We start from the raw sequence: 72,089 nt of genomic DNA on the forward strand, positions 1-72,089 counted from the left end.
CTAGGTCAAGCCGCGCCGTCCTCGCACTGCATCGACTGACGCACATAGTGCATCGACCGACGCACATGCCGAGCATCGTTTTTCCCCGAAGCTTCTCACCGGATCTCCGTTCCTGCAAACACCAGAAACAATCCCAAGCCACAAGAAAGCTTTCTAACGCCTCATACAACATTCTAACAAGCCTAACAACACATAAAAACAAACAAATCAGAGAATCTCCAGCTTAGATAGGCCATGGTCATGCACTTACCTTTGTCAAGAAGTTTCTGAACCTTAAACAATCAATAACACGCTCCTAGGAAGCTCCTACAACGATCCCAGCTACAGATCTCTACAAGAAACGTCTCCAAACACCAGGAATCACCAAGAACACTCAAGAACATTCAAGAACACTTTTTCTCCATTCTTTTCTCTCAGAAACGGCCAAAGTCGTCTAATGAGACAAAATGAACGACTTAAGGGTTTTCCTTTCCCTTTTGCCCAAAACGCAGCGTTTAACTTAAGTCAAAACGCAGGAAAAAGAGTCAGCATCGACCGATGCTCCTCCAGCATCGATCGATGCATATCCCAAACCGGGATTTCAGTTCGTGGATGTTACAATTATCCCCCACCAATTTAGATTCATCATCGAATCTCGAACAACACTCAGCCAAGGACCCCGTGCTTCTGTCTCCACGGCCTGCACTCCTCCGACCGATATACGAAAGGTCACCTCTAGGCGATAGACTCACGCTCCAGGCATTATTTGCTCTCGACTTTTGGACTTTCCTTTACTCATAGGCCTAAACCTTGAGTTTTTAATGGCTCCTCATCAGAACGAAGCCTGCATGCCATAATATTGGCTCCTCATCCGTCCTAAGCTCGCATGCCATACTATATAAGAAAAAAATCCAATACTCGTCTCTCGGGTTGCCAGCCTACAACGCGCCCCCGGATCGTCATCCGAAGTCGATATACAAACCATACTCCCAAGCCACAAAGTCTCAGAATATGGCAGTAATAGGAGAACCTAAGTCCCCCAAGAGTCGCGAGCAAAAAATTCTAAACACGTCTGAGTCCTATCCCTATCAAGGTTTCCTTCCCGTGGCTCGCGTAAGACAACACGATGCCCTACCAACCACATATCCCCTCACTGGGATACCTCATGACCACACAAGGATCATCTCACTGCCCAACGGGCCGCCACCATGGCCAAACAAATGTCCTAAACAGGACCGCCACCAAGGCCAAACAAATTTCCTAAATAGGACTGCCACCAAGGCCAAACAAATGTCCTAAAAAGGGCCGCCACCAAGGCCACTCATCCCGAAGGACCGTCACAAAGACCATCTATNTTATAGATGGGACCAGGCTACACAAGCTCAAGTCGCGGCTTGGTTCTCATACCACTTCTTAAACCTTGCCTNCCTCAACAGGCACTCTAGCTAAACAGCTCGCCACAAAGGCCACACTCTGGCTAAACAACCCGCCACAAAGGCCACACAATGGTTAAACAGCCCGCCACAAAGGCCACACAATAGCTAAACAGCCCGCCACAAAGGCCACACAATATCTCGAAAGACCGCCACTAAGGCCACACAATGACTAAAAAGTCCGCCACTAAGGCCACACAAGCCCATCCACGGCTTCCCCCACTAAAACAGACAGTTTCTAACTCATATAAAACTTTCCACTTTTGGAAACTTTTCATTTCAAGAAACTTTCCTCCAAAAACCCCCCCTCACGGAAACTTTGTACCCCGAGCACCACCTCATCTTGTTACTTAGTCGCACAACCAACCACCCCAAGCGACCAAGTAAACAAGAGAGATGGGCTGGAATACTCCATTCTCGCTCCAGCCATGGATTATAGATGGGACCAGGCTACACAAGCTCAAGTCGCGGCTTGGTTCTCATACCACTTCTTAAACCTTGCCTTCATCCTCGCCTCAGGCTCCCAAGTCTGCTCCTCAACACCATCACAGTCCCAAAGGACTCTCATCAAAGGAATATTCTTCTTCCGAAGTTCCTTGATCCTCCTCTCGAGAACCCTCACTGGTCTCGCCTCCAAAGTCATGTTAGGCTGAAGATCCTCATGAATCTTAGATAACAACTGATCATCCTCACAGAGACACTTCCTCAACATAGAAACATGGAAAACTTTATGGAATGCACGCATAACCTCAGGTAACTCTAGTCTATAAGCCATTGGTCCAACACGCTCAATCACTCTGAACGGACCCATATACCTCGGACTCAACTTAGTCTCAGTCAACGACCTGTTCGGACCCTGCAACATGGCCATCTTGAGGTATACTCTATCTCCAACATGAAACTCAAGATCTCTCCTCCTCCCATCGGCATAAATCCTCTGCCGATCCTGAGCTTCCTTCATGTTCAGCTTGAGAACCTGAATCTTCTCCGAGGTCTCCTAAAAAAAAATCTGCCCCGTCCATGCTCCTCTCCCCCACCTGAGTCTAGCATAACGGTGTACGACACGGCCTCCCATACAAAGCCTCATAAGGAGCCATGCCAATCCTCGTCTGGTAACTGTTCTTATAAGCAAACTCTACCAAGCTCAAATGATCTGCCCAATGGCCACCCCAATCCAATACACACATCCTCAGCAAATCCTCCAACATTTGGATCGTCCTCTCTGACTGTCCATCTGTCTGGGGATGATAAGCTGTACTCATATCCACCTTAGTGCCCATCTCTGCCTAAAATGCCCTCCAGAACATTGAAGTGAACTTGGAATCCCTATCAGACACAATGCTCGCTGGCACCCCATGCAACCTGACTATCTCCTTCACATACTTCTTAGCCAAGACCGCTGCTCCATCAGTCTTCTTAATGGTCAGAAAATGTGCCGACTTAGTCAACCGGTCCACAATGACCCAAATAGCATCAAACATCCTGGACAATGGCAACCCAACCACGAAGTCCATAGTAATCATATCCCACTTCCACTCCGGAATGGGAAGACTCTTCAGCAAACCGCCTGGTACTCGAGGCTCAGCCTTCACTAGCTGACACACATCGCACCTCGCAACCCAACTAGCAACGTCCTTCTTCATCCCGACCCAGTGATAATACCTCTTGAGATCACGGTACATCTTAGTCGCTCCTGGATGAATAGAGAACATGCTGGCATGAGCCTCACTCAGAATCTCCTACCTTAACTCATCATCCTTAGGCACACAAATCCGTCCACGCACCAAAATAGTACCATTAGCTGAAACCTGATACTCTGAATCAACATTCTTTGAGGCATTCACCAGCCCCAAATCCTTCTCCTGAGCCAACCGCACTCTGCTCAACAGATCTGCTCTATCAGCTGCAACCAAGCCCAACGGCTCCTGAGAAACCGCACACAAGCTCAACGCACTGATATCTCCTACCAAAGAATCCATATCCTGCTCCTGAGCCAAAGCCGCCCGCTTCCGACTCAAAGCATCTGCAACCAATTTAGCCTTACCAGGATGATAGGCTATCTCCAGATCATAATCCGCCACCAGCTCCATCCACCGCCTCTGCCTCAAGTTCAGCTTGGGCTGAGTGAATATATACTTCAGGCTCTTATGATCTGTAAACACTTGTACTTTTGCACCATAAAGATAAGATCTCCAAATCGTCAGGGTAAAACCTACATCACCCATATCCAAGTCATGAGTAGGATAGTTGTCCTCATGCTTCCGCAACTGCCGCAAAGCATAGGCAATCACCTTCCCATGCTGCATCAACACACATCCCAAACCCACTCTGGATGCATCTGTATAAACCACATAGGGTATTCCCTGCTCAGGCAAAGCCAACACCGGAGCAGTAGTCAATATCTCCTTTAGGCTTGCAAAGCCCTCCTCACACTCATGTGACCAAACAAAAGGAACATCCTTCCCCGTCAACTTAGTCATAGAACGTGCTCTGCTCGCAAACCCCTGCACAAATCTCCTGTAATACCCTGCCAACCAGAGAAAACTCCTGAACTCCGTGGCATTCTGTGGTCTAGGCCAATCCCTGATAGCCTAAATCTTCTCTGGATCTACAGAAACCCCATCTGCAGACACAATGTGACCCAGAAAACCCATCACACGCTGCCAGAAACAACACTTGCTCAGCTTAGCAAGTAACTTCTGCTCCCGCAACTTCTCCAGAACTGCCCTCAAATGCACTACATGTTCCTCAGGACTTTTAGGATAAACCAGGATGTCGTCGATGAAAATGATGACAGACACTTCTAGAAACTCCTGAAACACGCTGTTCATCAATCTCATAAATGCAGCTGGTGCGTTAGTCAACCCAAACGGCATCACCACAAACTCATAATGCCCATACCTCGTCCTGAAAGCAGTCTTCCTCACATCCGCCTCATCTATCGGGATCTGATGATAACCCGACGCCAGATCTATCTTGGAGAACCAAGTAGCATCCCTCAACTGATCCAACAACTCATCGATCCTCGGTAGAGGGTACTTGTCCTTCACAGTGACCCGGTTGAGACCCCTGTAATCAATACACAAGCGAAAACTCTCATCCTTCTTCTTAACGAATAACACCGGCGCTCCCCACGGTGATACACTAGGACGGATGNAGAGAAAACTCCTGAACTCCGTGGCATTCTGTGGTCTAGGCCAATCCCTGATAGCCTAAATCTTCTCTGGATCTACAGAAACCCCATCTGCAGACACAATGTGACCCAGAAAACCCATCACACGCTGCCAGAAACAACACTTGCTCAGCTTAGCAAGTAACTTCTGCTCCCGCAACTTCTCCAGAACTGCCCTCAAATGCACTACATGTTCCTCAGGACTTTTAGGATAAACCAGGATGTCGTCGATGAAAATGATGACAGACACTTCTAGAAACTCCTGAAACACGCTGTTCATCAATCTCATAAATGCAGCTGGTGCGTTAGTCAACCCAAACGGCATCACCACAAACTCATAATGCCCATACCTCGTCCTGAAAGCAGTCTTCCTCACATCCGCCTCATCTATCGGGATCTGATGATAACCCGACGCCAGATCTATCTTGGAGAACCAAGTAGCATCCCTCAACTGATCCAACAACTCATCGATCCTCGGTAGAGGGTACTTGTCCTTCACAGTGACCCGGTTGAGACCCCTGTAATCAATACACAAGCGAAAACTCTCATCCTTCTTCTTAACGAATAACACCGGCGCTCCCCACGGTGATACACTAGGACGGATGAATCCCTTGCTCAACAAATCCTCTAGCTGCTTCTTCAGCTCTGCCATCTCTGCTGGAGCCATCCTGTAACGAGCCTTGGATAACGGTGTCATCCCTAGTTCCAGTTCAATCGTAAAAGGATCAGACCGAGAAGGTGGTAATCCCTGCAATGACTGGAACACGTCCTCAAACTCCTCTACAACCTGAATACCGCTAACCGTAGACTTCCCCACTGGCTCTGGCATAGATATAGTAACCAAATAAGCCTCACAGCCCTTTTCGATCATCTTCCAAGCCTGAATGGTTGAGATCACGAGACTCCCCGAAGTCTGTCTAATCCCCTGATAAACCAAATTCCCTCCTGAGCGCTAAAACTCCACTCAACCCCGATGACAATCCAGATGAACAATATGCCGATGCAACCAGTCCATCCCCAAGATAACGTCATACAGCTCCACTGGGCTGATAAGTAAATCTGCAGGCCACGACTCCCCTGCGATCTGAATATCAATTCCTCTGGCTCGTCCAATAACCCTCAGGAACTTACCTCCCGCAACTCTGACAACTCCTGTACGCTCCCCGGAATCCCCTCTGATTCCTGCGCTCTCTACACACTCCGGAGTAATGAAGCTATGTGAAGCTCCAGAATCGAACATAACATGGGACTTAAACCCTCCAACACTTTATCACAGGACAACATAAAATCTGAACTTACTAAGAATTCACAAAGATTAAGTACTAGAAATTATACTTGTGATCGCCCCGGCACTGGTTCCACCAGTCTCTACAGTCGTGTAAACCCGTGACGCCTGCTCAATCCGTGCCGCCTGCTCAATCCGTGCCGCCTGCTGCCCTCCCGGCTGCACCTGCTGCAACGCTGCCATTGCTACCGGCTGCAACTTGGGATAATAGGGCCTAATGTGCCCTGGCTCCCAGCAATGATAGCACACACGATCTGCTGCCGTCGGAACACTCCTCTTGGGGCAGCTAGAAACCTTGTGATCCTTGCCTCCACACTCGAAGCAACTCGGACCACCCAGCCTCAGCGTAGCCTCCCATCTCCTCTTGATTCCCTGCGCAGGCTTGTCGCCCCTGCTAGAACCTCCCTGATGCTGAGCCTTGCTAGGCTTGACTGCTGGGCTAGCCGCCACTGACTGTGCCCGGATATCCTCCTCGATCCTTGCTGCAGTCTCAACCAGCTCTGCACGCGTAGCATAACTCCTCCCTCTACAGTGAACCCTCAAATCGTCATGTAGGGCCCTCAAAAACCTCCTTATCTGAGCCTCCTCAGACTCTATATCCCGAACCCCATACCTCAGAAGTCGACTGAACTCCAAGTCAAGCTCCCGCACTGACTGAGTTCCCTGAGCCGGTGCCACTGGCGGCAACCGCTCTAACAACTGTGCCAGCAAACCCGCAAGGTCAACACCCGGGACTCTAACCACTGGGACACCTGCACCTGGGGCCCTAACATCACCGGCTACTGGAGCATCAACACCAACCCCTCCGGCCACACTCACGGAATCCTCCTGGACACCCTGCGACTCGTTAACACCCTTTGCTGTCACACTCTGGTCCTCGGTCTCACTAACCACTGGGACTCTGCCCCTACAACGATCACGTCCGCGTCCACGACCACATCAGCGTCCACGACCACGACCACGACTAGCAACAGCATCCTCTCTAACCATCTGCACTACCATGAACAGAAGGCTAAGCACGCAATTATACATAACACAAAAACATATATTCACCGTGGAATCACACTGTAGGCTCGAAGAGGATGTTCTAGGACTCCATGCCACACACAATTGACTAACCCACATAATCAATCAAGACATGCAATCCCAACCATCACAAGAAAAACCTAGTGAACCCAAACCTAGAACCGTAAGGGCTCCGATACCAAACTGAAACGACCTGACCCGTTTTTTTTTTAAATAATAAACAATAAATAATAATAATAATAATAATAATAATAATCTACAACTAGTGGTCCCATACCCACTAGCCACCTAACCACAAACACAACCAACAGCGGAAATAACAGATACCAATATCCAAACAATAATCCAATAACTAATAACCAATAATCAAATATAACAATACTCCAATATCAAACAACAGGAAACAAGGAACCAGAAACCTAGCAAATTCTAAAGACCCAACTCTAGCAACCTAGCAATGCCAGACAACATCCAATTGAGTCCCTAGAACATTCTTCTCTTCATTGCCTTGATTCCACGATCACACTTTGCCTTTACCTGTATCACAAACACAAATTGCAATGCATGCGTATTTTAAAAACACTTAGTAAGGCAATCCTCCCATCTACTGGGCTATACACACAAGCAATAGAGATACTCTAACCATCAAGCAACAATCAACAAACAAACCAGGCTCTACATCGACCGACACAAGGCTTGCATCGACCGACACCAACAGGGACAAGCATCGACCGACACAAGGTATGCATCGGTCGACACAAGGTTCACTTGCATTGACCGATACTTCCACATGCATCGACCGACGCATGCTCGACAATATGCGGAAACCCTAGTTGTATCGACTGACGCCTCCACATGGCATTGACCGATGCTCCTAGGTCAAGCCATGCCGTCCTCGCACTGTATCGACCGACGCACATGCCGAGCATCGTTATTCCCCGAAGCTTCTTGCCGGATCTCCGTTCCTGCAAACACCAGAAACAATCCCAAGCCACAAGAAAGCTTCCTAACGCCTCATACAACATTCTAAAAAGCCTAACAACACATAAAAACAAACAGATCAGAGAATCTCCAGCTTAGATAAGCCATGGTCATGCACTTACCTTTGCCAAGAAGTTTGTGAACCTTAAACAATCAAGAACACGCTCCTAGGAAGCTCCTACAACGATCCCAGCTACAGATCTCTGCAGAAACACCACCAAACACCAGGAATCACCAAGAACACTCAAGAACATTCAAAAACACTTTTTCTCCTTTCTTTTCTCTCAGAAACGACCAAAGTCGTCTAATGAGACAAAATGAACGACTTAAGATTTTTCCTTTCCCTTTTGCCAAAACGCAGCGTTTAACTTAAGTCAAAACGCAGCGTTTAACTTAAGTCAAAACGCAGGAAAAAGAGTCAGAGGTCGATGCTCCTCTAACATCGATCGATGCACATCCCAAACCGGGATTCCGGTTCGCGGATGTTACAATTTAATTTTACTCAAATTTTAGTCAAAATACCCTGATTTAATATGTCTAATATTCTTATATTAGTAGTATTGACCATATAATTAAAGGAAGATTTAACCTGTGTTTCAGAAACGAATTAATAATATTTTATATTTATACTAATGTTAATTCAAATCGTCATGTTAATAACATGTTCCGCTATATAACAACAAACCGTCATATTAGTGGTTTAACCCGTGTTTCAAAACCGTCATATTAGTGGTTTTGGTTGTGTGTTGTGTTTTGTTTGTGAAGTTGATATTTATACATGGAAAATGCTTGATGAGCAAGGAGTTTACGATCCATAGTAATAAAAGAGAGATTTTAGTGTTTTCCTATTTTAGTTGATATCATTATCGCAGAATAATATCCAGTTTCTTAACACGGTATATATTATATTAAATGTTTTTCTTGATGCTAAAGTTAAATATACCCGATTATTGAGTTTCTAAAGTTGGGTTCTCGTTTTTATGAACTTTATTAACGTTATAATCAATATTGCGATTGTAATCATTTGTTACTCAAACTTGGCTGTGTCATTTAAATTTAAGAGATCATACATTCTCTAAAGATCTATTAAAATAGGTTTGGAGATTTTTATGGGATAAAATTTAATGTGTAGAGTTGTTTTAGGAAAAATTGAAATGTATAGATGTTGTCAAGCTATTTATGGTAATAAATGTATCAAATTAGGTCGATTTTAATAGTTCCATTAAATGAGTTTCCATGAATTGTTATTTTAGGAAAATAATTAGGATTAATGTTGTAAATAAAACAAATTAAATAACCAAAACTTCAAGGGCATAACACAAAATGTACTTCAAAAATAATAATATAGATTCAAATTAATGTAGTTGCTTTGTTTTTAATGTTTATTAATTGTTTTCTTTTTATTTTTCAACATATTACTTATAGATTAGGAATTGCTTAAATTTTAAAATAATGAAAAGGCCTAAATCATGAAATAGAGACTAATATTTTCAAAAAAAAAGACTAATCTTTTCTTTATTTTGATTAAAAAAATAATCAAAATCAAACAAGATATCAAAAATATATTGTTTCTAATTTACATAGGTTAATGCTTTTTATTTTTTTAACTTAATTCGTATTAATAGAATTTATACCAAAAAAACAAAATCAGAATACATTTACTCAAAAAATCAACTCACAATATCTGAATTTTATAATACTCGTATTTTAATCAATTAGTAGAATAAAAGAACCTATTTTCCGTCAATAGTATCAATAAAACAACTATTCATAACATTAATATTAGATTATAACATATGGTATTTGAATAACTAGAAATCCAATATCTTTACACATAATTTTAACCATAATTTTAAGAAAAAATAATTTTTTACTAGAAAATCGTAAATAATAATCATGACTAATCATAATATCAGTTTTTGTTTAATAATTATTTTAATCATTCTAAATTAAATAAAAATAATTATTTATAGAAAAGTATTAAACCTCCACTATCTAAACAGGGCGGGTTAATTTTTTTTTATTGGCAAATCTTTTACAAATTATGATCTTATTTTCTGAAAGATTTTGCCCATTCATAAATTAATCATTTGAGAGGATTTGATATATATATATATATATATATATAATTAAATATAATAAAATGATTAAAATATCGACTAAATTATTCATTGCAGGAGAGGTACTATATTGTTCTGTCACACTATGCAAAACATATATATACTTTACGTGATAACTTATTGGATACTTACAAATATTCAAATTTTATAATTTTGCACCGAGCTCGATGAGTTTTAGTGACAAAGATATTTGTTATACTCCATTTCACCTTCCATATAATTCATGCACTTTAATCATTTTTTCTACGTTGACTCAATACAACTACAATTAGTAAATCAGACCACGAGTAAATACAAGTTTTCTTGATTCTACAATTTATAATAGGTTTAAGCAGTTATACCGAAAACCTAATAATGGTAAATCGTTAAGTTTATTGTACTGAGTAGAGTCGAAACCGGAGTATGAAACTATAAATTAAATATAGAAATTATAAAATACTTAACATAAGTCAAATAAATATACTACTATGTACTATCATTTTGTAACTAACGAATCAAAATATACGCAAATATTTTCCCGCGATGTATAGTGCGGTTACCATCTAGTTTTGTTTTTACATCATTAGATACTTTTCTCGGTGACGCCCACTACTCGTATTGCTACACTTTGGCCAAATCTCAACCATCCAATCCAATCCATTTATACTCTTCCTCGTGATCTCGTAGTCGCAATTTCCTCTATAGAAATCTTCATATGCAAATGCTCAATAGAACCAAAGTCGACTTTTCTCCCAGGCAAGAGTATCAAGAATCCTTTCCCAAGCAAACTTTCCAGCGCTGACGAGGCTTTTGCCTGCCGGCGTCGGGATCTATTTGACCCACTTTTGCTCTGTTCGTCCATTTTCAAGTTCCAATCAAAGACCATCGAATGCTGCTGTCGATCAATCACTCACCAGAGAGACTCTGTTCGCAAATATCAGGCAGCTAATATACTCATCACTCATCATGGCAATTCCTTGTGAAACTAGGGTTTTCTCCAGTGGACCTAGTTTCCATTGTAAAACTAAACCGAGGCTACCGGCTGTTCCTGCCCACTTTCCACCCACCAGAGATGCTGCTTGTAGCACAAAGCTCTCCGCTACTCTTGGGCAGCCATCACATCCATGTATCAGCTTGGCAAGCGGTTATGAAGCTAGGATTTTACCCAGTGGACTTAGCTACCAATGGCGACTCTTACCACGATCACCACGTGATACCTACGATTTATCCCTCATCGGAGAAACTTCATGCACTGTAGACCTCTCCGCAACTCTTGGGGGGCCACCAATCTCACTATCCCCTACGGCTCTTCTTCCTAAACTAGTGTTCTCCTAGTGGACCTAGAATTCAGGTTAGGCCCATTAAGCCAAAAAATCCCAAGTGCATCAACTTCGATCAAGTTTGCAACAACAGCAAGGTCAAGCCCATTACCTCAATTTTGTTGGTTTGCCATTTTCAAGTTCTGTCTTGTTTTCCGATATCTGATGGTCGAAGACTCCATTGGAGAAAGGTAACAGCAGTTTCGTTTGGCCATTCAGACATCTTGTACGGAACCTGGCTATAGTTGTTTTTAGGGGTTTGCGGTTTGAGTATAAAGCTATACGGATTTATGGTCTGTGTTTCTCAAACTGTGCTAGCAAAAGTGGTACATATGGTCTTGAACTCCTTAGGTTCAATGACGGGTATCAGTTAAGTTGGTTACATGATGATACTAAGCATTTCTTGCCTACCACCCTTATCACCCGGATCTCATACCAAATAACCTTTGATGCTTTGAATGTCAAAGCAACCTCCTTTCGACTACACAGCTAGAGTCTCCCGAGTCTTTGTTGTTTTGTTACTGTGGACAGTGCTTCTCGCCCTGGTGGACTCCAAAGTATTGACTCTCTTCTCAACGTCTTAGTGTCTTTCCGAGGATGACCTATCAATTTACCATGATCTCACATGTACCAATGGACTCTCAAGCTCATAGTTCATAGCTCTCTTGGATTTACAGTTGATGAATTCCATCTGTAACCTTATGGCATTGGGAAATGCTCTCTATTGAACTTTGGCACTATTCCTCTTTGTACTTGTATTTGTGTTCTTGAATGAATGAAAAAGCAATGGTTTGACAAAAAAAATAATATAATAAAAGTAAAAGAAAAAAAAAAGACAAATCCTCAATAGAAATCTTCCTCATAATCGTATGTTCACTTCTTCCTTAATGATTTCAAAACCTCAAAGTCAAGGTGGGATTTTGTAAGACATATTTTTGAACTAAAAATGTTTAAAAAAGTCTCCTAGAATTACATTCAATAGATTTTTTTAGAAAAATTATGATTTTTTGAATAACAGTAGATTTGAAATGAGATTTAAAAAATATTGATTGAATAACAAGAGATTGTAAATTATTTTTATAACATTCAATAACATTGGATTTCAGATTTATAAAAATCACCAATTAAATAACAGGAAATTTAAGAATACCCCAAAATCTCTTAAATTCCTCAGTTCAATACACCCCAATGTTGTTTATGACCTACTTTTGAAATCAACCGTAAACTATTTCAGATTCTATAAAAGTTTATGACATCTTGAGGTAATATCCAAAAAGTATGTAAAACTAATCTAAGAGAGTATGCAAAAACTCTATGGCAATCTTTTAAAATCTTTACATTTTTATAATTTAAAAAATCATCAAAAGGTGAACCCTTTTGTTCATCTCTAATTATTTTAACCAAGAAGAATTTGATGTGTGAGAACATATTTAAGAACCTATTAATTATACTTCCTTATAAAATAAATAAATAAAATCTGTATACATTATAAAATTAAAAACTCAAATTTCTTTTTTATAAATCCAAACTGATATATAATTTTATTTTAATTGTAAAATCTAAACCCTAACCATGTCATTTTTAAACCCAAACCGACATATAATTTCGCTCTAATTATAAAATCTAAACCTTCATCTCATTTGTAAACCTAAACCGACACATAATTTTGTTCTAATTGTAAAGTCTAAACCAAACCAATATTTAACTTTCTTTAATTAAAGTATAACGAATTTGTTTCCTTAATTTAATTTTCTTTTTAACTTAATTTTCATTTATTTTTTAAATAATTAATGTATATAAGATTCTGATTGGTTGAAGAGGAGCATGTGAACGAAAAGGTTCACCGTAGGAGTGTGAACCTAAAAGTATTTTTCCCCTAAAAATTAATGAATGTTGTAAACCATTGAAGATAGATCTCCATAACCGGTCGATACAAGCCCAAGTTCATAAGGCACATCATTGCTATCTATTCCCACCGTCAATAGGTTTTTGGGTTTTATGTACTTGTATATATATGTACTCTCGATTGGATGAATAAGATAAGTTTAAGTTTCACAACACGTTATCAGCACGAGTTTGCTCTAAAACCCTAAAAAGTTTTCGAGAAAACCCCCTTACCTCAAAATCGCCAAAACTGCACATCAGCCCTAGTTCGTTCAAACTCGCAACCGGAGGTTAAGCTCGTGATCAGCTTGTTATTTCTGTGATCTTAAGCTCCCGGATCAATCCATTCAACCCAATCGGTGGCTAAGGTAAACAATCAATCCCATCGGACATATATATATCAAATCTGATCTCTAATTGTATTTGAACCATAAAATCTACATATATACAATCAACAAATCAAAACTCTAAAGCTATAAACACTAAATATCCTAAACCCTAAGCTGCGATTTTTGAAACCCTAAATTCTAAAGCATTAAAATCCGATTGTTTGAGGTTGAGGTTTGCTTAGGATAGATTGATTGTTATTAACTGATTGTTCTATATCTTGCATGAAATCCTAAAATTGAAATCTTAAAATCGGAACCCTAGGGAAAACATAATCCTATTCGGAAAAAAGAGCAAAACCTAACTAGATTATTTGCATTCATTCCTATGATATTTCCTTATTCATACTAGATCACAATTTTGTCTAGGATTGTTTCATGCATAAACTAACCATGTGATAATACAAGATGTTACTTACTAGGACCAATATGATTCGGTCTTAAAAACTGCATGGCCTAGATTAAATTGATTACATGATTCGGTCATAAAAACCGCATGGCATAATCTAAAACGAATGCATGTTTTTGCTCGTGTGTCTTATAGATGTCAAAGATCAACTATGTCCAATATGCTGCACTTAATGTCTCTGGTGACAACTATTTACAATGGGCTTTGGATACTAAGATTACCCTGAAATCAAAGGATCTATGTGAATGTATCGAGGATGACAATGATACCACTGAAAAAGAAAGATATAAGGTGATTCTCCTCATACGCCATCATCTTGCTGAGAGTATAAAAAATCAGTACCTTACCATTGAATCCTCTTGACCTTTGGGTAGAGTTGAAAAATAGATATGGTCACCAAAAGATGATGCTTCTACCAAAATCCCAATTCGATTGGAAGAATTTAAGAATCGAGGATTTTAAATCCGTGGATGAGTATAACTCAGAGCTGTTAAAGATAGTTTCAATCTTGAAACTATGTGGTAAGGAGGTTACTGAGGAAGACTTGCTAGAGAAAACATTCTCAACCTTTCACACAAATAACTAACTGCTTCAGCAACAATATCGTAAAAAGGGTTTTACTACATATGCAAGTCTAATCTCTTATTTGCTACTTGCTGAGCAAAACAATGAGTTATTGCTGATGAACAGTGAAATCAGACCTCCTGGCTCTACCCCATTCCCAGAAGCCCACAAAGCTGATATGACCAAGAAAGAGCCTCAAGGGCCTAAAGAGACTAAAGAGTCTAACTACGTCCATAGAGACAAGTATCACGACCGCGGTCGTGGTAGAGGACATGGTGGTCGTGGAAATTACCAAGGAAACCATTATGCTGGTCAAGGCCGTGGGAATCGATCCGACTTTGGTCGTGGTCGAGATAGAGGCCGCAGAATCTTCAAACCACAACACAAAACCAAATCCGTTTCCCACAGATGCGGTATGGGGAACCATTGGGCAAAGACGTACAGGACACCTAAGCACCTTGCTGATCTCTATCAAGAGAGTGTGAAAAAGAATCCAGAAGGTAACCTGGTTCATCTCGATGGTGAAGGAGATTTCGAGCATGAGAAAGATGATTAAATGGATTATGAAACGTCAGATTGCCTAAAAGAGGGTAATTAAATTTAGACACCTATTGTTTTGATTTATTTTTGATTTCCATGTTTTATGCTTTTGGATTTTATTGAATTATGATTTTGGTTTAAATTCAATTATTTTATTATCTTTAATATACATTCGTTTTTTTATTCCTTTATGTCTAAAATATAATTTTTTTCCATATTAAGAAATGACTAACGATAAGAACATACTTTTGGTGGATAGTGGATCAACCACATGATTTTGAAGGACAAGAGATATTTTGTGAATCTCACTTTAAAAAACGCCAATATTAGCACAATAGCAGGTATAGCTAGTCTTATTGAAGGCTACGGCCAGGCCCATATTCTTTTACCTAAGGGCACACATCTTGAACTATTAGATACTTTATATTCACCCAGTTCAAAAAGGAGCTTATTGAGTTTCAAAGATATTTGTTTGAATGGTTTCCATATTGAAACTAAAGGTGAAGGAAACCAAGAGTTCGTACACATTACCGAGATTACCCAAGGCTTTAAGAAAGTCCTAGAGACTATACCCGCATTATCTACTTGCATTTACTATGCCAAATATGGCAATTAACAAGATGTTCAATGAACAATTCACTTTATGGCATGACCGGCTTAGCCATCCCGGTTCTAACATGATGCGTAAGCTAATCTTAAATTCAAAAGGGCACACTATAAAAGAGAGACGAGTTATCCCTAAGAATCTCATGTGTGTAGCATGTGCACAAGGGAAACTCATTATAAGGCCATCACCAGTCAAAGTAACTAAAGAGACTTTAAATTTTCTGGAAAGGATACAAGGAGATATATGTGGACCAATACACCCACCATGTGGGACGTTTAGATATTTTATGGTCCTCATTGGTGCATCGACCAGATGGTCGCATGTTTGTCTATTGTCCACTAGAAACCTAGCGTTTGCTAGATTCCTGGCTCAGATCATACGTCTGCGAGCACACTTTCCAGATTTTCCACTTAAGACTATACATCTAGATAATGCTGGTAAATTTACATCTCAAGCGTTTAATGATTATTGTATGTCCATGGGGGTAAGTGTGGAACATCCCGTGGCATATGTACATACACATAATGGATTAGCTGAATCCTTCATTAAATGAATTCAATTGATTGCTCGACCATTACTCATGAGGTCGAAGCTTCCTGTGTCGGATCGGGGACACGCAGTATTACATGCAGTAGAGCTTATATGCATCAGGCCATCTAGTGAGCATAGATATTCACCATCCCAATTACTCACGGGTCATGAGCCAGACATATCCCATCTAAAGACATTTGGGTGTGCCGTTTATGGACCCATTGCACCACCACAAAGAACAAAGATGGGACCTCAAAGGAGGATGGGAATATTTGTTGGATATGATTCTCCCACCATCATTAAGTATCTAGAGCCAACCATGGGTGATCTATTTAAGGCTAGATACGCGGATTGTCAGTTTGCTGAATCTGAATTCCCTATATTAGGTGGAGAGACAAACAAGCTGGTCAAAGAGATATCATGGAATCAAACATCCTTGAATTGGCAAGATCCTCAGACTCTGGAATGTGAAGCAGAGATCCAAAAGATTATACATTTACCAAAGCTAGCTAACCAATTGCCAGATTCCTTTGCTGACCCAAAGAAAGTTACAAAATCATACATACCAGCTTGTATTGAACCAGTACGTATTGATGTTCAAAAGGGACACAATCAAGTTTCTACAGAGTCTAAGGTACGTTTGAAACGTGGTAGACCAATAGGTTCCCAAGATAAGAATCCTCGGAAATCAAAGAAAGGTGCAATTAAAACCGAGGTTAAGGAAACCATAGACATGACCGCGGCAGACCCAAAGGAACCGATCAATGAGGTTTGGGACGTTAAACCTCAAGGTCCTGAAGGTATTGATAATAATGAGATCTCAATAAACTATATCATGTCTGGAATTAATGGAACCGAAAAGATGCCGATATCGATGAAATATTTGCATATAAGGTAGCACTTGAAATGAATGAGGATCATGAACCCACGTCTTTATTAGAGTTCACTCAAGGATCAGATTGGCTAAAATGGAAAGAAGCCATAAACGTGGAGTTGAATTCATTAAAGAAAAGAAATGTGTTTGGTCCGATCATAAGGACACCATTCGATGTAAAACCAGTAGGACACAAATGGGTTTTTGTGAGGAAGAGAAATGAGAATAATGAAATCGTGAGATATAAGCCACGACTTGTAGCACAAGGATTCTCACAAAGACCGGGGATATATTATGAGAAGACATACTCCCCTGTGGTGGATGCAACAACTTTTAGATTTTTGATAAGTCTGGCTATAAGAGAAAGTCTTGATCTACGGCTAATTGATGTAGTGACCGCATATTTATATGGTCCACTGGATAATGAAATATATATGAGATTACCAGAGGGTATTGAGCTCAATGATAAGAAAGGTTCTCGAGAACAGCACTGCATAAGGCTGAACAAATCCGTTTATGGACTGAAACAAAGTGGGCGTATGGGGTACAATAGACTTATTGAGTCCCTAGTCAAAGAAGACTATAAGAATGATCCCATCAGTCCATGTATTTTTATAAAGAAGTTTGCAAACAAAGGATTTGTAATCATAGCAGTATACGTGGATGATTTGAACATCCTAGGAACCTCCGGGGAAATTTCCCAAACAGTTGAATACCTCAAGAAAGAGTTTGAAATGAAAGACCTTGGTAAGACTAAATTTTGTTTGGGATTGCAGCTTGAGTACATAAATAATGGAATCCTTGTGCATCAAATGGCATATACTGAAAAGATACTCAAGAGATTCAATATGGACCAGGCCCACCCATTGTCTAGCCCAATGGTTGTGAGAAGCCTCAGATTGGACAGTGATCCGTTCGGTCCAAAGAAGAACAATGAAGAAGTTCTCGGTCCTGAAGTGCCATATCTCAGTGCCATAGGAGCTTTAATATATTTGGCTAGCCACACTAGACCAGATATTTGTTTTGTCGGGAACCTCTTATCGAGATTTAGTTCATGTCCGACCCAAAGGAACTGAAACGGTATCAAACATATATTGCGTTACCTACAAGGAACGAATGATTTCGGTCTATTCTATACTAACCATAACAAAAATGCTTTAGTTGGTTTTGCTGATGCAAGTTATCTATATGACCCACATAATGCTAGAACTCAAACCGGCTATGTGTTTACACACAGTGGTACAGAAATTTCATGGCGTTCAATGAAGCAGACCATTGCGGCCACTTCATCTAATCATGCAGAAATTTTGGCTAGGCATGAGGCCAGCCATGAGTGTGTTTGGTTGAGATCAATGACTCAACACATCAGATCAGATTGTGGCATGACGGATGACAAGGAACCAACCATCATATTTGAAGACAACACAGCATGCATCGCACAGCTCAAGGACGGTTACATCAAGGGAGATCGGACGAAGCATATTTTGCCTAAGTTCTTTTTCACACATGAACTACAAGAGGCCGGTGAAGTTCAAGTGGTACAAATCCAATCTAGCGACAACTCAGCCGATCTTTTCACCAAGTCATTACCAACATCAACATTCAGGAAGCTCACACATCAGATTGGGATGCGTAGACTCAAGGATATTTAGTGATGTTCAGAAAAGGGGGAGTAATACGTATTGTACTCTTTTTCCTTCACCATGGTTTTGTTCTACTGGGTTTTTCTAATATGGTTTTAATAAGGCAGCATCCCCAAGCGTATTACGATGATCTCTTAGCATCTACACGGTTATGTCATCCAATGGGAAGTATTGTAAACCATTGAAGATGGATCTCCATAACCGGTACATACAAGCCCAAGTTCATAAGGCCCATCATTACTATCTATTCCCACCGTCATTAGGTTTTTGGGTTGTGTACTTGTATATATATGTACTCTCAATTGGATGAATAAGATAAGTTTAAGTTTCACAACAGTGAAAGCCTTTTTATTTGGAAAAAAAATAAAACATAAATATCCAAACCCTAAATTTTACTCATTTATGTTTAACGCTATGGAGACTCTATTTCCGGAGGCTGGTCGGAGCTCTCTACTGATTTGCTTACATCTATTTTGAACGATTAGTTATCTCCATGGCTAATGCTATTCCCAGAGAGAGAGACAATAGTTGCGTGCTGTACAATCCAGACGAAGATAGGGTTTACAAAACAGAGAGAGACTTATCAACATATAGTTGCATTATATTTTCTCGCAAATTCGGGTAATTGGTTCCTTGTGATCGATTCTCGATCCATTCTCTATATTATGGATGTCTTTAACGTTGAAAAAATTGACCTTCCACCTCTAGAGTCGTTCCTGTCAGATAACTTTACAGTCGAGCAAATAGGAGATGACGAGAATGCCAAATGGAAAGAAACTGATCACCCTAATAATCGTGTTTGTTACAAAACAGACACAATTCTAAGAGGCCTTTTGTGGGTGGACGAGAAAACGAAAGAGTTTGTTGTAGTTTGGTTCTTCGATTACTCTGACACGTTTTTAGCCTATTGCAAGAAAGGTGACGATCATTACAATAACATTGAGCTATGTTATGTTCTCCCTAAGGACAAGGAGTTACGAGGTGTAAAAGATATGGTACTCCATGGTTACTTTCTTTATATCGTTACGGCCCATGCGTACATTCGATGCCTCGATTTGTCTAGTCAACAAGGTTTCGAGGACGTTAATCAAAATAACCCATTGAAAAAGTTTCCTCGAGGGGATTATAAAACCAATTGCAAGATCAGGGGAGGTTTTGTTGGTTGAAAACAACATTGGAAGCGATAAGAGCTTCCGTGTCTACAAGGAGGATCCTATTGCAGATCCAGATAAAGTCGACACCCCGCTTTTTGAGGTGGATACTATAGAAGATGAGGAGGCCCTGCTTAACTTGGGTATCACTATGCGTGGTATCGAACCAAACTCCATCTATTATACCCGTCAAGACCGTGTTTTTCACCGGTTGTTTTCAAACCTGGACATCTGTGTATTCAATCTCGAAACCAAGACCCTCAAACGGTTTCCTAGTCTCTCCAACATGAAGCTCAAGGATGCTTTATGGTTTCTCCCTGGAGTTTGAAAAATTACAAACTTTTCTTTTCTTTCCCATATCTAACATATATGAACAGTTCAAGCTAGGAATATCTTTCTACATGTTGTACGAACAATTTGTAGATAAGGAAATAAACTATACCTAAGAAGCAGTGTTATTACATGACATATGATCTGACTTTAATATATATGACTATTTCGCAGCAAAACTTGTCCCGAGGAAATTGGATTTCTTCTGAGCTATAGCACCGTGTATATGGTTCAGACAACTAATATTGAGCACTCGAAGTTGTGGCTGTCACGAGTCTTCAAAATGATGATCCGTCTCATCAAATATCTCTTCCTACAGTCATATTTACAAACAAATGATAACTGATTTGAAATAAAGTAATAGGAAAAAGTTATGAGAATTGAAGAGGTAATAGTTTGTTACTTACCTGCAAAAGTTCTTCAATGACATCTTCCATGGTAATGATACCAACAGCTTCTTCCTCCTCAGCTAGCTTTGGCAGCGGATGTTCGTCAAATTGCAAAATGTCAGCGTCATTATCTTTGGACCACCTCTTGCTCCTCGACCCTGCTTTAAACGAATTTGCTCGGTTTGGAAAACTTTTCCATTTCTGAAGTGATCTCCTTCTTGTAAACTTTTTTTCCTGTGGGGATCTCTCATTATCCACATCCACTCTGACTTCATTCACAGTCCCTATTCAAAGTGGAGAAAAGGTTATTAGTCTGCGTAAGAAGTTTCCACCCACATTGTATAACTCCCACGAAGAAAATCCAGTTACCGTTTGCAGCATCATTACTGGGTAATGGGTGGATTTTGTCACACTGTCTCACAACCACAGCCATGTGGCTATGACCTTTCTGAAACTCGTTCAATATATCATATAACGGTAAGGTTTCTGGAACTCTGGAACGCATTGGAGAAAAACAAGAACGAGCAATCAAAAAGCATATTCAACAAGTTTTCAGTCGTTTGACATTTGGTAATCAAATTATAATTGGTAAAGTTACCTTGGGATTCTTCGTATCGTCACATTTTTTACTTGTATTTCTTCATCAGGGTTGATAGTCAATAAGTTCTTCACCTGAAGATAAATTTAAGAGCCGTAAGAGGCAGATACAGGTGGACAATAATGTTAATAAAGGAGCAAATTAGTCTGCTTTGTTACTAAGATTCTTCAACTGCTTGAAGGTATCGTGAGATGGAGATTTACCAAAACAAGTCCAATTATGTTGGTACGTTGCTCATAGTATACTGGAACCCTGCTATGACCTTTCTCGAGGATCAAATTCATCAAATCCCTGATGAAGGACAAAAGAAATTAAGTTTAGAATGACTAGGAGAATTAAGGAATCTATGCAGGGGGTTTGAACGAACGAACCAAGACCTGTCTAGTTTTGCATTGATGTCAATCACAAAAGTCTCAGAAACTGGTGTCATTGCATCTTTGGCCATTTTCCCAGATAGTTCAAGAGCTCCAGCAATGATAGTTGTCTCATCATGTGTTAAATCTCCACCCTTTCCAGCCTGAAAGAATTGGGATGCTAAGTTATTCAGCTGACAACATAATGCAAAAAGCATAAAACAGAAACATGTCATCATGAGAACAGACTGTTGCACACAACTCATAATTTGAGACATAAGAGATATCGAAGACATGCCTCATTTCCATGCAAATCCACAAGTGTTTTCAGCTCAGCTCTGCGGAAAAGGGCTACACGACCATGACCAAGTAGAAAGTCCAACAGCTGAAATATATACAGAAAAAAAAGTAAATAAATAAATAAAAAGGAGCAAAGATTGTATCAGGACAAAGACTCTATGCCCAGGGCAATCACTCTTGGGACCCTGCTGCATAATTTAAAAGCTGAACATGGGAGATTCGGGTGTGTAATCAATCACCTTACTGATCGGCCATGCAACTGGTAAGCAGATCCAGACTAGAACACGGACAAATGGAGCCACTGTTGCACCAATTGCCAAACCATGACGAGAACAGACTGACTGAGGTATAATCTGCAGATGGGAGTTAAATCAACCATCAATTGTGGTAAATGATAAGTAAAACCAGAGCTCACCTCACCAAAGAGAAGAATTAATGTCACTGAAATCAGAATGGCACCCCAAGCCGTCACAAGAGCGTCAAGGAAAATAGGAAGCGTCTGAGAACCAAAAGTTACAATAAGTAAGTACAAGAACATTCAAGAACCCTACAAAGTAAGAACATTCCCCAAGTTCAAGTCCTAATACTCTATACCTCCATAGCAGCTGCATTGCAAATCAGTAAAGTGCAAAGCAAAAGATGCTGATTTTTCACAACTGGCAATATCTTTGCTGCATCAAAAGCCAAAAACCCACTTGCAAATCATTAAGATAATGAATCAAGACATTCAAATTTATCACAGAAACATGAAACAAAGTCATTGATGTAATCCAAAACTAAACATGCTAATATTAAACTTCAATACTAAATCCACAAGTTACAATTTAATAATTCCTAGAAAACAATCTAAACACAAATTAGGAAGTTAATTAAATAACTAAATCAGAGAGACTCGTGTCATTTACCAAACCAACAACACATGCGAGAGATTCTGATTCCCTTTAATAATTCCAAAATTAAAGCAAAAAAAAAAAAAGAGAATCAAAATTACCAGCATGTATACGATCTGTGGGAGTGCCGGATTTAGCAAGAACCTCAAGATCAACGAGACTCATAGACATAAGACCCAAGGTAAGACCAGACATTAGTCCAGCGAACAAGACTAGTAACACTATCACAACTATGTGTATGAAGAAGTTGGGCTCGCAGCATTCATACTCCACCGCCATAGTTTCACCCAAAAGAAAAAGAACCCAGAAATTAAAAACCCTAATCTTACGTCAACATCTTCGAAATCACGTACGGACAAGAATACACCGTTTCGAAATTAAGCTTAGAATGATAGTTGAAATCAGAATGAGATGACCTCTGATTGTTCAGAAAGATTCTGATTTGCGACAAAAGAAACACACAAAAGAAAAGAAAAAAAAAACAGAGATTACGAAGAGAGAGATCTGAGTAAATTTTAGAGTGAGTGGGAGACGAAAAGGTGATGAAGAAGACACTTCTCTAAAAGAAAGAAAAGAAAAACACATTTTTTCTTGACGAAGCTTGGAGGAGATAGTTTGCGTGGCGAAAGACTAAACTGCCCACGCGATGTTACTGCAAACGTGTTTTTTCGGGGACGGGTGTTTTGGTCATTAGTTGATTCTATTCTGTGCTTTGTCAGATTATTGTTAGCAATGATTTTTAGACTTTTTTTTTAGTACAAAGTTAGAGATTTGATATTTGGTGGATTCGAGTATCATCATTCATCATAGTACCATATATTTTATATATAACCCAAGAGTTTTTTTTTCCCTGTCTGTTGATAAAATGTGAACAGAGAACTAAAACTTTTTTTTTTTTTTTTTTTTTTTTTTTTTTTGCCATCAAACCCCATATATTAAGTTATCGAAGATGACTCTCTTCGAGAAAGAGCCAGTTAGGAACCGACGGACTTACATGGGAAAAATAGACACCTCGAGCTCTTGCACATTTCGCAAGTTTATCTGCACGGATATTATCCTCGCGAGGAATATATCTAATACTAAAATCGGCAAATCTATCTCTGAAATGAGTACAATCCTTCAATTCTGATGAAAAGGTCGGCCAATCCTCGATAGTAGACGTCATCCTTAGGAGGTCTGAACAATCCATAGCAAAAAGAGTTTTATCCATCTCCAACGCTAATAAGCATTTCATAGCCCAATAAGGGTATCTAACTCTGCATGTAAAGGGGACAGGCTTCTGCGCGATCCTTTTAGCCCCATGTGCAGGATTCTATCGCCAATAGACGCAATCCAACCATGTCCACTCCTATCCACCTCTGCATGCCAAGATCCGTCTATAAAGCATACAAGAGATTCTTGTGGAATTGGGGTCGAAGATGTGTCTGCCTCTATTACCGTTGGTGCTAGGTCTCTTTTATTTGCTTTCCTCCATACTTCTTCTTCTTGGATAGCTTTTTCCACTGTATCTTGCGGAGACTCATGGATATTTTCAAACACTTTCTTGTTTCTTGCCTTCCAAATGTACCACATCAACCAAGGAAATGTCCGCAGATTTTGATCAAGGACACCATAGTCTCTACCTCTCCCGTATAGAAAATCAAGGTTGCTATATAGGGAAGATGAGGGAAACACCATAGGATGGGTAGGGATTGTCGATAAAGCCCACACTTGACGTGCTGGGGGGCATTCAAATAGTATGTGATTTATAGTTTCCTCCTCTCCTCCACACCTAGGACATTCCTTATTCCTACCAATATGGCGATAATACAAACGCTGGCATGTTGCCAAACACCCAGTCACACATTGCCACACGAAATGCTTTAGCTTCCGTGATGTTTTTAACTTCCATACTTGCGCCTTGAGTGTCATAACACTAGGCCCCTGAAGAGGGAGGCCGCAAGTAGGGCGAGAGATAGCTCTCGCGGCTTCGTATCCAGATTTAACGGTATAATTCCCAGACTTCGTCAAGGTCCACGAATATCCGTCCCTCGAGGCGTTCAAGCTCGGTCTAATTCCCAGAATAAGGGTAATATCTTTTGGGGGGGAAGAATTCCTGAAGACGCTCTATTTTCCACTTTTTTGTGTTAAAATCAATCAAGGTATTAACACAAATCAGATGATTTCTTTCGTTAGTCAACCCTTGTGGAGGTCGCGCTGGCGTATCTGGAATCCATGGTTCAGTCCAGATGCAAGTGTTGAATCCCGAGCTTATAGTCTTACGAATCCCATAAGAAAGAACATGTTTTGCCGCCAACATACTCCTCCAACCATATGATGGTCGATTTGACACTTGTATCTCTAATGGGCTATAGTATCGAAAGTATCTCCCCTTAAGGACTCGACTAAGGAGGGAATCTGAGTATCTGAGAAGCCTCCATAGTTGCTTTGCCAAAAGGGCAAGATTAAAATCTTCTAATGTTCGGAAGCCTAGCCCGCCTTCTGATTGTTTGGCACACATTTGCTCCCATGAGAGCCAGTGTAATCCTTTACTATCTGCTTTGTTGCTCCACCAGAATTGGCAATGGCATTAGTTAATTTAGAGCAAATAGCTTTTGGTAAGAGAAAACACGACATTACATATGTCGGAATTGCTTGCGCCACTGACTTAATCAGGATTTCCTTGCCTCCCTTGGATAAGGACTTTGAGGTCCATAAATTAACCCTCTTATGGAGCTTATCTCTCACAAATGCAAAGACTTGTGCCTTTGACCCATGGATCTTCTCAGGAAGACCCAGGTAAGTGCCCATGCCTCCTTCTTGTGATATCCCAATAATTGATTTAATTTCTTGTCGTACATGGGTTGGGACCTCGGTTCCAAACATGATGGAAGATTTGGAGAAGTTAATTTCTTGTCCGGATGCCTCGCCATATGAGCGGATTATATCAATAATTTCCTTGCATTGCTGGGTATCAGCTTTGCAGAAGAATAAACTGTCATCTGCAAACAGTAAATGGGAGATCCGTGGGCTTGCGTTCGAGATACGAAGTCCCTAAATCTTCCCCTCCTTTTCTGCAGTCTTAATTTGAGCGATTAGCGCCTCGGTACAGAGTATGAATAAATATGGGGAGATTGGGTCTCCTTGACGAATCCTCCGTGTAGGCCTAATTCGTCCCTTGGGATCCCCATTGATCAGAATGCGATAGGAGACTGAAGTAATGCATTGCATTATCCATTCTACCCATTTTTGATCAAATCCCATTTTTTCCATCAAAGCTCTTAGGAAATTCCATTCCACCCTATCGTACGCTTTACTCATGTCCGTCTTAATTGCCATAAATTTTTTCCGGTTGGCCTGGTTGGATCGGAGGGCATGGAAGTTTTCTTGAGCGATGAGGATATTATCTGTGATTAATCTTCCTGCCACAAACGCAGATTGGGTCTCAGATATAAGTTCTGGCAAAAACCTCTTGAGTCGTAAGCTCAAGATTTTTGAGATCACCTTATGACTTACGTTACAGAGACTAATAGGGCGAAATTTGGACATTTCGCGAGGTCGATCTCCTTTCGGGATTAAACAAATATTTGTTTCATTTAGCTTGCCATCAAAAATCCCAGAGCTAAAGAAATTCTTCACCATTTTAGTGAGATCGCTTTTTATTGTATCCCAAAATTTCTGGAAAAAAAAAACAGTCATCAGATCCGGACCTGGAGCCTTTCCCGGGTTCAGGGAGAACAACGCTCTTTTGACCTCCTCTTCTGAGATTTCTCTCGTTAAATACTCGTTCATGGTGAGTGTGACCAAAGTACGTACATCCTTGATGGCCAATGTAGGGTCGCTCGCATTCGAGGATGAAAAGAGATTGTCAAAATACTCCACTGCAACTTTTTCTATTCCTTCTTCCGTATCAACCCAGACTCCGAGTTGATTAAGGATGCCAGTTATCTTGTTCCGTGCCCTTCTTTGCTTAGTGGAAGCATGAAATTTTTTTGTATTTTGGTCTCCTTCTGCAAGCCAAAGCTCTCTGCTTTTTTGGTACCAATACGCTTCCTCTTCCCTATAAGCCGCACAAAGCTGCCATTTTAGGTCGAGGAGAGTTTCCGATGATATTTGATCATCATCGTAAGACTCATCTAATTTTTCTTGGAGTTCCTTAATCCTTTTTTCTGAGTTTGTTTGATTACTTTTCTTCCAGTTGGAGATAGCTCGTTTACAATTTTCGATTTTCTTTAGGATGGATTGTTCAATAGATTCGTTGTCCCCTCTCATCCATCTACCACTGCCTCTTTAAGGCCTGGCTTGTCAATCCATCGCTTGTCAAACATAAACCTTCTCACAAACTTCTTTGGCCGTGAAAGAATAGATGCGAGGAGTGGACGATGGTCCGAACCCCACATCTTCAAATACTCCACATTAGTGTGGGAAAAGATATTGTGCCATTCTTCATTTCCCATGGCTCTATCCAATCGGCAACGGATCTTACCATTTGACCGTTGACCAATCCATGAAAACTGATTTCCTTGATAGGAAAAATCGATTAGGCCACATGAATCAATCATAACACGGAAAGGTAGAAATGAGGACTCCGATCTTTTTTTTCCTCCTCTTTTTTCATGATTCCCTGTTATTTCGTTGAAATCCCCAATAATAAACCAGGGCTCGCATCTAGCAACTCCAATGCGCATTAGTCTTTCCCATACATAATCACGGTTTGCAGGGACAGGATCACCATAAATAAATGTCATAAAGACCCGAGTTCCATTAATAATAGTTTCGATATCGATTAACCGGTCATCTAACAACAAAAACTTAACCGGGAAATCATTTGAATATAATAAAGCTAAACCACCACTAGAGCCATCCGGCTCAACGGTTCGAAGATTGTCAAATCCTAATTCCACTTGCACATCTTGCAGATAGAAATTATCATTCTTGGTTTCAGATAAAAAAAGAAAACCTGGTGAGTATATTCTACATAACTCACGCAGTCGGCGACGAGTCAGCTTAGCTCCCACCCCTTGACAGTTCCAAGCAATTGTCCTCATGTTGGGGATTTGGGGGAGATCTGGGACTCCACCTCACCATTCTCTTGCTCAGCTGCCTTGTCACTTTTCTTCTTCTTTTTACTTGTTCTTGCCTCATATCGAGGGACCTCTTTGCTTGTTGGCACCTCTGCACCGTTTCTTTGACCACATGAAGCCGGGTTTGTTCTTTTCTTGGGTGAAACCTTCGTGGTAAACATTTTAAGCTTTCTCGAAGCAGCTTTATTCACCTTCGGACTTATAGGTGTGGACTTCGCCTCAGTGGATTTGATGGGCTCTTCATTGCCTAACTCTGGATTTGGGCTTCCAGGAATAGAAAAAGGGCCAGCAGGTTTCTTAGCCTTTCTCCCACCACCCGATGGTTTTGGGGGATTCACACGCTTACTCGAAGGAGACTGAGAAGTTGCCGGAGTCGACGCTGCCGGATAAACACGGGGAACCACCGGTTCCGACACCGTTCGCTCCTCACTGTCGTCCTCCCTGGTCTCCCGCCCTGGGTTATCTGGTGACTCACCGTCACCTGCTAAGTCCTCTCCAAGAAGGTCGTCATTGTCGAGCAAACCATCGAGAATCATCTCGTTTTCAATCTCCTTCATCAACCTGACATCCTCCTCAGTGATCACCCGATCTGATGGATCGATATCCTGATCTTCCGCCAAATTCTCCCAATCTGAGGGGATATAATCAATCTGCTGAGAGCATCGAGGGATAAATCCTTCCCTTGGGTGAGTCTCATCTACCGCCCAATCAGATAAGCCGGCATCACCTCCATCTTCGATGCCCTCCATAGGGTCCCTTGGGGGAGATTTTGTCACCGCCACTTGCTGAGGCTCTATCGCAAGGAAGCTCAGAGGGTTCTCTTGATGGTGGATCCAGGGGAGCGAAGAGCTACCTTCGCCTCCAAAGGCTGTACCCGATCCCGACCCAAATTCAAAATTCGCTGGTATGAGCTCTGCCTCCAACTCGAAATCCTCTTCTTCAGACATCAGGTCGTCATCTGTTTCATGAGCTTTTCCTTTACCTTTATCCATAGCTGCTGACGTACCACTTGTTTGTCTCCGGTTCATCTGGTGGCGAGGAGGTCGTCGAAAAATCCTCCCTCCTTCTAGTATTGGCTCCTCCCTGGGTGGGGATCTTATGCGGAGAGGCGATTCCCTTTGTCGTGCAGAGGCTCGATGGCCATGCTTTTCTGACCTTACCTTTATTTGAAACTATAGCCTTTTTACTTGGGGGCAATAACGAGTTTTTTTCATCGTTAATTAAAAGATTTTCTTGAATTAATTCAAATTTAAACAGTTTACGAAAAAAAAGAAATGATGTTTAAAAAAAAAATGAATGAAACACAACAAAAATGTTGTTTTTCTTTTTACTTTTAAATAGAGGGAAATTTGGGGTTTACTTCATGTTAGTTATTTACTCTTAACAAAACGAATGTGTGCTAAAAGCAGAGATATCATTTGAAGAAATACTCCATTTATTCCATGAACAGTGTTATTTTGATATATTTCATGTAAATTAAAAATATATTAAAATATACATATATGCTCTTATTTATTTGATATATTTCATGTAAATTAAAAATATATTAAAATCTCCTTTATAATAAAACAGAAATACACAACAATGTTTTGTAGATTATATAATTTTAAAAAGTTGGTTACAAATAGATTATATATTAATTGTTAGATTAATTGGTTGCAAATTAGATATTGAGTGCAACCTTAATTTATTTTTGGAAGATTTTATTACTAGATCACGTTGTTTCCAAAAATCTTAAGGAAAATATTCTAAAGAATCATATCATCTAACTTACCATATTAATTTCTTTTATTAAATTATTTATCAAATAAAATCTTTTGATATCTAACTTAACATATTAATTTGTTAATTATTATTATACTTCACCTCTTATTTTTATATATGAGTTTATTTTGTGAAACAAACAAATTATCATATTATTTATTATAATTAAAAAATAGTTTTATTTTCGGATATACCATAAGTTGAATTTTTAGAAACAAATATAAATTGTTCAATCTATAAAATATTCAAGCTTTAGTAATATTATTCTTTAAAAATAATATTTATTGAATTAAATTTTTTTACTGAGTAACGGGTCAAAATTTGAATATTTAAATTCAATTTCATATTTTTTGTTGAATTTTATAATTTTATGTAATATAATAAACTTTAAATAGTTTATTTTAAAATATTTTTAATATATTGAAACTTGATATAAAAGTTAGAAACTATAAACACTAAAATTATTTGTTATAGCAATGTCAATAATATGTCACTATAATATGAAAGAATTTCAAGAAACCAAGTATATTAAAACAAAAAGTATAACAATATATTAAATTACTCATAATATAATAACTCACTTTTTAAAAACCAAATTTACAAAATTATGTCTTATAATGACATTCAAGTCATGAGATAGAATATACATTATTGAAATAACTTCACATACTAAACTAATACAACATATTAAAATTTTATTTTAAAATATAAAATATACAAAATTTTGTATAAAATAAAATTTAACCAGCGCTATAGCACAAGTACTAATCTAGAATCATTAACAATATAAAACTTATAAAATAGGTTTCTTTTTTCAAGCCATTATATTTAGCATATGATTTTATTGCATAATGTTTTATCCAAAAAAACTTTCAAAAAAAATTACACAAATTATATTTTATATAAAAATTATAATATAAATAAAATGAATTTCAACCCGTGCTCTAGCACGAGTCTTAATCTAGTTTATGAAATATAATGTAAAAATGCACTATAAATGTAAAATGACACTTTTTGTGAAATAAAAATCAATACTTTAAGTAAGTACATGACTTTTTTTTTGTAGACTATATAATAAATATATAGGTCATTAGTTAGTTATAAAATTAAGACACTAATAATTTAGACAAGTTTAAGTTATGTATCATTTGTATACTCTTCATTTACAGCTTGACTTGATTATCGATTGATATCTAACTAAAATCTTTTGACTTGATTATATGATGTGTCTGTATTTTATAGGTTTTTAACCATAATTTTTACATTTGTTTTGAGTCTTTTAGTGAGTAAAAGTATGTTTTTAGAGTCTTTTTAGTATTTTGTGAGCTTGTAAAGGTTATAGGTTATTTTGGAAGGAAATTGAGTGTTTTGGGATGAAAACATGCATATGGAGCCAATTAGGTGAAGACAGATCGGACTAGCAAGCAGATGGAGCAAACACAGAAAAAGCATCCAGGATCGACCAGTCTCGTACCAGAAGGAACTTTTCCTTTTTCGTTTTAAACCGACTTTTAGGATTTTATTTTAGTATTTAAGCACGCGGCTCAACCTCGAGAAAGACAACTTTTATTCTACGCAACTTTTGAGTACTTGTAAGCTTTGGGAGAAGATCTCTAATCCTCTTTAACTCTTTGGAGAAGAAGTTTGAACCATTTTTCTTTACTATTTTGCAATTCAATTATGCTTTCTTCCTCATTGATTTGCTGTTCTTTTATCTCCATGACTAAGTAGTTTCTCTATTGGGTTTCGGGTTTCAAAGGGGTATATAATTTTCTAGCGATGGTGTTTTAGATTTGGGTTGATCTATTTTGTTCTTCATCTATTGTTGTTCTTAATGCTTAAACTAGATTAGCTACCTAGTTTCCGATTTTAGGTTCCATTCATCGTGAAACCAAAAATGTTGTTGAGTTGCTTGAAGAGAATATAGGTGAGCAAGGTGATCCTTAGCCAACGAGAGTTGAAGTTAAGGCACCTTGTGAACTAATCAAACTTGAACTTGCTATTGCTTGCTTGGTTTGCTAGATTCAAACGAGAATTTAGGGTTTAGTAAATTCATTGCATAGATAGCTAACGCTGCAAGAGTAGGTTAGCTTTACAACCGTGATTTGAGTTCTAGAACGGTGGCCAACGCATCCCTATCTAATCACCTTAGTCCGAGATTATAATCCCTATTGATTCCCTTCGCCCAATGTTTCCTTTTTGAATTGAAACAACTTATTTACTTTCTGTTTTTGATAGTTACTTGATTCACAAAGCTCTTTATTGTCTTAGCTATATTTGATCTTCATAATTTCATATTGCAATTGCTTGGTCACTAAGGATTCGATCCTAAAGGGTTACAGCGATACCACTAGATCGTGGTTGAGTACACATTAGATTATTAATTGACATTTGATCAATTTGGCGCCATTGCCGGGAACCAAAACAATTTTCTTTGAGATTTTAGATTTGAGTTTAGTCTAAGGTCTGCTTTACTTTAATTTTAATAATTAGTTATTGTGTTCTTTCTCTTGTGTTTCAGGTGCATCCAAACAAGAAGCCACAAGCCTACTGATTCGCGTAATCTGTGTAACGAAGAGTTAGCACAGCTTGAACAAGAAAACCGAAAAGCAAAAGCCAAGTCTGACACTATGGCCGGCGGAAAAAATGCAAAAATTTGTCAACCTAACCCTTAGGGGACTGTTGTTACGCCTCCGCAGAGGCAGGCCCTACAAGAGCAAAACGAGGCTGAGCCAAATCCACCAGCGAGACAAGCCACCTTGAGGGATAAAGAAGCTCACAATAGGCTATTTGCAAATTGATCTGCGATTCAACCACCGGCCCTTGCGAGACAAGATTATGAGATCAAGCATTGCCTGATCAATTTGGTTCAGAACCGCATCTTCAATGGACCACCATTAGAAAGTCCCCTGGACCATATAGAAGCTTTTGAAAGGTTGACTAGCACAACAAGGTCCAACGGTGTCCCGTACGACTACCTCATGCTGACTCTGTTCCAATTTTCTTTGGGAGATAAGCCATTAAGATGGTATAACATTTTGGAATCAGGATCACTCACCTCTTGGGAGCAAGAGCAGCCTTCGTGAATCATTTCTACACTAAGTCTCGGTCAACAAAATTGGGAAGCAAAATTACCACCTTCTCACAAGGCGATATGGAGACTTTTTGTGAAGCGTGGGAAATATATAAGGAATATTTGAGGAACTGTCCTCATCATGGCTATACACAAGAAAACCAGATGGCGCTAGACACAACCAACAGAGGAGATTTCTCCACTAACACCACGAAGGAAGAAATTATCTTGATTGAGAATCTCGTAGTAAGCAACAACAATCACGGTACGGATTATGATCGTTCGGAGAGAGTCAAAGCTGTCGAGACGGATGCTATTAAGGACCTCACGGCTAAGGTAAACCTCCTCCTAAATAGGGACAATCAAAACGTCAACTTGTGTGAGGAGCAGACCGGAGCATATCCAGATTTTGGAGTCGAGGCATGCCTTGAGGGAATAGAGGAGATGAACTACATAGGAGGGCAAGGAAATTTTCAAAATCGAGGTTTCAACCAGAATTTCAGAAACCACCCAAACCTATCCTATCAAAGCAACAACGTCGAGAATCCTCAAGATCAAGTTTACCCGCCGCGACCTCGGCAGAGTGGCTTCACTCAGGGATTTCAGAACAAGGGGACAGGATTTGGGGGGTCAAACGTTCCACAAAAGCCTCAAGTCAACAACTTCTCGCAAGGATATCAAGCGCCTCCACAGTAACCTACAACTCCACAAGAAGGCAAACTTGACCTAATGATGCATGCTCTAATGAATAATCAGAAGAAAAATGCCACTGATATAAATGTTAAGATCGACAACATGTATACAGAGGTGAATGGGAGAATAAAGACATTAAACACTCACATGCGAGTCTTAGAGAATCAAGTGGCACAGACTTCAGCAAGGGTTAAGGCAACACCAAGAACACTCCCAGGAAAACCAGAGGCTAATCCAAAAGAATTATTGAGCGCTATCACTCTTCGAAGTGGGAAGGAATTAAAGGATCCGCAACAGACTGACGGGATCAACCGATCGCAAGAAAAGACTGGTCGATCCTTGGCCCAAAAACAGAACGACGTCCCAAATGAGGCAGCTGACAAAGCTGTAGATGATATTGCTGGTACTCAAGAGATTGATAAAGCGCAGAACTGCAGACCGCCACCGCCATACATGCCCAAACTCTTTTTTCCTATGCGTCGTAAAACCAAGGTAAAAGAACGAAAATATGCGAATCTGAAATCAGTGGTAGGAGAGCTTCAGGTCATACTTCCTTAGCAGTGCAGATGGTTCCATCTCTTAAGAAATATATGAAGGAAATCATGGGGTGACGTAGTCAAACTCAAATGCATATATGTCATTACACTGTTTAGCAATTATGATAAGCACAAAAAAAAATCATAAATAGAAACTGAAAGGTAGTGTAAGAAAATCACCAATTAAATTAACTCTTTGACTGTGGTAAAATATTTTGAATCGGTTCTTAATAATATGCTATGTTTTACAATGGATGCGGAACCAAAATTGGCAATGAAGAATCCTATAAAACCGGCAAAACTACTCATTTCGTATTCATGAATCAAAGGTTCACAACTTCTTGAGTGTCCTTCACGTAATCTGCGAAGAAAATAGTCTACTAAATAAAGTAATTTTCAAATGATCCTAGAAAAAGAACTGTGAGACATAAATATTCTTTAAAGTTCAAGCTTAATGCTTAATTACCCGCATTCGTTTACTTCTGCTCTCTGCCTCGACATCGCTGCCTCCACATTCTCCACTGTGTTCTGTTTCATGGCATCCATCATTGACCATATATTCTTCACAAACATACGGAAGAGTGTTTGGTTTACCATGTCGGTTATTCGGTGATGTAAAATCCTGAGAGAGTCTTATGTCCGCACTATTGTCACTGTCTCCACACTCTTCACTCTGATAATCACTATCACTAATGTCACCAAATTCTTCACTCTGATCATCACTGTCTCCACACTCTTCACTCTGATTAGTCTCACAGTCCTCAAAAAGTCGTATACCCCATCCTTTTAAATTGCAGCCACCAGTGAGACTAAACTTTATATCCACTTGATCGTAGTACACTTCAGCCATAGGATCATTGTCTTTGTTTAATGGGAAAAGACAGTCAAATATAAAAAGATGACTAACCTTCTGCTCTGTCCACAAACAATCTTTTTTATATGTGGAATCAACATGGTTCCCAAGTCTTCCTTTGAACCGACAAGATAGCTGAATATATATACCGGGTGTAATTATGCCATCATAATCAATCACGGCGCAAGCCCTAATCCTTAAGAATGGTTGGTAGGGAGAGGTGTCAGGCATACAGATATTGGTCAGAGAAGTGGAGTTTCCATAATTTCGATGAGTGAAATATGAAGGCACATCTTCACCTGGCAAGACTATTTCCTTGAAAATTGATTGTTGATGAAGCAAAGCTTCTGGATCCAAGTTGAAGCAGTTCGTGAAATTGAGATCAAGTTTGGGGATATAATTATCTGAAAGAGAAGAGGAAGACTCATCAGAGACTTGTAACTCAGAGTAACTACTGTCTGTTTCCATTGCCACCTCACTTAGAGTATCATTAATCCGAGCTCCAGCCAATGCCACGCAGTGTGCAAAATTAGCAACCTTGAGACTTTTCAGTTTACAAATGTTTACGGATATGCATTGTAAATTGTTGCATCCACTCATGTATAAGTATCGAAGGCAAGAAAAGTCCTGGATCCACCATGGAACCTCCTCAATTCCTGTTTCAACTAGTTTGAGCAATGAGATGCTTGTTGAGATATCAGGAAAGCTCCTTAACCGTGAGCATCTACTAAGGTCGAGCCAAGTAAGATATTCGAAGCTTATGTCGGCTGGAAGAGTCTCAAGATTTATGCATTCAGTAATAGTCAAATGCTTTAGTTTATAGAGATTCTGAAATGAAGATGGAAGCTCCACCAAACTCGGGATATCCGAGAGCCTTAGACTCGTCAAAGAGGGAGACATTATGGTCATGAGAGGTGTAAGAGGCTGAACCATATAAACAATAAATAGATGTTAAATTTATATCACTTCAAAATGACACTCATGTCTCTAATAAAGTAGGGAAAAAAAACCTGAAAATACGCCATCTAATTTTTTTTGGACGTTTAACACCTGTAGTTATTAAATTGGACAAAAAATACCTGGTTTAATTTTCGTTGTCTTAAAAAAACCATATTTTTATTTATAATGGTAGATCCATACTTACGACTTAACAGTCGTTAACACACTTGACAGAATTGTTAACCAGAATTAAAAGATAATCCTATGTAATTAATTAGTCGTAAATAAAGACACTGTTGTTCTTTTATTTTTTCCTCCAAATCGATTTGGGATCTAAAAACCCTAAAAACAAAATTTTCTCAAATCCGGAATGGGTTCTTTGATTACCTCAACTTCTTTTACTGTTCATGCAGAGATTTTAAGATATTGGGTTATATTGTGTTAGGGGTTTGGCTTGTGGCTCTGTTTTATTTGTTTGGTAATACTGCTGTTGATTACTTTTGTTGTTTGTTGGAGAAGCTTTCTAAGCTTTTGAAGTTGCCTCCAACTGTTGCTGGTGTCACTTTGCTTCCACTTGGTAACGGAGCGCCTGATGTGTTTGTGAGTATAGCTGCTTTTGTTGGTTCGGACAAAGGGGAAATGGGTCGTAACAGCATCTTGGGTGGTGTCGTATTTGTAATTTGTGTTGTTGTTGGGATTGTTTCGCTTTGTGTTGTCAACATGAGTTTCTTCTTTTTCACATTGGTTGCTTTGATGGTTGGTAAGGTGACAGTGGGTATCGCCATTGTGTTTGTCTCGATCTATGTGCTCTATGCTTCTCTAATAGATTATGTTCTTAGATCCCAAATCAATTTGGAGAAAAAATAAAAGGGTAACAGTGTTCTTTATTTACGACTAGTTAACTCTGGTTAACAATTCTGTTACTAGTGTTCTTTATTTACGACTAATTAACTCTGGTTAACAATTCTGTTACTAGTATTAACGACTGTTAAATCGTAAGTATGGATCTACCATTATAAATAAAACGATAGTTTTTTAAGACAACGAAAATTAAACCATGTATTTTTGTCCAATTTAATAACTACAGTTATTAAACATCCAATAACTACAATTATTAAACGTCCAAAAAAAAATTAGATGGCCTATTTTTTGGATTTTTTCCCAATAAAGTAGCTACTTACATTTTCAGGATTGGTCGGTCTCAAATTAGTGAGCTAAAAGGGTTACTACTAAGAAAGTTTTGAACAAAATAATATGATAAATTGCAGATTTTTAAGATTTTTTAACAGTAAGAAGTTTTTTTTTCTATGCATTTTTATTAGATAATATGATAAATTGCAGGTTTAAAGAAAAAAATAATTAAATATGATTGGTTCAGAGTTATTGAGAATTTTTAATCTGTTTTTTCTACTTTATATTCTTTATATGTGTGAACATCTTAAAATTTGGATTACTTAGGAACAAAAAGAGTCTTATTTTTGTTTGATTTTTTTCATATAAATTTGTATGCGTTCATTATCTAGTATTATATGCACACACACATATATATATATATATAGAGTTATATGTTCATCTAACTACAAAAATAAAAATTTTGGATTTTAATTAAAAAACTATGAGAGTGAGTGACCCAAGGCTCTATTCACGTTGTGGTGCGAAGGAGGAAACAATTAATCATATTCTGTTTCTCTATCCACCAGCTCGTCAGGTGTGGGCTTTATCTCACGTACTGGTAGGATTACATTGTTTTCCTGTGGAGTCTGTTTATGCTAATATGGATCATCTCTTGGATCCCAAAAGCCCGGGATCCCATGTGTCAGCTTTCCCGTGGATTTTGTGGTATTTATGGAAAGCGCGTAATGCAAAGGTTTTTGAAAATATCACGGAGCGGCCAGAGGAGGTCGTTCGGGTAGCTGAAGGTGAGGCTTTGTCCTGGCAGCAGGCTCAGGAGGAGGGTGAAGCTGTGGTTTCAACTGTCCAGCCAACGGTTGCTGACTCTCGTTTACGAGGGCCAAACACTTCTCTTCCCATGTGCTTTTCAGGCTATCGTTGTTTCGTTGATGGCTCTTGGAAGTCAGGAGATCTTTTCGCAGGAGCCAGATGGTTTTGTACCCAGTCTCAGGATCCGACGCCAAGTATGGGAGCTACTAAATTTCGACGAAGTCTTACCCCCTTACACGCTGAAGTCGAAGCTTTCATTTGGTCTATGCGTTGCATGATCGGACATGATTACCGTGATGTAGCGTTCTACTCAGACTGCGCTGATTTGGTGAAGATGGTGTCTTCGCTACACGACTGGCCGGCGTTCTCGAGGTATCTTGATGATATCAAGATGGACAGGGAGGAGTTCTCTTCTTTTTCCTTATCTTTTATTCCTAGAAATACAAATGTAAAAGCGGATCTTGTGGCACGCTGTGCGTGCACATCTCTGCATAATGTTTTGTATGTAAACAATTTCCCTTCGCATTGACTCATCTGAGCTAATCTATTGTTAACAAAAAAAAAAAAAAAGAGTGACCCAAGGCTTATGGAAGGCCGGAGACTAATCTCTGCGAGAGGTGCAGTCCACGGATAGACCCTCTCTCCAAATATTCAAATGAGTTGTTAGATAGGCCAATATCCGTATAAAGGTGTTCAGGAAAATGTGACTTAGTTTCACGAAGTAGGGGAATCGAAGCTGAAACGCTGTTAAGTCTGTAACGTTCGAGTCCCGCTCCCTACCACTGTACCACAAGCTCCCAGACTGTTTTTTTTTTATCATAGTTTCTTGTTGAATATCTTTATACTCAGTTGTTTAAGAAATTGGAAAGTTGGGTCGATATTTTTTCATAAGATATAACTTAAGATTTACATTCGTTAGAACTTATTATTTTCTTGATTGTCTCGATTTATTATGTCTTCCATTTAATACTTGTTTATACTTAAGAGTCGCGTTTCTTCGCAGTAATTTGTTTTAGTTGTGTTTACATTTTTTGTTATAACTTTTCCTTTTGATGGTTGTATTTTATACTAAAAGTTATGTATCTTATGATTCTATGATTTTTCTTTGATTTATATAGTTTTAATTTTCTTGTTATTCTATATTTTCAAACTATATCACAACATGTACCATTTGAGTTTATTTTCCTTCTCAAATTCTTAATTCTCTATTGTTTTTTCTTAGAATATTTTTCTCCAACATTGTGGGAGTCTGTATCCTAATGATTATAATTGTACCATACATAATTTTTTTTTTTCCTTTTGTGGCGTTATAAATTGGACGGTAACTTCAAATGTTATTTAAAAATGAGCGGAAAAATGTAAGGTAAAGTACATACCTGCACCGTCTCCCACAATTTCCCACTTTTCATTGTAAACATTTGAAGTGCTTGGAGATTCTCTAGACGTAGATTAGAGGGGAATTCTTCAATCGCTGATTCCCCTAGATCAAGATCTGAAATGTTGTTTGAGATATCTGGAAAACTCTTCAACTGTGAACATCCCCACAAACGGAGGCATTGGAGAGATATGAGGTTCGATCCCGTTGGAAGAAGCTTCAAATTAGAACAATATGACATGTCCAACTCGACTAGTTTATTGAGGTGTCTAATAGAGGACGGAAGTTCCACTAAACTCGAGCAACTCCCAAGGTTAAGTGTCTCGAGATTAGTGACCATAGAAAGATCTGGAATTTCTTTCAGACTTTTAGATCCCCACAAATCCATATCCTTGAGCCCTGTAAGTGCCTGAAGTATAACTAAGTTACACAACACTTCACAAAGAAGTGGTCATCTAAAATAAAAGTCAACGTTGTAATCTCGATATTGTTATGTTGTATGTCTCCAACTAAAAATCAATCGGTTATGATTAATTAATTAATTAGTTGGTGTTTATTATATATTATTTTATGTTTTCTCTAATTTTTATGTGGGATCCTAAGACATCTGATTGAAATGAAAGACTTTTCTCATGTCATCTTGTAATGAATCTCACTAACATGTCGGAAATACACATATTAGACAACATATCCATAGCCAGTCAACTACGCAATCACACCATAATCATGAGCTTCTAACTACAAAAAAAACTTTTTTTTTGAGTTGGTAATCATTAAAATTAAGTTTTAATGGTACCAAAAAAGAGTAAACTAATCCAAAGAAAGTAAGATTCAGTTTGAGATGAATGAACCAAAAGGCGCTATCATTTTGAGGGATTTGTTATGATCTCACAACAGAATTTTTAAGATCAAAATTAATATATAAGATATGCAACAATCTATTTAATTATTACCAATTGATTTTGTGTTGGAAACATATGATTATTCATAGCTATTAATTATAATTACTTACATGAACTCCTTCCCATAACTTCTCGAGATTGCTATTCATCATTTGGAGCTTGACAAGGTTTTCAGGACGAAAGTTAGGAGGCATAAATCTCAACGGGTATTTTTCCCAACTTAGAAATTTGAGCTTAGGGGGCAAATAGTCGAAGTCTTCTTGTAGGTGCCATCTAGTTTCTTTGTTCCCGCCAAATGTATTAGTATAAATGTTAAGAAATTTGAGATTTCTCATTTTTTTGAAGGCTTTCTTATGTATCCGTAACTTATCAACCTCGTCTAGATTTAATGATATACCTTGAACTGTGTTAGAACCCTGAAATATAACAATCAGTTATCTTAACAAGTAACTTTCAAATCAGAAAAAAATTATATGGAAGGGAGAAAAAATCTTACTGATTTGTCCTCAAGCACGTCGCGTACATTCTTCCAATCTATGATGAATTCCCGTTCTCCAGGGTTGTTGGACTGTTCGCAGACAATTGCTTTTCCCATTTGTTCTACTAGACAGTGCATCTCTATAATACTCATTTCTAGTGATGGTATTACATGTATGAGGGACTTATCAATTAAATTTTTAAGACCTATGTCAACATTCAACTCACTATCTGCAAGCATCAACTTGATATCCTCGATTTCATAACCGTTGAAAAAACATGCGATGTGACGAAATATTGCTTGATCTTGTTTTTGTAATCCATCATAGCTGATTCGTAATGCTTTATCAATTTTGCCATCTAGCCTTTTCTGGAGACTGGGTAACATATCTACCCAATCTTTTCTGTCTCTCCCTCGCATAGATGAACCTAAAAGATTAAGACCCAAAGGTAGACCACCAGCACACATTGCAATTCCAGAAGCAAGCTTCATGAAACCATTAGGCGGAGAATTTTGCCTGAATGCAGATTGACAAAACATCTGAAGAGCTACTTTTTCAGATGGGAAACCAACTTCATATACACATGTAATCTCACGTGCCCTCAGAATATGCTTATCTTTTGTAATTGCGATGATTCTGCTGCCACAACCAAACCATTCATCTTCACCCGCCAAGGCATCTAAGACCACTTCATCATCCAAGTCATCAATAATGATAAGAACTTTATGGTTTTTTAATTTTCCTCTCAACATACCTAGTTGATCTACCTTTATGCCCTCTTGGTCTAATATTTGAGAGAGGAATTTTCTTTGCAAGTGCAACTTCATGTTATAGTCAGTCGGGTTACCTTTGCTATAATCTTTGATACTCTTAGATATAAAACGCATGTCTATGAAAACCCTACCTTGGAAGTGATGAGAGATTCGACTAAATAAAGCTCTTGCAATGGTAGTCTTTCCAATTCCTGAGGGACCCCATATCCCAACCGTTCGCACTTCTTCAGATTTCAAGTCCAACATCAAACTCATCTTTGTGATATGATCTTCGATCCCAACAAAGCCCTCAAAATCGTTTGATGGAGTTAAATTTAGGTTCGTCAAAATGTCAGTGACAATAGCTTCGATCAATTTTGCTTCATTATCCCTACCAATAGCAGAAATATTAATACACAAGCAAGAAAAAACAAGTTTATATAAACAAATATATGCAAAATATATCCTTGAACTTGTACCAATTTTTTGAATGGAATCCGACGAGATTTCCTACATCCATCAACGCTTGCCGCCATAATTTTACCTCATCCTTTGTTTTGTTGTGGCATGTTCTTTCAAATATATTTCCAAAGTCTCCGGTCATGTTTCTGACATGAGAAGGATCCAAATCATAGAAAACGGGTATCACACGTTGAGGTTGACCTGACAGGTTCTTGCATTTCACTATCTCCAGCAGCTCGTTTAGGCACCATCTAGAGGAAGCATACTCTTTTGAGAAGACAACAATCGCAATCCTCGAATCCTTAATGGCTTGTTTAAGCACGGGATCGAGCGATTGACTTTTTTCGATCTTGTTGTCTTGGAAAAAACTGATCAGTTTACGATCTAGCTCCTTTAGAAAGTGGCTAAGGAATGTTTTTCGGACATCTTTCCCTCTGAAGCTCAGGAAGACATCATAACGCCAATTGGTAGACGAGAAGGAGGAAGAAGAAGACATTCAAAATTAACAAAAAAAAAAAAAAAAAATCCTGAAAATCCTAATCACAGATCAGATGACATTAGAACATGGAAATTTCCAAGAGAGTTTTCTAGCAAACAAAAACTAAAAGTTGACTATGTTTTCTCTTCTTTTGCAAACAGGATGTAGTTTTTAAGATGAATGTAAGAGGTTTGCCGTCTGGTATTTTCTATTTCTTAGTTTTCTAACTAAAATGTAAACCATAGTTAACGATGTTAATCAGAGTTTACTTGCACGATGGTTGACTACATTATTTATTAGGCTAGTTAGTAGGGAATCATTTATCAATGAAAAAGTAACTCTTCAGATGAACGAGTTAAGTTGGTTTCTTTGTGATATGAATATATTTTCTAAAAATTGCTAACATATTTAGTGTTCTGCGTGTAATTACAATTTAAGCATTCGATTTATTTTTTTGATTTTAGTTAAAAAAATAATAAAAAATACACATCAGCAGATTAAAATACAAGTCGTCTTCCATAATCCACGTCACAACCCGAAAAAAAAATTTAACGGCTGAGTTACAATATTTACGGAAAAACGAAAGGTCTCATCGATTCATATGACGGCTGAGTTATAATGTTTTGTGGCTGATTTATCACAAGAAATAATCTGAAAGCAAACAATTGATTTATATTACTTGACAGCTGAGTTATATTATTTACGGGAAAACAAAAGGTCTCGTCGATTTATATGACGGCTGAGTTATAATGCTTTGTGGCTAAGTTATCACAAAGAATAATCTGAAAGCGGTACACGAAAGGTCTCGTCGATTAATATGATGGCTGAGTTATAATGCTTGATGCCTGAGTTATTGCACAAAATAAAACAAATGTATTACAATAATACTACATCAGACAAGTTTTCGCATTGTGCCCAACTTGTTTATATCGAGAATATGCGTTTAGCTCATGGCTTAATGCGTTCAATCCGTAGTTATCAAAAACAAGCTTAACAAGCTTGTCGTATGTTGTTTCTGCATCTATCTGCACAACTCTACACCCTCTATCGTCGGTGTTAAATACATATTTATGTTTCTTTACCCAATTACCAGAAACAACAATTATCGGAACTGGATCCATGAAAGAAAATGAAGAAGAATGAGGAAAATTAATAAGAATGAGGAAAATTAATAAGAATGGATGTAATTAAGAAGTGAAGAACAAGGAGAAAAAGAAGGGGAAGAACAAGGTGAAGAACACTTTTCAACCATATGAAGAACAAGAGTTGAAGGAACGACATTTCGTATTTCCGAAGAAGATGATGACATGGAATGCTTGATAAGCTCAAATTGTAATACCCTAATGGTACTAACAGCCTTGCAGTTGTAATACTCTAGGGGTCGAATCCGCAGAGACTCAAGATCAAACACAATAAATTTTAGAGTTTTGTTATTACGCTAAACAAATTAAGTTGTATTAAAAGCGAAAGAAGACAATGCAAAATATTAAATCAAAGGTTGTGTGTGAATTCAGAAAATCAAAAAGTTAAGCCTAGAAAATTTCTCAGGAAATTATAAAATATTAAATCAGTAAATTAATTAAGATTCAAGAAATTAAAAATCAGATCTAGAACTCTAAACTTTCGATAAAATAAATCAGTTCTCACTGCAATTATTATCTAAATTTAAAACTAGAAAATCCAAATCTCTTTGTAAAATTCTAAGTTAAAAATCAGCTTTAAGAATAGGTTTAGATAAGTTCACAAAATTATCAATTCAAATCTCTTTGTAAGAAATAATTTTGCTCATCAATGGTTTAATCAGGAAAACAATTATATTTTCATATCAATTTCTTTCCCGAAGATAATAATTCTAGGTGATCAATCAAGAATTATTGTTAAGAACAACCAAGGATGAAAATCGTAAAAGATTAAGAACCCTAAAAATCACAGATCTAATAAGTCATAAAAACCCTATGAAAAACCCTATACCTAACAAGCAAATTACTCAGACATGTTTAATGAAAAACAAATCATAATTCTGAATAACATGCAATAGATTATTAAATAGTAAAAGAGTTATTCTTTGGGAGAGACGGATCTAAGTTATCTATCATGTTACCATCGGTGTCGACCAATACCATTGCAGTGTCGATCGACACCCTCGGCGAATGGTGAATATTGGCCGAAATTCCTTGTTAGTTGCAGTTAATTGTGTTGTTGTGTTGTTGGATCAATCCTTTGATGTTAATTATGTTAAGAGAGCACTCAAACACAAACACAGGTTAAAAGCAACATGATAGATAGATAGTTCATAAGTTCAAACAAATTTCAAACATAAACTGACTCAATGCAAAAATAAAAATGACTCAATCCTAAAAAGAGAAAAAGATAAAGAAAACCATGATCAGAAGCTAGCAGAAACATCGTCGTCATCAGAGACGGAATCAGCATGTGGTGAAGACGCGGAAGGTGATCTGGGCCTAGTAGGACGAATGCAGCAACTAGACATCATGGCCATGCCGTTCCAGATAGAACGCAAAGCAGGAACCACATAGGCCTGATGAGCTCCCTGAGACATAGTGGCGGGGTCCTCTGGAAACTCAAGTAGAGCGGTAGCAGAGGAGGAACCAATCTCAAAACCCCCAGCAAGGTCAGGAGCAGGTACAAAATCAGTAGCGGAAGCAGTAGCAGACAGAGAAGCTCGATGACGATGGGTATGAGGAGCAATGACAAAGTCGGCAGCGGATGGAAGAAAACGCAACTGCTCTGGATCCTCTCCAATAGTAGTGAGGTCTGGTCTAGGAAGGCGTATCAGATGCTCTCCAGTCTCATCCGTGAATCTCCACAACAATCCTGGCTTCATCCAGGTTGTACTCATCATATACTGCTCATCCATGAGTGCCCGCTGTGGCAGAACACTGTACCCGTCAGTCGGGATGTTCTTCCACTGAAGAATAGCTGTGATAAAGCTCCCAACACACTCAATTTTTTGGCCGTGACCCAAAAACGGCCTAGTCTGAAGGGAGACCAAGTGATGTGCAAAAACAGCCCCAAAGTTAGGCGATGAAGGGTCATGCTGCTCAATCAAATCCGGAAGCAATCGTCTAAATCCAATCCCCAATAGATAAAGCTCAGCAGCTCTCATCTTGTTTGGCTCCATCTTGCACTGAAAAGTGGTCCCAATAGCCAGAAGAACATATCGAAGTACGGGATGGCGAACATCTGTCTGAAGACACGTCTTGGAGTCATAATCTCCATTCCCTATATAAGACCACAAAACACCAACATCCTAATAGGTCTGAGTCAAAGTAGTACCTCTGTAAAACCGTGGCAAATAAAAAATGTCACACAGATGAGGCAAAGTCACTAAATACGGTATCCCGCTAATAAAGAAATGCAACTCTCCCAGACGTGGTTCCGGTGCCTGTTCATTGTCATAGACAACCCGCACAGTAGCCATAAACTGTCTCACCTAATCGGGATAGCAATCATACTATTTGGTGCAAACCGTCCCTAAATTAATCTTATCTAACAAAGCTAAAACCTCATCCTGGATTCCCATCCTATGTAAAAGAGCAGATCAACAAACTTAGTGGGTTCAATCTCTACACCTAACCAAGCATTGTAAAGCATAGTTTCATAATACCCTCAAACATCCAATGGTCTGTTGATAAACTTAGCTTTCTTAAGATCTGCAATAGGTTTCTCCCATACCAATTGAGTTGGAATTGGTTCACCTTCTTCTTTTGGCCATAGGAAAACGAGATTGAATGAGAGATGGAAGTGACAGGTCTGGGAGGTTGGAGGGAGCTCTCGCCGGAGCTCGCGGAGGCGGAGCAGCAGCGGTGGAAGCGGACAAAAGCGGACGGAGGCGGACGGAGGTGGACGGCGGTTGGACTGGCGAGTTGGGTGAGAAGATGAAGCTTTGCCGTCGTTGGTTCGTGCCTTCTTGTTGGGTGCCATCACTTTAAAACGCGAAATTTACACTGGATCCAAGTAGAGGAGAGAAAATCGATCAAGTTAGGGCTTGAAATCACTCAAAACGGATGAGAATTGAGAGAATTATGAGGATTTGAAGTTTCTCGTCGGTTTTTTATGTTTTAAGAAACGAAGAAGACGACTCGGGAGTTAAATCGCGATTGCCTCTGTTTTAAAGGTGTCGACCGACACCCATTAAGTGGTATCGGTCGATGTTGCTTCATGCGGACCCGACCCAATTGCAATTTCAGGCCCAGTAAATAAAACCCAATTATCTTAACTCGATGGCCCGTTTCCTCGTTTGCGATCCAACCTGGGTGTCAGTCGATGCTTTGCCTTGATCAGTGATATCCGAGACTTTTTGTCCTTTTTTTTTCTGAAACAAATAAAACTCAAAACCAAAAATCAATATGTTAGTAATCCTAAAAGAAAATTGAAAAATAAATAGTTCCTACCAGTGGGTTGCCTCCCGTTCAGCGCTTGTGTTAAGTCATTAGCTTGACATGGCAACGGATTAGGCGGAGGGTGCTTTGTCCAAACGCACAATGTGTCCGTCTGGTATCTCGGCTTGAGCCCAATAATGTTTCACCTTTTGACCATTAACAGTGAACTTCTCTCCCTTGGAGTTTAGCAACACAATGGCTCCATATGGTCTAACTTCTTGGACAGTGAAAGGACCAGACCAACGGGAACAGAGTTTTCCTGGAAACAACTTCAAACAAGAATTATAGAGGAGTACCTGGTCATTAGGCTCAAAGTGTCTGGAGATGATCTTCTTATCATGATATGCCTTGGTTCTCTCCTTGTATAGCTTGGAATTCTCAAATGCATGAAATCTCAGCTTATCCAACTCATTCAACTGCACTAACCTTCTCTCTGAAGCTGTCTTAGCATCAAAATTCATCAACTTAACCGGCCAGACTGCCTTGTGTTCTAACTCCACTGGAAGATGACATGCTTTCCCATAAAGCAGATGGAAAGGTGTGGTGCCAAGTGGTGTTTTATAATCAGTTTTATATGCCCAAAGTGCATCATCAAGCTTCATAGCCCAATCCTTCCTTGTAACACCAACTGTCTTTTTAAGAATCTCCTTAATCTGCTTGTTGGAAACTTCTACTTGACCACTAGTCTGAGGGTGATATGGAGTAGCCACTCTATGCTGAACCCCATACTTTTTCAGCAGCTTATCAAAAACTTTATTGATAAAGTGCTTACCTCCATCATTGATAACAATTCGAGGCACTCCAAACCTTGGAAAGATGATGGTATTAAACAGCTTAAGAACCACAACAGAATCATTCTTCGGACATGCAATCGCTTCAACCCACTTGGAGACATAATCAACAACAACTAGGATGTATTGGTCCTTGTAAGAAGATGGAAACGGTCCCATAAAATCAATACCCCAGCAATCAAACACTTCAACTTCAAGAATGAAGTTTTGTGGCATCTCATTCCGTTTACTGATTTGACCTTTTCTCTGACAAACATCGCATCTTGAGACAAACTCATGAGCGTCTTTGAACATCGTTGGCCACCAAAAACCTGCTTGGAGAACCTTGGACACTGTCTTGAATGTAGCAAAATGTCCTGCATAGTCAGATCCATGACAATGGAACAAAACGTCAGGTACCTCAGTCTCTGCTAAACATCTTCTGTAAACCCCATCACTGCAATGATTATACAAGTAAGGTTCATCCCAATAGTATCTCCTAAGCTCTCTCATGAACCACTTCTTGTTATAGCAAGTGAAATTCTCTGGTTCTACCTCTGCAACAAGAGAATTGGCAATATCAGCATACCAGGATTGATTAGAGCTAGCCACAACAGCTAAATCTCCATCATGTGACCAATCTGTCTCGAGAAAACATGGGTGTCGACCGATGCCAGTGTGGTGTCGATCGACACCATCTGCATCCGAGAACTGACACTTCGATTTATCAGTCTGAAACCCTGTATCCCCAAAATAAACATGTTCTTCAGGCAAACAGTCTTGTATTGGGACATCATCATCAAATCTAATCCTAGACAAGTGATCAGCAACACCATTCTCAATTCCCTTCTTATCCCTTACTTCAATGTCAAACTCTTGTAGAAGAAGAATCCATCTCAAAAGTCTAGGCTTAGCATCCTTCTTCTGCATCAAATATTTTAATGCAGCATGATCAGTATGAACAATGACTTTGGATCCAACTAGATAAGACCGAAATTTTTCAAAAGCAAACACAACTAGCAACAACTTTTTCTCTATTGTTGCATAATTTCTTTGTGCATCATCAAGTGTTCTACTTGCATAGTAGATTGCATGAAGCTTCTTGTCTCTTCTCTGTCCCAGCACTGCTCCCGCTGCATAGTCACTATCATCACACATAACCTCAAATGGTAGATCCCAATCTGGTGGCTGAACAATAGGAGCACTCACTAGCTCTTGCTTAATTTTTTTAAAGGTTATCCTTCACTCATCAGTGAATTCAAACTTGACTTCTTTGCACAACAAAGCAGAAATTGGTCTAGCTATCTTGCTGAAATCCTTGATGAATCTCCTATAGAACCCTGCATGTCCAAGAAAACTCATCACTGCCTTCACATTCTCTGGCATTTGAAGACCTGTCATCACCTCTATCTTAGCGCGGTCAACCTCTATTCCAGCTTCTGAAACCCTGTGGCCAAGCACTATGCCATCTCTAACCATAAAATGACATTTTTCCCAATTAAGCAGCAGATGCTTCTCTTCACACCTTGCCAACACCTTGCATAAATTGTTTAAACGGCTCTTGAAGGAAGACCCATGAATACCTCCATAAAGTCTTCAATCATATCAGTGAAGATAGACATCATGCACCTCTGAAATGTTGCAGGAGCATTACAAAGACCAAAAGACATTCTTCGGTAAGCAAAGGTACCATATGGGCAAGTGAAAGTGGTCTTCTCTTGATCATCAGGATGAACTGGAATTTGAAAGAACCCGGAATAGCCATCCAAAAAGCAGTAGTATGGATGATTAGCTAACCTCTCGAACATCTGATCAATGAAAGGAAGCAGGAAGTGATCTTTTCGGGTTGCAGCATTCAGCTTCCTGTAGTCTATGGATCCGATGACCAGTAATTGTCCTTGTAGGGATCAGCTCATTCTTGTCATTCTTCACCACTGTTACTCCACCTTTCTTAGGAACAACATGTACCGGACTAACCCAATTGCTGTCAGATATCAGATAGATGATCCCAACATTCAGCAGCTTCATCCTTGGTTACCATTCTCTTGACATATCTCCTTAGCATTGGAGAAGTCCTAACAACATCAATCAAAGGTAGCTCAACAATAAGCTTATCCATCATTGCTTTGCATTTAGCATCATCTAGCTCTCGTGTGGACTTCTTTGGACTCTTAGGGAAAGGAACTTTGGGTTTGTAAACTCTTTCAGTAATTGGAGTGGGAGAAGTGGCATTCGGAGTTTCTGTTCGTAACGGGTGACGACCGACACCCAGCTGGTGTCGATCGATACTGTCTTCTGGTGTAGAAACCGTGGCTTCGGGTGGACATGGTGTCGACCGATGCTCCTGTGTGTCGGTCGACACTGGCTCAGCCGAGACATTCTCATATTCATCTATGTCAATCAACTCCTGTGTATCATCAGTGTGAATCTTCTGGGGTATATGATGGAGTTGTTTACCACTTCTCAAAGTCACTGCATTGCATGAATGCTTGGGATTTGATTCAGTTCTCCCAGGGAGAAATCCCTCCTGCCTTTTGACGAATCCAGCGGTTTGTGCAACCTGATTTTCTAGCCTCTTAACATGAATGTTCAATGCTTCAAACTTACCATTAAGTTCAGTGTAGACATTGTCAAGCTTCCCATTGAAAGTCACTGTCATCTGCTCCTGACCTTGCAAAAGCTGCTCAAGCATAGCTTCAATCTTACTACTTTCTGCTGTCTTCGGAGGAGGAGACCGATATGAATTGTTGCCATAAGTCCTTGTGTATCCACTGCTTTGTTGCTGCCTTTGATAGTCAGGCTTGGGTGTGAAACCAGAAGAATTGCCATGAAAGTTACTGTGCTGGTTGTTTCCACTGTAAGGTTTGTTGCCTTGCTGATTTCTAAACCGCTGTCCCTGATTCCCATAGACATAGTTCACATCCTCTTCCTCATGATTTCCTTGATCAGGTTCTGGCTCATATGTCTCAATTTCAGCAGCAAAGTGAACAGATTTCTTACCCACAAGGGGATTTTGCACTGAATCCAGCTTAGCATTAACAGAAGCTAACTGGTTTGAATCAAATCCTCCATGTAATCTCTTTCTTTCAACATCTGCTCTCTTAGTACTATTGCTAGAAGCCAAGTTTTCAATCAAACCTTCAGCATCTTCTGGAAATCTTGTCTTGAAATTCCCATGACTTGCAGCATCCAAAGCCAACTGATACTCTCAGTCACATCCTCTGGAGAAGATACTCAACAATTGAACTCTTGAGAAACCATGGTGTGGACAATCCCTTTGATAAGCCTTGAATCTCACCCAAGCTGCCTTGAAAGCTTCATCAGGTCTTTGCTTGTAAGAGGACAGCTTAACTCTCAACTCATCTGACATTGCATCATCATAAAAATAGTTGAGGAAAGCCACCTTGACGTCATGCCAATTTGTCAATGATCCAACTGGCAACTGTTTCAACCACTGAGATGCCTCCCCTGCAAGTGAGTAAGGGAAGAGTTTGCAGAAGATGTAGTCCTCAGTCACTCCATTAGCCTTGATACTAGTCACCAGATCCTCAAAATGTTCAATGTGGTCCAAAGGCTTCTCATTTGGCAGGTTAGAGAAAGGTCTCTGCCCAACTAGTTGAAAGTATGCAGGTTTCAACTCAAAATCATTCCTCTGTAATGGAGGAGGAACAATAGCAGACCGGTTATCATATACAAGATCAGCCCGGTTGTAGTCAGAAATGGTCCTGATCAAGTCTCGGTTGTTCTCCTGTCTTCGAACCAGATTATTAACCTGGTTTGCAGCTCCACGTCCGTCTGCAGGAAGGGGGTGTCGATCGATACCCTTGTGGTGTCGATCGACACCATCAACAACAGCAGCTTCCTCGTCGCCAACAACAATTTCTGCAATAACATTCCCTTCTGCATCAATCTTTTGGCCCTGCTCATTGCGCAAGTGGCCCTCTTGATCCCTCAAAGCACCATCCTCATCACGAATCAAAATGATTGTGTTAACCATCTTTAAAGATTTGGCTGCTTTTCTGTTCTCACGCTAAAGTTTTTCCAACTCTTGGTTTGAAAGATTCACAGTAGGATCAGTCTTATTGCTCCTTGTGTGAGGTCTAGGAGGCATGCACCTGAAACACCAAAGAGAAGAAAAACAAAAACGTGTAAGTAGAAAATAAAAAGAAAAATTTAGACGAAATACAAAACTGAAATCTAATGGTAGATCAAAGAGTCCCCGGCAACGACGCCAAAATTTGATAAGCTCAAATTGTAATACCCTAATGGTACTAACAGCCTTGCAGTTGTAATACTCTAGGGGTCGAATCTGCAGAGACTCAAGATCAAACACAATAAATTATAGAGTTTTGTTATTATGCTAAACGAATTAAGTTGTATTAAAAGCGAAAGAACACAATGCAAAATATTAAATCAAAAGGTTGTGAATTCAGCCTTGTAGTTGTTAAAAACCGTAAAAACCATGATATATCAATGCTGACATGGATGATGCGTCCGAAGTGGCAAGTCAGCCACCAAACGAACATGTAAATCAGCCTAATTAAATCAGCCATCAAACAAAATTATAACTCAGCCGCAACATGAATAATATTACAGTAATTAAAAAGCAAAAAAAATGGCTGCCAAATTCAGCCGTTTAATGTCATAACTCAACTGAAAATTTGTAACTCAGCCGTATCGTTAAATAAGTCAGCCGTAACTGAATGATATTCTAGTAATTAATCTTTTGCTACTAAGTCAGCCGTAAAATGGCCGAGTTTTACGATAAGTCAGCTCATGGCGACTGAGTTATAAAACTTAACCATAACTCAGCCGTAACCACATCTCATAAGTCAGTCGTTGTTCATAACTCAGCTAGATTCAGAATGATAATTCAGCCGTGTCGTAGTGATAACTCAGCCAAAAATTTTACAACTCAACCATTGGATTATAACACAGTCGTAAGGGCGGCTGAGTTATGGCATAACTCAACCAGATTTCATTAAGTCAGCTGTAACGCTTGGCTGAGTTATGCTCTAAGTCAGCTGTTCGCTTTTACTCAAATGTTTTTTCCATAAATCATCCGCAACATACCATAACTCAGCCGTCATTACCTCTGTAACGCATTACGACTGAGTTATTTAATACACGTCAGCGATTTCTAACGTGGCGTCTGACGTGGCAATGACATTTTTGTAACTACGTTTTTTCCTGTAACATAAAACAAGGACACTCTGGGTATTTTGAAAATACTCGAAATATTCTAATAATAAAAAAAGATTTGTTGATTCTGGTAATATTACCTAATTTGGAGTACATCTGAGTAAATCTCCCGTTAGCAATTTACCCTCATGTCATTAAAACAAAATTAATATAAGAAAAATGTTATTTTTTTTTTATGTATACTACATGTTGTTAATGTGTACTTTAAAGACATTTTAAAAAAACTGTTAAAATCTAACGTCTAATTTTTTTCACAAATAATATACCAAGATTTTTTCACAAACACTAAAAAAGGAATGATTGTAACAAAAAGATCAGCAAATTAAAATATAAAGTTGAACTTAATAGTACTCATATATTTACAGTTTCTGTAAATGTATATTACACTTATGGAATTTTGATTTAATCATTTGTCATGTTTCAGTAAATTGGTTTTTAGGCCACACAAAAGACATGTTGCCATAAATATTAACATTTTATCAATATTTTCTCTACCACGTTAAAACTTTTTCCACGTTCAAAAATTTCACGGGTGAAACGTATTATTACATGAAATAAATAAAATTTGAATAAAAATTACTTAATTACTCTCTTTGTTTCACAAAATTTTCATTCTAGAAATTTTTTTTTGTTTTACAAAGAATATCACTTTAAATTTCCAATGTTATTTTTACATTAAATTTTCTAATTTACCCTTAAAGCTGATAAATCCGATTGACGGCTGTGTACTATCAAGAAAACACAAGTTTGCTCAGGGAGAACTTAATGGCTGATTAATCCGAGCCCTCTTCTTTTACCCTTATGGATTTTGCACCATTCTATGTCTACTGTTCATGTTGTATATCGATTTGAGGATTGTCTTAATCTGATTTTACCTTTTATAATATTGTTACTTGTTTAAATATTTATTTAACAACTATCTTCTCTTGATGGAACATGGTTAATGAGAGAGCCTCGATGCCCGATGGTAGCTTGTGGTGTCAGCTTTACTGATATCTAGAATCAATATCTAAGACAGTAGATAGTAAATTAACAGATTCCTTAATTGTGAGATGATTTTCTCCTTGCATGCTTTTGTGATACAGAACTAGAGCTACTCTTTTATGTTTTGAGTGTGCATGATTTTAGGCAGCTTAAGAGTTAAAAAATGATGACTTGACAAAGCCACCATCAGTGCTCCATTGAGAAATACAGGTCCATTAATTGGTTGTGTTCCATTGAATTGTATTCATCGTAAAAGTTCTCGGATGTATGGAATTTCTCACAAGGTTTTGCTTTAAGAGGACTTCAGCAGAACTTTTTATCACTAGGGGTTTCCATTTCTGTATTTCCATTTATCCAAGCTAGAGAGAGCTTTGGATCAGCAGGAAGAATGTAGTTCTCGTGAGAGTTTTTACTCTGGTCTTTGTTATTTATCTTTTTGTTTTAGTTTTAAGTTTAACAAAGAGAGTTTTGCATGAATGTCCTCTCAAGCAAGTTGGACAAGGCTGCAAAGGATTCTAAATTTGTTTACCACCCGAATTGTAAGTCCATGCAACTCACTCATCTGTGCTTTGCTGATGACTTGATGGTATTTGTCGATGGCCAAAAGAGCTCTGTTGAGGGTGCGTTGGAAGTTTTTGATGATTTTGCCATTCATTCTGGGTTAAAAATAAGCATTGAGAAGTCCACCATCTATACGGCTGGTATTTCTCTAGAGAATCAAGCAGAAATTCTCCGGCAGTTCCCATTTGCTTTTGGTCTCTTACCAGTCAGAGATCTTGGTCTCCCCCTCCTAATGAAGAGAATGTCTTCAGAGGATTTCCTTCCTCTCATGGAGAAAATTCGTTCACAAATTAGCTCCTGGACTGCACGGTCTCTCTCCTTCGCCGGGCGACTGCAACTCATTAGCTCTGTCATCTTTATCACAATATACTTCTGTCTCTCTGCTTTCCGATTACCTAAAGGTTGTATTGCAGAAATCAACAGGTAATGCTCTGCTTTTTTTTGTGGTCGGGCCCATCTTTGCACTCAAAAAAGGCAAAGGTAGCCTGGTTTGATGTTTGCTTGCCAAAATGTGAAGGTGGTTTAGGCCTCCGCTCCATAGAGGAGGCAAACAAAGTCAGTATGTTAAAGTTGATCTGGAGGATACTCTCTGCAAAAGACTCCTTATGGGTGAATTGGGTTAAGCGAATCTCATCCACTCTGGTTCACTGTGGTCAGAAAAAGGACATGCTTATTCAGGTTCTTGGATTTGGAGGAAGCTACTCATATATAGAAACATGGCAAAGCAGTTCCATTGGGTTGAGGTGCGGAATGGCTGCTCCACTTCTTTTTGGTTTGACATCTGGAGCCCTTTAGGCTGCTTATACGACAAACATGCAGATAGGGGCCCCATAGATCTTGGGATCCCCCTAACTGGTACGGTGGCTGCTGCGATGGATATGATCAGAAGCAGATCTCACAGACAACCTTTGCTCAATCTTGTGGAAGAGGAAATACGAAAATGTCAAAGTTCGCGTGTTCAGGGAGACCAAGACGTGGCACTCTAGAAAGGGAAGAATGATCATTATCGAAGTAAATTTCTGACTAAGGATACCTGGTATCAGATACGTGAAGCCCAACCAGTAATGGAGAGCCACAAGGCCATCTGGTTTCATTTTGCAACACCGAAATTTGCTTTCATCACCTGGTTGGTGGTGAAAAATAGAATCTCTACAGGGGAGAGAATGCAGGCTTGGAATGCAAACACAAATGTGAGTTGTATTTTCTGTAGATACCCACTAGAAACAAGAGAGCATTTGTTCTTCTTATGCCCTTATTCACAAAAGGTGTGGCAAGAGCTCGTTGAAGGTCTTCTCAGAGACAGATACATACCAAGCTATTCGGATGTCATCTCATTACTACTGGGAAACGAGTTAGATAAGGCAACAAAGTTCCTCTTGGGATACACTTTGCAGAACACGATCCATTCCTTGTGGATGGAACGAAACGCACGACGACATGGGGAAGCTCCAGCTCCGGAAGAAAAGCTCATCAAACTGATTGATAAGAAAATTCGGAACCGCCTCCTCACCATCGGAGGAGGCTACCTTCTGCAACCCTGGTTCGCTGCTAGGCTCAACTGAGACTATTGCTATGGCACCAATGTTTCCTTGTTTTTTTTAAAAAGTAACACACAAGCTGTGTAAAACGTTTTTTCCTTTTTCTCTTTTGAATATAATTTAACATTTATTCAAAAAAAAAACAAAGAGAGTTTTGGGTTTTACTTAAGGATTTTAAAAAGGGTTTTTAAGCCCTGTCCAGCCCTGGTCCTGTATAAACCCAGCCCTTTAAAACCTTGAATATGTAAAGAGTTTTGTAAAATCAAATTAAAGGGCTGAACCCTGTCCAGCCCTGACCCTGTAACTTTCTTTCATTTTATTTCAAAACTCAAATCTAACAGTTGTAAAAATACAAAAACTCATCAATATCCAAAACTCATGCTATGTAAAACCTTTCTAAAAATTCAAAACTCAAATATACTTCAAATCAAAACAAATCACAATCTGTTTATCATTGTTATTTAAAAGCCAAACATAGTAAAATAGTAAAATAGTAAAATAAACTCAGTTTTGATCTCAGTTTTGATCTCCTCGCCAAACATAGTAAAATAAGAAGCTCTGCTTCAGATTCTTCCATTTGCCCCTGAATTGATTAAGCTGAACAAAGAGACAAAGCAACGAGCTTTAGTAAAGATGTTTGCTAAAGTAATCCAAACATATATAGATGTTTGATCTTATACGAACAAACCTATTCAATTGAACACAAATCATATCAATTTCAAGACCATGTATATAACTAGAAGATGGAAGGAATCACAACCTCATCATGTGTTAGACTCTCCAACTCCTGCTACTTTTGTATCATTATTATCTTCATCATCAAAATAATCTTCAATGTCTCCTAAATTATCATACAAGTTAGTCAAACAATTTAAAACATTCTCGCAAAGATGACTTGAACAATTTAAAACATTGAAATTTTACCTTCAAAGTCAGCAAATCCACGCAACCAGTTTCTAGTGCAAACTAATGCTTGAACATTTTTGGGTAGAAGTCGATTTCTGTAAGGATTCAACACTCTACCTCCAACACTGAAAGATGACTCTGATGCTACAGTGGTGATTGGAATGCTGAGAACATCAGATGCCATGGAAGCTAAATCATCATATTGATGCTGATTATCTTTCCAAAAACTTAACACTTCCATGTCGGTAAAAGTCTTCATCTCTAGTCTAGGTTTATCCAAATAGATCTCCAAATTTGATTTGGGGCTTTTTGAACTAGACTTGAGGCCACTTTCAAGATCAAACAGATCCTATGATATGAAACACAAACAAAATTAGTTACATTCTTACAATGATGTGTGAATATGATAATGAACTTATAATCTTGAACATAGAAATATACTTACATCATTCATCATCCTCAAGTGGTGATTCAGAGAGAAGCTCATCTGGAGTAGGTGTTGTTGAAGACTTTGAAAGGCTTGCAGATTTAGTATTATATTCTTCATAAAGCTGAACCAGATTCTTCCTAACAATTTCAACTTTTTCCTTGGAAGTGCTTGAATCGACCTTGTCATAAGCTGACTCAAGTATTTGCAACTTCAATCTCGGATCCAAAGCTGCTCCCATAGCAAGAATAATACTGTATTGATTCCAATACTTTGCAAACTTCTTTCGCATCATTTGAGCCATTGATTTCACATAAACATCATCACAAATAGAATATTTCTTCAACAACAACTCAATTTTCCACACTTGAATAAAATAAACATTGGCAGCTGGATACTTCAGTCCTGAAATGTATGTGGCGATGGTATGAAATGGTTTTAACAAGTCACATATCTTCTCACCTCGATCACATTCTTCCTCTGATGGTAATGAATTGTAATCTCTCTCATACAAATTCAAAATACCAAACGCTTTTCTGAATTTAAAGCTCTAGCCAACATCTCATATGTTGAGTTCCAACGAGTTGCAACATCCAAAGATAACCCAGCTCCACTTTTGATTCCTAAGCTCTCAACGCATGTTGCAAATGATTCTTTCCTCAACTCATAAATTTTTACAAATTTGACACAATTTCTAATATTTTCCAAAAGACTACTTGCTACATCCAACCCTGCTTTCACTATCAAATTCAGAATATGTGCTGAACATCTCACATGCAAAAACTTTCCATCACACAACAGCCCATTACCAAGACGATGCTTAATAATCTTCAGCATACTATCATTGGCTTTAGCATTATCTAGAGTGATAGAAAAAACCATGATATCTAAAAGGCAAATCATGATATATGATGATCTCAGAAGTTATCTCTCTATCAACTTGGTGATCATACTGAGATCTATCAACAGATGGAGGTCTATTAGGACAAAGACCTAGATGGCGAGTCAATGTTGATGTTCCTAATGACTTGGTATCTATTACTAACTTAATACCACAATGGTGACATCTAGCCCTTTCTCTTCCATCTTCCTCTATTCCTACAGAAGTAAACTCTAGCCAACATTTAGCTCTTAGTTTTTTTGGACGTACCGGTTGAATGCGTAGAGTCCTTCTCCGAGTTCGTTTGTGTTGTGGCCTAGCTGATTTTGACCTAGGTGTTTGTGTTGGTTGAGTCATGATTTGTGTTTCACTCTGTCCCTGAGTCATACTTTGAGCTTGACCTTGTCCATGAGTCATACTTTGTGCTTGACCTTGTCCTTGAGTTTCCATTTCTTCATTCATCTCAATGTCCATGTAATCACTTTCAGCGTTTAGAATTTCAATTCTTGCTAATGACTGCAAATCCATACTGCATCATCGTAAAATACAATCAAATTTTGTAAACATAATCAAATACAATCAAGGTCATTAAGAGCCAGAACTAGCTAATGCATATCATCTCAAATCTCAATTATAAAGCCATTAATTGATACATAAGGAAGCAACTGAGTTTTATAAACTATGGAGCTACCAAGAATGATGAAACCATGACAATATGATGTCTTTCTCACTTTCAGCAAACAATCTTTGATAAGAAACCAACTCAAAATCTAAGATCACCAAATTTAAATTGATAAAGGGAAAGATAGATTAAACCTTACTTAAAGCCAATTAGAGGTTGAAGAGATTGTGAAACATGAGAATGTTGAGAACCAGCGAAGAAGAGAAGAAGAGAAGAACTGAGAAATCTAAAATCGTCGGCTAAAGAAGAAGATAAGAACTGAGAAAGAAAAAAAAAAGATTTGTCGGTGAATGAAATTATATCGTTTTGGAAACAAATGTTTAAAAGAAAAAAAAAATAGAATAGGGCCGGCTCGAGATCTAGCGGCCCTATATAAACTCAATTTTAAAAAGAAGTAAAATACAGGGCTACAGGTTTATAATATTGACAACGAGCTGGACCAACCCTATAACTATAAGCCCGTTATAACATCCCTAGTTTTACTTATCGGTTCTGGTTACAGAAGAGTTTGACTTATTGTAGTAAAGTAGTAACTACTTGTCTACAAAAAATTAGAGGGGCTGCGTACTCATGAGAGAGAGTTGTTCTGGCATCATTTATGTTGTCTCGAATCTCTCTGTTTCTTTTGACTGTAGGAGGTTAAATAATCACTGAAGTGCGGACTCGTCGTCGTACTCCTTCCGTTCCTTCCTACGTCTTCTCCTTTTGTTACATATTTTGGTATCTTTCTTCAGTTGATCCTTCGATTTCTTGCTTACTTTGGGTTTGCAGCTTATGTTTGGGCTAAGTCTTACATATACATTCCATCATTGTCGCTTAGGATTTTGACTTACTTTACTTGTCCGACTCACCAAAAAAAGGATTTTGATTTGACTTGTACGTGGTGTTAGTTCATCGCCTCTGGTTGTTTTTGTAAGGAAGCATCCCGGCATTGCCCTACCCACCCCCACTCTCTCCATTCCATGATCATATTCAACAATTTCAGTTATACGCTTCACTTTTTTCCTTTTTTTTTTCTCATCGTCAGCGAATACATCTATATATATGCGAAAGTATATATACATTATATCTGGAAATATCAGTGATTATGCGCGTGTATATATCCAATTTTTATTTTATTCATATATGGACGAGACTCTTTTTCTTAGGGAATAGGGATGAAAAAAAAATTATATTTTTTCTCGATCAAAATATCTATAATCTATAATCTAAAATTTCGATCAAATTAACTACTGAATAAAAAATTACAAAATAAAAGATTAATCTGTATATAATATTAATATAAATGCACAAATGATACATTTTATTAAGGGAAAAATGTAAATGCAGATTCTGGAACAACACGCTGTGAAGAACAAGTCGTTGTGCCGAACAGAGCGTTGTGTCAATCAGGAAGCTGCATCAGATCACAGACGTTTGAGTTGCTGACATGGATGTGTGAGCTGACGTGGCATGACGTGAGTGGATGTGATGATGCGTCGAAGAAGATTGTTGACTTGGCATTGAAGATAGAGACGAGATTGCACTTGGAGATATGAAGAATATTTTCTACAAAAAATAAGGAAAGGATAAGCTTGAGCAGCAAGCAGTTTCCTTATCCCTTGATACTTGGAGATTCGTCTTCTAGGGTTTCTCAAGTCGTGTATATATATTCTAGGAGTAGGCCACAAGCCAAGTTGAGCACTCTAGAATATTGTTACAGTTGTAAACTCCGAAGCCAGAAAAATAAGTCTTAGAAGGGGTGTTCCCAATTCTCTGTGACGTTAATCAGGGATGTGATTAAGTGCGCAGAGAATTGTTTTTCTTTCTCTTAGATCTACACTAGTGAGAGTTTAGATAGAAAAGAGAGATGGTTGGTTTTCTTCTCTTAGATCTACACAGGGTGTTGTGTTAGATAGAAAAGAGAGAGTTTCAGATTCATTCTTAGTCGGGATCAATCCTATTGGGTAGAATAGGTTGAGTAAAGACCGAGAAATAATTGTATCATTGTAAGAGATAAATTTTGTTAATAAGATTGAAGAGAAAAGTGTTGGCTTGGCGTGTTCCAAGTGTAAATCAGTGTGTTGTGTGTCTCTATACCCTAACAAAAAATTGTCTAATTTATGTGATTAATGATATTATAGCATTTTTTACGTCCTGAAAAAGAACCTGACTCTATTATTGATTTATCATTCAGAAGATTTATCAAGTTTTCACATTTTTAAAAAGTGATCCCCTATATTTTATAATTGTGTTAAAATTATAGAACTATAAACAACAAATCAAAATTAATGTATTAAAATAAGTTTATAAATCTAGCGATTCACTTCGTTTCATTATCTCTACAAGAAAACAATCGATTTGCGATAGAAGAATCCATCGCAATTCCCTCGCAAATCGACAATTGCATGAGATTTGCGAGACACACCGGTTCCTCGCAAATCGTATCTCGGAAATCCCACGCTGATTGCGAGGAAATAAGTTCCTCGGGAATCTAACGCATTTTGCGAGAGACTTTAGTACTCATAAATGTCAAGCAATTTGCGAGGGATTTTATCTCTAGCATGTACGTTGCAATGTACGTTCCTCGCAAATGTTGCGACTGCTTTGCGACGACAATATGAATCTGTTGTTACTCTCACATTAATAGCAATTTTTTATATCATATTCAAATTTCCATGGCCAATTTTTTATATCTGATTCAATTTTTTTATTTTCCATTATTCTTTTTGATTTTTTTTGTTAATAATAAAACTAGAACTGAATTGAAAATTGAAAAATAAAATAAAATAAAACAAAATATTACAAAACAAAAGTTGTGTTTAAGGTTTCGAACAAACCAAATAGTGAACAAAAGGAGAAGAGTTTTTAAAAGTATTGAGAGAGAGAGAGGTCACGGTTCTGGTCCCAGTTTGGCTACCACCTCTGTGAATATTTTAATTATTCTACTATTAATTAAGATGACATACAATTAAAAATTTTAGTCATAATTTTAAAAGGCTCGTGAAAAAAATGAGAAAGAAAAAAACTTATTATTTTAGGAGATTTACTCAGATGTCATACATTTTAGGTAATATTACCAGAAAGATACAAATGTTTTTTATTACTATGATATTTCATGTATTTTTGATATCCCCAGCATGTCCTTGTTATATGTTACAGAAAAAAAGTAATTACAAAGAATGACATTGTCACGTCAGACGCCACGTCAGAAATCACTGACGAGTATTAAATAACTCAGCCGTAACGCATTACCGAGTTATGATATGTTGCGGCTGATTTAGAGGCTAACGACTGACTTACAAGGCATAACTCAACCAAGAGTTACGACTGACTTAATGAAATCTGGCTGAGTTAGTGCATAACTCAGCCGTCCTTACGGCTGAGTTTTAACTCGATGGTTGGATTGTCATAATTTTGGCTGAGTTATCACTACGACACGGCTGAACTAACTTTCTGAATCTGGCTAAGTTATGAACAGCGGCTGACTTATGAGATGTGGTTATGACTGAGTTATGGTTAAGTATTATAACTCAGCCCTGATAAGCGGACTTATCGGAAAACTCGGCCATTTTACGGCTGACTTAGTAGCACAAGATTTAATTACTAGAATATCATTCATTCAAGGCTGACTTATTGAACGATACAGCTGAGTTACAAATTTTCAGTTGAGTTATGACATTAAGCAGCTGAATTTGGCAGCCAGTTTTTTGCTTTTTAATTATTGTAATAGTATTCATGTTGCGGCTGAGTTATAATTTTGTTTGATGGCTGATTTAATTAGGCTTATTTACATGTTCGTTTGGTGGCTGATTTGCCACTTCGGACGCATCATCCATGTCATCATCTTCTCCATAAATACAAAACGTCGTTCCTTTGACTCTTTTTCTTCAACTAGTTCGAAAGTGTTCTTCTTCACCTTGTTCTTCCTCTTGTTTTTCTCCTTGTTCTTCACTTCCTAATTACACTTATTCTTATTAAAATATTCTTCTTCAGTTTCTTTCATGGATCCAGTTCTGGTAATTGTTGTTTCTGGTAATTGGGTAAAGAAGCACAAATATGTATTTGACACCGACGATAAATGGTGTAGAGTTGTGCAGATAGATGCAGAAACAACACACGACAAGTTTGTGAAGCTTGTTCTCGATGACTACGGATTGAATGAGTTTAGCCATCAGCTAACGCTGAGCTACATGCTCTCGAACAAGGCACTGAAACATATGTCGCATGATACCCCACCAGTTTATGTCTCCAATGATCGCCAGTTGCTAAGTTTTTTGGGAATATGGAAAATCTATCACTTACGTCTCTGTGTGGAGTTTTTGGCGAAAGATTCTATCGAAATTAGTGGAGCGAGAGGAAGGATGAAACGACCAAGGAGTTCTGACTGAAAAGTAGAATCTAGATAAGAAGTTGATGGTAGGGGATTTGAAGGCACTTGTTATGATCATAGTAAGATCTAAGACAACAAAAACAAAGAAGAAGAAGATGTCGAAAAAGCAGATGACGAAGAAAAAGACGATGAATTTTCAAGCCGATTTGATGTTTTCGACGATTCCGATGGTGCGTCATCTGATGACGATAACTTTTCTGTATACGGCGAGCCTCAGAATAAAGATGAAGACTCACCGACTCTACCTCCTAAGAAGATACCTCATAACATTGAAATGGTCGGATCGACTGTGAACCCAGAGGCTTTAAGATTGCAGTTGTCAACGCTAAAAATTGTTGTAGGACAACGATACAGGAGCAAAGGCGAGTTTGAGAAACACGTGAAACTTATTTTGGTTAGGGATGAATTGATTTTAATATACCAGTATCAATTCCGACTATAGTGATTATGCAATGCTAGGTTGATGGATGTCGTTGGGTAGTTCATGCATCTACACAAGGGGATGAGCCGGATTTTTATGTTCGTATATACGATTCAGAACACACATGTTCTGTGACGGAACGTTCTAATCGATCCCGACAAGCAACAGCTGATGTTTTGGCAGTTCTTTACAGAGACTTTAAGGTCCGGAAGTTAAACCTAAAAGCGTCGGAATCAATTTCAATAAGGAATTTAGTATAAAGGTAATTACTATGTTGCGGTTGACTTATCATTATGTTGGGTTCTGAACAGCTTTACCTGGAAGCTGGTTGATCTTTGGAGGTGGTTGGTTGGTGTGGTGGCCCTCTAGGTACCGCAGCTTAGTGTTGAGGGAATCATACTTGGCATTCAAGTCATTGTATCCAAAATCGATCTTGTTGCTCATTTCCGCGAAACATTTTGCATTGTCCATAGCAGCAGATGCTTGGTTTTGTATCATCTGCTAAATGAGGCCACGGAGGTCAGCTTCTTGGGTTTGGTTCTGCGGGCCTTTTTGTTGTTGGAATCCAGGTGGTGCAATTGGTTGATTGTAAGTACCCGAGTACTGCTGCTTAGGAGCATAGCCTTGATTGTATTGAACAAAAGGCTTTTGTTGGCCCTGATTCCCTTGAACAACAGATGGGTAGATTTGGTCTTGATGATTGGCAACATTCGGGTTACGGTAGGATAGATTCGGATTCGGTTTGTAGTTGTTGTAGCCTTTTTTGTAACCTCCTTGGTTGTTGATGTAGTTCATATCCTCTAGCTGAGCATTCTCCCCATCTTGTTGCAGAAACTGGTCTTCCTCTGATATAGCATGTACATGCTGCTGCTGGCTGAGGATCTTATCCAACTTGTCATTGAGGGCTTTTATGTTTTGCTTATACTTGGCATCGTTGATAACAAGGTTTTTCACCCAGGGTATCAATTCCCTATGCAGTTGTAGTACAAAGGGTTATCAATCTAAATGGTTGTTATGCTAGCAGATAGGATGCAATCAGAAGCAAGCAAGTCTAGCCAAGCGATAAATGGTTTGTCTAACAATCTTAAAATAATAAAAGAAAAGAATATAAACAAGGAACCACACGACCTAAGCACTTGATGCAAGCATTCGAGTATAGGATCGGGTGGGGTGATCGAGTAAACAAAGATGATATGAACAACTCGAGGGGTTACTCGAAGCAGGTGATCGTGTACCTGTTTGGGTAAAAGATCGAGTGATGAATAAAAATGCAAACAATTAAAATACAAAAGCTTCTAAGGATGGGGTAATCGACTCCTAAATGTTCCTGACCAATACAGATGTCTTACGTGCCTCAAGCAAATATTCCCTAGACAATGAATCTCTAAAATCTTGTTAAAACACTCTCGTGATAGAAACAATCAACCTTGATCACTCCCCTACCCAACTCTCGTAGGAGAAACATGACCAAGCAGGCAATATGAACCGATTCATTCTTGTCAATAAACCCCTTACTCATCTAATCTCTTAGGCTAAGTGAGTAAATCTCTAGCATTGGTTGATTCAAGCATTCATCTACACCTCTCAGTGGTAAAACACCTTAGATCTAATCTCATCCTCTCGGTTTGTTGACGGCATTAAGAACACCAATCTGGAAGGGAATTTATAAAATATAAACAATCAAACTAAGACATCCTAACCGATCAAGAACACAAAATCATCTATCCCATCCCTAGAAACTTTACTACACTACTCGGAAATCATTGCAAAAGACATAGAAACAAAGATAAACAAAAATTGCATTGTATTGAAAGATAGAATAGAGAAAATAGAGTAAAAAGTAGAAATCTAAAGAAAATAACAAAAATATATAAAAATAAATCCTAACAAAAGTGGAAAAGAGTTTTGAGTCACTCAGTTCTCTCACAGAAGCTCTCGCTCTCTGGTTTGAGGGTCTGAGGCGTGCTAGGGCGAGAGGAAGAAGAGGAAGGTTTATATATGGAAACCCATTAACCCTAGCTTCCCAGTCCTGCCCGAGGGTCTGCTCGATGGGGTGCACGAGGATGTGCTCTGGTTACTCTTAGAGTAGGTCTTAGGGTTGTTCTTCCTTCTCTCGGATCCTCCTCGATCGTGTTGGGGTCGGACTGTTCTTCCAGATCAATGGCTCCTTCGGGTACACGTTTGGATTTGTCCTTGCTTTTCCCCATTTTAGGCTCTAAAGCACCTGTTTTCATCCAAAGTATGCAAATGCAAGAATGCAACACCCTAAATGGCGTAAATGCGAATTTCTACAGTTAATGACCTAAAAAAGCTAAGGTAAGGGTATAAACAATGCAGAATATGGACAAAAAAGGATACTTAAAACATGTAAATTATCGAGTTATCAATCGTCCTCGCTATTAGATCGCACAGTGCGATCATATTCCTCATTTTAATGGCCATCAGATTGAGCTAAGTTCTCCAGTAGATCCCAATCTTCATCGACATCCTTGTTGAGGAAGTTACCATTGCTTGCGGTGTCCAGCAACATCAGTATATTAGGGACCACTCCTCGGTATAGTGTACTTAGCAATGAAGCATTGCTGAATTCATGATGTGGGCATCTGGTAGTGTATCCCTTGAAACATTCCCAAGCTTCACTGAACGTCTCATTGCTCTTCTGAACAAAGCTGGAGATATCATTTCGCAGACTTGCAGTTCTGGAGTTGGAGAAGAATTTGGCTAGAAACGCCTTCTTGCATGCTTTCCAGGTGGTGATGGACTCCTTGGGGAGTGATTTCTCCCAGATGTGTGCTTTATCTCCCAAAGAAAATGGGAAAAGCCGGAGTTTGAATCCATCTTCACTAACTCCATTGATCTTGGTTAGGCTACAGAGCCTATCAAACTCATCCAGATGGTCAAATGGGTCCTCCATTGGCAATCCATGAAACTTGTTGCTCTGTGTCATCTGGATAAGACTACTCTTGATCTCAAAGTTGTTGTTTTGGACAGCAGGTGGCACAATGCCATGTCTGTAAGTGTGAGTAGATGGAGCATCTCCTGCTCCTATGTGGGTCCTCTCTTGAGGAGCTGGTGGACCGTTCTGATTGTTCATTATCTCCTCAATTGTGTTTGGTTGCGGTTGTTGAACATGTTGCGGTTCTCGATGAAATGACTCAAGTTTTGTCTACCCTTGGATCGTGTTTGCATGCACAAGCAGTTGACCGAGTGAGTACACGAAGGTCAGCTCGATCTAGGTGATCAAGTGATGGGTCGGGTGGGTACTCGGGTTGTACCTGAAATGCAAAACAAACAAACACGAAGGTAAAAAAGTCAGTACCTAACCAAAATGTAAGATAGAACTTGATCTAGCAAGTGTTGAAATCTTAAACGTAGCAAATTTAAATACAACCAAATGGCAACAGCGCCAAATTGATAACAAGATTTTTTACCCAGTGTATCAATTCCCTATGCAGTTGTAGTACAAAGGGTTATCAATCCAAATGGTTATTATGCTAGCAGATGAGATATGATNAAATGGGTCCTCCATTGGCAATCCATGAAACTTGTTGCTCTGTGTCATCTGGATAAGACTACTCTTGATCTCAAAGTTGTTGTTTTGGACAGCAGGTGGCACAATGCCATGTCTGTAAGTGTGAGTAGATGGAGCATCTCCTGCTCCTATGTGGGTCCTCTCTTGAGGAGCTGGTGGACCGTTCTGATTGTTCATTATCTCCTCAATTGTGTTTGGTTGCGGTTGTTGAACATGTTGCGGTTCTCGATGAAATGACTCAAGTTTTGTCTACCCTTGGATCGTGTTTGCATGCACAAGCAGTTGACCGAGTGAGTACACGAAGGTCAGCTCGATCTAGGTGATCAAGTGATGGGTCGGGTGGGTACTCGGGTTGTACCTGAAATGCAAAACAAACAAACACGAAGGTAAAAAAGTCAGTACCTAACCAAAATGTAAGATAGAACTTGATCTAGCAAGTGTTGAAATCTTAAACGTAGCAAATTTAAATACAACCAAATGGCAACAGCGCCAAATTGATAACAAGATTTTTTACCCAGTGTATCAATTCCCTATGCAGTTGTAGTACAAAGGGTTATCAATCCAAATGGTTATTATGCTAGCAGATGAGATATGATCAGAACTATGCAAGTCAGGCCAAGCAATCAATGGGTTTGATCTAATAGTCCTAAAATAAACAAAAGAGACCAGATAAACAAGAACCACACGACCTAAGCACTTGATGAAATCATTCGACTACAGGATCGAGTGGGGTGATCGAGTAAACAAAAACAGTATGAACAGCTCGAAGGTATACTCGAAGCAGGTGATCGTGTACCTGTTCGGGTAAGGGATCGAGTTATTAATAAAAATGTAAACAATCTAAAGGAAAAGCTCCTAAGGATGGGGTAATCGACTCCTAAGTGTTCCTGACCAATATGGATGTCCTACATGCCTCAAGCAAATATTCCCTAGACAATGAATCTCTAAAATCTTGTTAAAACACTCTCGTGATAGAAACAATCAACCTTGATCACTCCCCTACCCAACTCTCGTTGGAGAAACATGACCAAGCAGGCAATACAAACCGATTCATTATTGTCAATAAACTCCTTACTCATCTAATCTCTTAGGCTAAGTGAGTAAATCTCTAGCATTGATTGATTCAAGCATTTCATCTACACCTCTCGATGGTAAAACACCCTAGATTTAATCTCAACCTCTCGGTCTGTTGATAGCATTAAGAACATCAATCTAGAAGAGAATTTATAAAACATAAACATCTAAGATAGTTTAATGGTGCTAAGATCATCACCATGCATCGATCTAGTTCAACCTTCAACTTATAGAAAAGACTTGCAATTCCAAAGAACATCTCTTTCACATTCATTAAATTGTTTGGCGAATTCTTGCAAATGGAAGGTGAATCAAGCTCAATCGGTTTCAAGGGTAAGGCTTTTGGTAGGGTGGTTTCAAACAATATCTTTAGGTGGTTTCTTCTCAAAAGAAGGAATGCTAGACAGTTGTGAAAACTATCTAANAATTAAGAACACCAATCTAGAAGGGAATTTATAAAACAATAACATCCAAGCTAAGACATTCTAACCAATCAAAAACACACAATTGTCTATCCCATCCCCATAAACTTTGTTTCACTACTCAGATCTCATTGCATTAAACATAAAAGCATAGATAAACGAAAATTGCATTGTATTGAAATATAAAATTAGAAGTGAAGAGTACATAGTAGAAATCTAAAAGGATAGCAAAGAAATGTAAAATAAATCCTAACAAAGTGGAAAAGGAGTTTGAGTCGCTCAAGATCTCTCTCAAAAGCTCTCGCTCTCTGGTTTGAGTGTTTGCGGCGTGCTAGGGCGAGAGGAAGAAGAGCGGGGTTTATATATGGAAACCCCTTTAACCTAGCTTCCCAGGCCTGCCCGAGGTTCTGCTCGTTGAGGTGCACGATGATGAATTTGGGTTACTCCTCGGGTAGGTCTTCGGGTTGTTCTTCCTTCTCTTGAATCCTCCTCGATCGGGTTGGGGTTCGGACTGTTCTTCCTGCTCAATAGTTCCTTCGGGTACATGCTCGGATTTGACCTTGTTTCTCCCGATTTTAGGCTCTAAAGCACATGTTTTCATCCAAAATATACAAGTGCAATAATGCAACACCCTAAATGGCCTAAATGTGAATTTCTACAGTTAAATGACCTAAAAATGCTAAGGTTAGGATATAAACAATGCAAAATATGGACATAAAAGGATGCTTAAAACATGCAAATTAGAGAGTTATCAAGTACTTCAAGCTCTTATGATTTGTTAACACATGTACCTTTGCACCATAAAGATAAGATCTCCAAATCTTTAGGGCAAAACCTACAGCAGCCATCTCCAAATCATGAGTAGGATAGTTGTCCTCGTGCTTCCGCAACTGCCACGAAGCGTAGGCAATCACCGTCCCATGCTGCATCAACACACACCCCAAACCAACTCTGGATGCATCTGTATAAACCACATAGGGTTCTCCATGCTCAGGAAAAGCCAATATTAGCGTAGTAGTCAACATCTCCTTAAGGCTTGCAAGCCCTCCTCGCACTCCTGTGACCAAACAAAAGGAACATCCTTCCCTGTAAACTTAGTCATAGGGTGTGCTTTGCTTGCAATAACCTGCCAAACCAAGGAAATTCCTTATCTCAGTGGCATTATGTGGTATAGGCCAATCCCTGATAGCCTGAATCTTCTCCAGATCTACAGAAACCCACTCTGCAGAAACAATGGGACCCAAAAAATTCATCTCACGCTGCCAAAAACTACACTTGCTCAACTTAGCAAACAACTTCTGCTCCCACAGCTTCTCCAAAACTGCCCTCAAATGCACTGCATGGTCCTTAGGACTGTTAGAAAATACCAGGATATCGTCGATGAAAATGATGATGGACACGTCCAGAAACTCCTGAAACACGCTGTTCATCAACTTCATAAACGTTGCTGGCGCGTTAGTCAAACCAAACGACATCACCACAAACTCATAATGCCCATACCTCGTCCTGAACGCATTCTTCCTCACATCTGCCTCATCTATCGGAATCTATTGATAACCCGACGCCAGATCTATTTTGGAGAACCAAGTAGCACCTCTCAACTGATCCAACAACTTATCGATCCTGGGAAGAGGGTACTTGTTCTTCACAGTGACCCGGTTCAAACCTCTGTAATCAATGCACAAACGGAAACTTCCATCCTTCTTCTTAACGAATAACACTGGCGCTCCCCATGGTGAAACACTAGGACGGATGAATCCCTTGCTCACCAAATCCTCTAACTGCTTCTTCAGCTCTGCCATCTCTGTAAGGAGCCTTGGATAACGGCATCGTCCCCAGTTCCAGTTCAATCGTGAAAGGATCAGACCAAGATTGTGGTAATCCCTACAATGACTGAAACACATCCTCAACCTCCTCAATGACCTGAATACCGCTAACCGTAGACTGCGCTACTGACTCTGGCATCGATATAGTAACCAAAGAAGCCTCACGGCCCTTCTCGATCATCTTCCCAACCTGCATGGTCGAGATCACGAGACTCCCTGAAGTCGGTCTAATCCCCTAAAAAAACCAACTTCCCTCCTGAACGCTCAAACTCCACTCTACCCCAATGGCAATCCAGATGAACCATATGCCAATACAACCAATCCATCCCGAGAATAACATCATACAACTCCACTGGACTGATAAGAAAATCCGTTGGCCACGACTCTCCTGCAATATGAATATCAACTCCCCTAGATCGTCCAATGACCCTCAGAAACTTGCCTCCTACAACTCTGACAACTCCTGTACGCTCCCTAGAATATCCTATGATATAAGCACTCTCTGCACATTCCGGAGTAATGAAGCTATGAGTAGCTCCAGAATCAAACATAACATGTGACTTAAACCCTCCCACCAATAAAGTCTTTGTGATCACCCCGGCACTAGTTCCACCAGTCTTACAGTCGTGTAAACCCGTAGCGCCTGCTCAATCCGTGCTACCTGCTGCACTCCAGGCTACACCACATGATGTACCGCTGCCACTGCCATCTGCTGCAACTTAGGACACTTGTGCTTGATGTGCCAAGGCTCCCTACAATGATAGGAAACACGAACCGCTACCATTGGAGCCTTCCTCTGGGGACAACTAGCTACCTTGTGATCCATGATGATGAGCCTTCTTAGGCTGCATCACTGGACTAATCGTCACTGCCTGTGCTCGGATATCCTCCTCAATCTCCGCTGCAGTCTCAACCAACTCTGCATGCGTAGCATAGCTCTGTCTTCTACAATGGACCCTCAAGTCATCACGAAGAGCCCTCATAAACCTCCTAATATGGGCCTACTTAGACTCCATAGCCCGACCCCCATAAGATAGAAGTCGACTGAACTCCAAGTCCAGTTCTCGCACTGACCGCGTCCCTTGAGATAACTGAAGGAACTACACCTCCAACCGGTCCAATGCCTCTCTCGGAAAGTACTTCCGGTTGAACTCCTCCATGAAGTTAGCCTAAGTCATCTCCCTCTGCACTCTCCTCGCAGCCTGAAACTCATATTTTTGTGTATGGTGAATGATATGATGATCAGGTGGAAGAGGTTTCAATTACTCTTATGCAGTTATAGTATAAGAGATGTCAAACCATAATGAGTGTGATGCAAGCAATCAAGATGTGAATACTCATCTAAGTCAAGCCAAATATAAAGGATGTTTGTCACTAACAACCTAATGAAGATTAAGAAATGCAAAATGAAAACCTACTAAAAACAGGGTACTAAATGCAAAATAAACAGAATGATTAAAGCAATAATGAAATGAAACAAGAACAGGAATTATAGTAAACAAATTAAGTATTGCCGCAGGATTAAACAAAAACTAAATGAATGCAACAGGAAATGCAACTAGAATGAGACAGGGAATAAAACAGAAAGATGCAGAACATAAAACAGGAACTCTGGAAGGAGCTCGACCAAGCACTCGATCGGATGCTTGATCAAGTGGATGGTCGAGTTGATGATGCTCGATCGAGTGGATGGTCGAGTTGATGAGTGAATGCCAGAAACAAAGCAAATATTGAAACAGAGCAAGCAGCAATCAATTAACAATACTTAAAAAGGAAATCAATCAATAAAGAAAGGTCTTAAGGATGGATTCATGGGATGGACTCAAGCTATGGCTATCTAAATTGGTCAACAAACCTCAATCAACAATGAGCTATCTCTAGACAATGATCTTCTAATACATGTTAATCCAGTCTCATGACAATAACAATCAAGCTAAGATATTCCCAGTCTAGCTCTCACTAGCAAAGATCATATAAAAGCAGGCATTAAATAACAGATCATTGAAGTCAAAAATCAACAAAACATCTAATATCTC

At 39.0% G+C, this 72,089-nt stretch overlaps 3 protein-coding genes and 1 pseudogene across 3 annotated transcripts; 1 reads left to right on the forward strand and 3 right to left on the reverse strand.

Moving 5' to 3' along the window:
* Window positions 14,656–20,211, forward strand: LOC104767964 (annotated as a pseudogene).
* Window positions 20,214–23,411, reverse strand: LOC104766668 (DUF21 domain-containing protein At2g14520-like). The gene is made up of 11 exons (XM_010490591.2): window positions 22,845–23,411; window positions 22,448–22,524; window positions 22,269–22,352; window positions 22,093–22,206; window positions 21,852–21,938; window positions 21,578–21,717; window positions 21,404–21,491; window positions 21,201–21,274; window positions 20,972–21,096; window positions 20,621–20,886; window positions 20,214–20,526 (listed from the first exon to the last, which is right to left on the reverse strand). The coding sequence occupies exons 1-11, from the start codon at window positions 23,020–23,022 to the stop codon at window positions 20,482–20,484; spliced, it is 1,278 nt and encodes a 425-aa protein (XP_010488893.1). The 5' UTR covers window positions 23,023–23,411; the 3' UTR covers window positions 20,214–20,481.
* LOC104767965 lies at window positions 26,991–27,770 on the reverse strand. Its single transcript, XM_010491923.1, has one exon. The coding sequence runs from the start codon at window positions 27,768–27,770 to the stop codon at window positions 26,991–26,993; it is 780 nt and encodes a 259-aa protein (XP_010490225.1).
* LOC104766669 (disease resistance protein RPS6-like) lies at window positions 38,825–42,190 on the reverse strand. Its single transcript, XM_019241373.1, has 4 exons — window positions 41,593–42,190; window positions 40,379–41,504; window positions 39,993–40,298; window positions 38,825–39,389 (listed from the first exon to the last, which is right to left on the reverse strand). Exons 1-4 carry the CDS (start codon window positions 42,069–42,071, stop codon window positions 38,940–38,942), a joined length of 2,361 nt encoding a protein of 786 aa, XP_019096918.1. The 5' UTR covers window positions 42,072–42,190; the 3' UTR covers window positions 38,825–38,939.

This window comes from Camelina sativa, chromosome 19 (genome assembly GCF_000633955.1).
Source record: "Camelina sativa cultivar DH55 chromosome 19, Cs, whole genome shotgun sequence".
In the NCBI taxonomy this organism is placed as follows: domain Eukaryota; kingdom Viridiplantae; phylum Streptophyta; class Magnoliopsida; order Brassicales; family Brassicaceae; genus Camelina; species Camelina sativa.

Excerpts from the sequence above, each read along its gene's own strand:
- LOC104766668 (XM_010490591.2), bottom strand. The coding sequence starts at position 23,022 with ATGGCGGTGGAGTATGAATGCTGCGAGCCCAACTTCTTCATACACATA. Across the intron at positions 21,718-21,851 it reads TGGATTTGCATGGAAATGAG|GCTGGAAAGGGTGGAGATTT; the intron begins GCATGTCTTCGA and ends CAATTCTTTCAG. Across the intron at positions 20,527-20,620 it reads TCATTGAAGAACTTTTGCAG|GAAGAGATATTTGATGAGAC; the intron begins GTAAGTAACAAA and ends ATATGACTGTAG.
- LOC104767965 (XM_010491923.1), bottom strand. The coding sequence starts at position 27,770 with ATGAGGACAATTGCTTGGAACTGTCAAGGGGTGGGAGCTAAGCTGACT.
- LOC104766669 (XM_019241373.1), bottom strand. The coding sequence starts at position 42,071 with ATGTCTTCTTCTTCCTCCTTCTCGTCTACCAATTGGCGTTATGATGTC. Across the intron at positions 41,505-41,592 it reads GGATTCCATTCAAAAAATTG|GGATAATGAAGCAAAATTGA; the intron begins GTACAAGTTCAA and ends TGCTATTGGTAG. Across the intron at positions 40,299-40,378 it reads ACGTGCTTGAGGACAAATCA|GGTTCTAACACAGTTCAAGG; the intron begins GTAAGATTTTTT and ends GTTATATTTCAG.